Below are 72,089 nucleotides of genomic sequence, written 5' to 3' on the forward strand. Positions count from 1 at the left end.
GTGTTACAATCACAAAATGATTATATAAAAATAATTTTATAAATTGACGTGATTTCATATGATATGTCTGATCTGCTTTACAATAAGAGTAATTTTTCAATTTGACAAACTATATTAAACTATATCAGTTTGTAGAATTACTTTTATTTATCATTTTGTGGTTAAAATATTTTTCAAAATAAATTGGTACAGCCAAAGAATTGCTGAAAAATCAGGAATAAATCTTTAAAAAAAAAAAATCATTAAAGAGAGAGACAAAAAGAGCATTTTATGTCTAATAAAACTGAATGATATTCTCAATATGGAACCTTATATTTTACACTGAAATGTTTACTGTTAAGGCAAGAAATATGCTGTTTGAAAAATAGAATATTTATATATAACCTATGAAAAAAGAAAAAGAAAAAATACAATATTTATGACACTAAAAGCATTCTTTCTTTCTGTCTGATTAATTTACAAGTCAATCAGTAAAATCTTAGGCAAGACTACCAAACAAACCAAAAAGCATATATCACAAGACAAAAGGACCAATAGACTTTAGGCTTCTGATTTTCACATGCTTTGTCAAACGTATGGAACCCAGTTGAGTTCATGAAGCAACTCAATTACAAAACCAAAGGCTCACAAAGCCATCCACTCACATTTTTATGCAAATAATCAAATCAATCCAAATTAGTAAAGATATTTGCATGCTTTTTGTGGACCATATATCAATAGACTATGAACAGATCAGTGCAGCATTTGTGGGTCCTAGTCCTTATAAGTTCAGACCACCGGCACCCATAAGGCTGGACCCCATTTTGGGTATAATTTGTTTTTTTGGTTTTATGGATTTTTGTTCTTGAATGGAATATCAATGATTGAGTCCCAATAAACGAAATCTTGTGCTTGACTATACAAAGACGTGGTTGCAGAAAAGGGAAAGAAGAAATGCTCTTTTGTTTCTGCTCAGCATAATTAAAAGAGTAATTTTTAAAAGATGAGATGATTTTAAATAAAAAATAAATATTATTTTTTAATATTATTATTATTTGATATTTAAAAAAATTAAATTGTTTATTATATTTTGTGCGAGAATTTAAAAAAATTATAATGATAAGATGAAATGAAATGTTTTCTAAATCTAAACAGAGCTTAAGACATCACGTTTGAAGAAGGCTTTAGTAGTGTTATATGTATTTATAATTTTATATATAAGATCCATTTTATTAGAATTCAAATTTTGGATTTTAAATTTCATAATCTTTAACATATCAATAACTGACATGTCAGTACATATTATTATATGACTAAAAATTGTAAGTACAAATAACATTTTTTTCGGATTTTACATCCAATATATTTAGAGAAATTATATAACTCAAAATTAGCAATGAAGACCTGTATTTAACATTGCGTTTGCAACATATAAAAGGCATGTGCTTGCGGAATTTTTTTTAAGAGTAATGTAAAGTGCATTCGTGAAGTGTGCAAGTATCGTGTAATAGTTTTGAAAAAGAGTTGAGTTTACTATTAAGAAATAATTTTTTTTTTATATGAATATCATATTTATTCATTTTTTTTCAAAATAATTGCACGATGCTTGTACACACGACTGCAACTATCATTTTTCAATACAAGATAATATATTTGCAAGCCGTATTTAAAGACACATAAAATGCACTATTAATGTAGAAACTAGATGTAAGAAGTAAGAATGTTTTTGTTTTGAATTCTTTTATAATTGTTTTGATACTGTGTAATAATTACGATGATGTCAATTTTTAGGAGTCTTGATTATTTAGATTTTTGCTCTGAACTGGGCTTTTGTGGGCCCATCGTTGAACGTAATGGCACTGAACTGGCTAGGAACCTATTGGGCCAAGACTAATTAGTCTTTTTGAGTTGATATAAGTTGGACTTGATACCTTCTTCCTTATGATATGAGGCCCAAATTGTTTGTACAACAAACGGTCAAGAAATAGCTAAGACGTGTTTGGTAGAGAAATAATTTGTAAATAACTAACATTTAGACGCAACTCACAAAAAAACAAACGGTTTCATTGAAAACGTAATCAATTTAATGGAAAACAAACACGCCACTCCGTTACCCAAAATTCTTGGGGGGAGGGAGGGTAGCCGCTGGTGTCAGCAACTCGCAGCCAGGCCATGCTTGCGGTTGTGGAAAAAAAACGAGAGCCTTTAATTCCTGATTCCTTCATATTCCTCTATCCTCTGTCCCAAAAGGGAACCCAACTACTACCCAACAGGCGACCGCCATTTCGTTGACCTGCTGGAGAGAAATGACCAATCCTGGTTGGCCCTTTGTTCATAATATCTCGACCATCTTCGTCTATGTTCTCCTTGGTATTGGTTTTGCAACCTGTTCTACAGACCCACTTGTCCAGCAAAAATTAGACAGGGTTCTTAAGCTCCCAGGACAAACCTTCAACGTCAGCTTTGCACACTATGCTGGGTACATCACAGTCAATGAAGATTCTGGGAGGGCCCTCTTCTACTGGCTCATTGAGGCTGATGAAGATCCTGATTCAAAGCCTCTTGTTCTTTGGCTTAATGGAGGTCGAAACTTTTAAATTTTCCTCATACTATTTTCGTAATTATTATTGGATTTGACTTTTGTTTTTTGAATTGATACGTGGCTACTTTGCTAGTTGTTTCCATATTCTCCTCTGTGATTTATTACCTTTCTCATCGGATGTTTCTTTTGTGATCTGTTACCTCTTTCATTCGGTGAATGGTGTTGTCAGTTTTGATTTCATTTGATACTTTAAAAAGAGCAAGTGAGAAGGAAAAAGGTCTTTACTTTTGTATTAAGTTTCGAACTTGCTTGATGTTTCTTTAGTTTCTAACCACTTGGCCGTGGAAAATGATAGCTTCTCTGTTTTTCTAACTGCTATTGATATGATACTATCTTTTGAAGTAATTTTCTGACCAAAGGTTTATTGATTTAGGACCCGGGTGTTCATCCATAGCTTATGGGGAGGCAGAGGAAATTGGACCTTTTCATATCAAGCCAGATGGGAAGACCCTTTATTTGAATCCTTACTCTTGGAATCAAGGTAAGAAACAAACACTTAAGTATTAGTTTAAATGTTCCCCGCGGGTCTCTATAACAAATGGGTATCCAGATATCCAAAAAATGTGTATGAAACATAGACAAAGAGTGAGTTTGACAGAGACAACACATACATCTCTATTACTATATACATTGTTCACTAAGTGAAGCTAAAAATTTGATGGACAATGATGAATTAACCAAAATGAGGTTGAACTAGAGATATTTGCTTGGTTAATGCAAAGCGATCATGTCTAACTACTTTTACTTGTTTGCAGTTGCCAACATTATATTTCTTGATTCCCCTGTCGGAGTTGGTTTTTCCTATTCGAACACCTCCTCTGATTTGCTGAATAATGGAGATATAAGAACTGGTACAACTTTGATCATATTGTATCTCGTGATTTTGCTTTGACAATTATATTATTGCTGCTATCTTATGCACTTTAAACCCATCACCTTCTGTTGCAGCCGTCGACTCTCTAGCATTTTTTTTGAAGTGGTTTGAGCGCTTTCCTCAGTACAAAGGACGGGACTTTTATATTACTGGAGAGAGCTATGCCGGTAAAGTTCAGTCTTTTTATAATAATATCTAAAGTAGTGCCAATATTTTTGTTCCATTCTGTTGAACAGATGACACTTAAATGATTTTAGCTCCGTTATCTCAGCTATCTCATACATTGGTCTTTCTCATTGTTGGGCCAAAACTAGACAATATGAGTTATTGGAACATATCATGTAATTTTTCTGAATATTTCATCAGACTTGTCATCTTCTGGTGATACTTCAAAACCATCATGAAGTGGATGTCATGTGTTTGAACCCTATCATTTAACATAGAAAAAGGAAATCCTATCTAAACCATCACGAACATGCTATACGGAATCAACGTGCCTAGAATAAAGATTTGAGAGAGTTATTGAAGAGACAAAGCAAATATGGTGTTGAAGAGTTGTGTTAATGATGAGTGGATCTAATCTATTTGCTCTTTTTGTCAAGTCTTTATAAAGTATTTCAATAATCATAGTTTCATCATTGATCTGGTCTTTCTACCTTCTGCACTCATCCCATTATATAATGTCAACCTATATCATGCACTGATTCTAGTTCCAGCACGCTTATAAAAAAAAGGTAGTTACAACACATGTAAAACAAAGGAAGTAGCTTAATTCATTATTCTGATTCATGGCTGAAGAGGTTCATGATTTTATCTATTTGTACATTTATAAATTCTTTATATGGCTTGGTTGTTTATTATGTTTTTAATCACTGAAATCTGTGTTCTAGGACATTATGTTCCTCAGCTAAGCCAAGCCATTGTAAGGTACAACTCAGCATTTACGGAGAAAGCTATTAATCTGAAGGGTTATATGGTACATATGCTCTATTCTCTACTATGGCAAACCTCTTGATTTTTGTGTATTGTGTACAAAATTAGAGCATGTAAAATAAGTGTTCAAAACTAAAGCATGAAAACACTTGTGTGTTTTGCAGGTGGGAAATGCTCTTACTGACGATTACCATGACCACTTGGGGGTTTTCCAGTTTATGTGGTCAGCTGGTCTGATTTCTGATCAAACATACAGGCGACTGAACCTTCTCTGTGATTTACAGTCATTTATACACACTTCAGCTTCATGTGATAAGATTTTGGATGTTGCTAACGAAGAACTTGGAGACATTGACCCTTATAGCATCTTCACACCCACCTGCCCTGGTAATGTGAGCCAGTCGAATCGGTTGCTGAAAAGAATCAACGTGAGTTATCCTGAACTATCAGTCTAGGAGAGTCGTTGCTCATCCTCTTAAACATTTTTTGTTATGTATCCACATTTTCCTTAATATATTTTGCACTTATTGCCTATTTCATTCACATCAATAAAGTTTATCTCTTACTTATCAAAAAAAAAAATATTTTGCACTTATAGAGGCATATGAACTGGAAAGTCTGGCCAATGGTTCCTAATGAGTTTCAAATGGGTAAAACTATGTCACTCCCTTCTGCACCGACTAATCTGTCAAAAGTCCATAAAGTGGAGTTTCTTCACAATATTTTCATGGTTTCAAAGTACAAATTACTGTTTTAGGCCAAAGTTTAAAAATGGGGCTATATTTAGCTTTCTGGATTTGGAAGATTCGCTGACTTTGCCATTCTGATGTGTCAACTTATCTGTCTGGGTTAAAATAATAAGTTATTTTACAAATGGTACACTAGGACACACTCAATAGTTCATCAAGTCAGACAATGCATATAATACTAATACAGAAAAAACAAAGAATAAATAGACGTGTTGGTAATCTAAGATCTAAGTCCTTGCGGTGCTGGTTTTTTTAAAATCTAAGATCTAAGTCCTTGACAAGCTGGTTTTTTCTTTTTAACTCAATCAATTTGCATGCATAACATTGTAAAAGAGCAGTTTACTAGTTTTCTATCATATTCATTGTTTGTAATTATGAGGTTCATACCTATATCAATTTATTAAACCAACTTTGCCTTAATAGTTGCCTAATCAAATATCCAAATCAAAAATTCATATATATATATATATATATATTTTATAAGTAAAATGAAAACTTTATTGATACGAATGAAGTAGGCGAAGCCCATGTATACAGGAAGTATGCAAAAGGATACCTAAATACATTCTAGGAACCAGAAATTAAAAACAGAAGTCATGAACACTAGTTCCATTAAGCACAATGACTGAAAATCAGAGCAATAAGGTGTGCACAAAAAAGTTCCGAAGTTCCTCCATAGTGCGCCCCCCTATCTTCAAAGCACCGATCATTCTTTTCCATCCAAATACACCACATAATGCACAACGGAATCATCCTCCAAACTACAACCACGTGGGGACAACGTTGAATATCCTTCCAGCATGCTATTAAATCCACCACCCTAAGAAATTCATATATTGCTTCTGAAGAGATCTTTCGTGATGCCTCTGTGGTAGTCAAAGATTGGGTCACATCATTACTGATTTGTATTTCTTCTGACAGAGAATTGGTCATGTCAGTGAGCAGTATGATCCTTGCACTGAGGAGCACTCTGTTGTGTACTTCAATCTACCTGAGGTTCAAAAGGCACTTCACGTTGATCTGGCTCGTGCACCATCTGAATGGTCAACCTGCAGGTACATCTTTTTGGAGAGATACTTGAACTTACAATTCCGTTGACACCTTTGGATAAGCTAATGCTGTTTGTTTCGTTAAGGTGCAAGCAAGGAAGCAGCATCTTGCCTTGACATGAATCTTCTACTGATCCCCTATATGATATCATTTCTGCATTAACCATGATTGAAGTGATCAAGAGATGGAAACCCTCATAATTTTAACCTCCTCATTCTGTTTTGTAGCGAGTTGGTAAATAGTAACTGGAAGGATTCTCCTAGGACAGTGCTGGACATTTACCGCGAGCTGATACATTCAGGACTGCGTATATGGATGTTCAGGTTCCTCTCGACATTTGCATGCATTTTTCCGTTCAGCTGCTGCCTTTAATATTGCTTTAATGTGTAATGAGGATTTGCATCAACCTATACCTGTAAAAAGTCAAATACATGTGCTTTCTTTTTAATTACTGGTATTAAAGCTAGGAATCACCCTAAAAGCCAACCTTTCATTATCACACGTATCATCCTGCTGAGAAAATCAATGAGTTGGGTAGGATTCAAACCCGATCTCAATCCATTGAAATTAAATTCATGATCATACTACATAACCATATTTGACAGTTCCAATGTGAATCTGATTTTTCAAATTCTGCATCATATTTATTGGGGACATTTATACAACCTGGTTTAGGAATGCCGGTTAAGCAAGCAAATGTCTTTCCTTTTTTTTTTTTTTTTTCTCTCTCTGTTCAAGTGATTTCAGATAAATTTCTGTTGACGATCCAAGTTTGTTCATCTTTCCTGTATGCCAGTGGCGATACAGATGCCATACTCCCAGTTACATCCACCCGGTACAGTATAGATGCTCTTAAGCTTCCAACCTCGGGACCTTGGCGTGCCTGGTATGCAGATGGGCAGGTAAACAAAGTTCAAAAAACTGTTTCCTTCCCCAGTAATCGTTCATCACCCTAGTTATTACATACTTAAGACTCTTTTCAGATAAGAACAACCTGTTTTCCAATTCTAGAATACTTGGCTTTCTTACTACATGGACACAATTAATAACACAGTTTTTGAAACAGGTGGGTGGATGGACACAAGAATATGCTGGGCTTACCTTTGTATCGGTCCGGGGAGCAGGACATGAAGTTGCTTTGCATAGACCAAAACTAGCTTTGGCACTCGTTAAAGCCTTCTTATCAGGAACCTCCATGCCAGCCTCGGAACTAGTCAGTTCATATTGATTTTTTTTTTTTCCTTTTCGTATTCCTGGAATTGAAAGGAAAGATGACTGTGATTTTCTTCCAACTCTTGCAGTGCTAACACTGCAAATTTAAGGTTATGGTGTCTTTACTGTGTGGAGTGTTAATAGCACCTGTATCCATTTGCAAATAAACAAAGCAATAATAGCACTTGTTCAAATTTAACAAGAAATTGTAGATTTGCTATTGCGTCTTACTGGAATGGAATGTTAGAATCGAGCAACATAGTTCTTGCAAATTGGGTGTTGAGAAATATTTAATATTTCTAAATCTCAGTGGGTTATATTTTCTTATATATATATATATATATATATATATATTTAGTGAAACAACCGTACTAATTAGATTACACAAATCCTGATATATTGTAATACTCGAGTGAGAGAGAACAGTTTAATACATCTTAAAGAGCTTGTCCAGCGATTTAGGGCGATTTCATAACCGTTGCAAATTGCTGTCCGATATGGTTTGGTTTTTTCCTCTCTCGTTTCTACGAGTAGAGTTTTGTTCCCTGTCCTTGTGCAGGCTGTTTGCTGTTATTTTCTATTGCATTATGGCTGATGAATTGGAAGATCTTTGTGGGAAATTATCGCTTACGGAGATGGAGGAAGATGTTATTGGAGTCGAAGCGGATGTATTGCAAACAAACCTGGTTCGGGGTGAAAGGTGTTTGATTGTTCAACTATTAACCTCTAAGTATTATAATAGAGAGGCTTTCAAACAAATGTTAAGATGAGTGTGGCGGGCGAGTAAATCCATGAAATTGCAGGATTTGAGTTCACGGTTTATTATCGCTGAATTTGATGACAAAGGGACAAAGATAGGGTGCTGAGGGATGGGCCGTGGGCTTTTGACAAACAGTTGATTTTGCTAAAAGAATTCGATGGCTCCCTCTAAATGCATAGTTTGCATTTAACAGAGGCGGTATTCTAGATACGTCTACAAGATCTACCACTAATGGGACGGAATGAAACGGTAGGAAGGATGGTTGGTGGTGCATGTGGCAGAGTCATAGAATTGGATTTATCGAGTGGCGAAGTTGAATGGGGTGAGTTTACGTGCATCCGTGTTTGTGTGGATGTGTCCAAACCTTTGTTGCGGGGAAAAAAGATTCGACTAGGATCGAACGGTCCTTATTGGATTCGATTTTCCTATGAACGATTACCGGATTTCTGTTATATATGTGGTAAGATTGGACATGCATATAGAGATTGTGAACAGCTGGAGAATGCTACAGAACATGGGGGCAACTTTCCTTATGGCCAGTGGTTGCGGAGTGTAGGCCGTGGCAGTAAAGCCTTGGATCAAGGCAACCGTCGTCCACTGTACACAGCGGATCCATCACACTTGGCGGTTAGCAAAGATGGGAGGACTAAGAATGGAGTAGTTATTGGGGAAGTTATAGAGGGGTTGGTAACTGAAGCAACTGCAATCGTAACTGCTGAACCGTCATGCGCAGAGGTTGCGCAACGAAATGATGGACATGTCTTAGGGGAAATTGCTACTGCTACTGCCAAATCGAAAGTCAAGTAAGGTGTATTGCACGAGTCAGGGAAAGGGAAAGTTGGAGCGAGGATGGTTGTTGAGGAAGACGATGTACAAGGTGTTGTTTTTGGAAGGCTGGGTTCTTTTTCTAATTTGGGCAAGAAGTTTCATCATTCTTCGGGATCGGGTCAGGAATATATGGCCCATGGAGTAAAGGCCCGTGAAGTTATGGTGGAAGGTGGATCTGTGAGTAGCAAATTGGGTTCGACATGTATGGATCTCTCTACGGGTCCATCACGCATTCAAACTGTGGAACTCAAGGGTGCTCGACGGAAGAAGAATGGGCTATTATGAAGGCTCTTCTGTCTTCATCTTCTCATACCCCAAACTGTGTCAAAAGAAGAAGCGAGAATGGTGGTTCAACGATGGGTGCGAAAAAGGGGAGGCTTCTCATTCAGGATGCTGTTGAGGGTGACCTCCATGAAGTTCCAATTCAATTATCGGCAGAGGTTGGATCCCGTGGGCTTGGGAACCCACAGGGAATTTGAGCACTTCGTGATCTGATCACGAGAAAAGATCTCGATCTTGTGTTTCTTCGGGGGACCAAGATGCGTGCACAAGCAATGGACATTTGTAAGTATAAGTTCGGCTTTATTAATTGTTTCTCTGTTGACTGTGTGGGGTGTAATGGGGGTTATCTATGTTGTGGAAGCAGGAAATTTCAGTTTCGATTAGTTCTTTCTCCTGATACCATATAGATGCCTGTATTCAAGAATCTGACTTGGCTGATTGGCGTTTTACGGGTGTTTATGGGCACCCTGATGCTAGTAGTAGATATATTACTTGGAATCTCTTGAGAACACTATGTTCATCTGCTAGTGGTCCATGGCTAGTGCTGGGGGGGGGGGGGGGATTTCAATGAGGTCTTATATTTGCATGAGAAAAGAGGGGGAAGGCTACGGCCCTATGCTCAACTTGAGAACTTTAGAGCTGTGATGAAAGATTGTGCATTGCAGGATTTGGACTTTCAGGGATCAAGATTTACCTGGTGTAATGGAAGGAGTGGCCTGCAGAGAGTTAGTGAAAAACTAGATAGGTTTGTGGGTAATCAACAACTATGGGAAGTCTTTCCTCAAGCAAGGGTTAGGCATGGTGTTATTGCCCATTCAGATCACCTGCCAATTTTCTTTGAAACTGAGTTACCTTTAGTCAGGGGAAAACACCCAAGAAAGTTTAGGTTTGAGGCAATGTGGGTTGGAGAGGAAAAATGTGAACAGATTATTGAGAAAGAATGGGGCAGTGTTCGGAATAGTAACAAGATGGAGGATGTCTAAAATCTGATTAAAGGATGTGGGAGGGAACTAGCAGTGTGGAATAGGTCTTCTTTTGGATATGTGCATGAAAAATTGGCTGAAGCAAGAAGGAGATTGGAGGACCTACAACACTCGGAAGCTATCTGTCCTGATTAAGTTGGAGTTAATGAAGCAAGAAAGGAAGTTCATGTATGGCTGGAAAGGGAGGAGATTATGTGGAGGCAAAGGTCTCGGGTTCAATGGCTAAAAGATGGAGACCAAAACACACGATTTTTTCATGCACAAGCAAGTCAAAGAAGGAAGAGAAACCTGATTCGGAGTTTAAAAGATGAGAGAGGAGTTTGGCTTGAGGGGGAGGAAAGGGATTCTCTAGTCACTAATTTTTTCAAAGACTTATTTACTTCTTCTTTGCAAGGTGGTCAAGATGAAGTTTTAAGATGTGTTGATCAAAGAGTCACTACTGAAATAAATGCACAGCTTACTAGACCTTATGAAGCAGAGGAGGTCAAGTTGGCTTTGGATCAAATGCACCCAACAAAGGCTCCAGGCTCTGATGGCATGTCCGCCCTGTTCTACCGATGCTATTGGCATATTGTGGGAGATTCTGTTACTGAGGCAGTTTTTGATTCACTAAATTCTGGTATGCTACCCCAAGATGTTAATCATACTTTAATTAGTTTGATTCCTATGAAAAAAGCCTGTGAGCAAGTTTCTGACTTCCGACCTATAAGTTTAGGCAATCTAATTTATAAGTTGGTCTCTAAAGTCATTGTGAATAGATTGAAAGTCCTTTTGCCTTCTGTTATATCAGAATCTTAGTGTGCTTTTGTGAAGGGTCGTTTGATCACTAATAATGTATTGTTAGCCTATGAGTTGGTTAATTATTTGAAGAATAAAAGATAGGGTTAGAAGGGGTATATGTCTTTGAAGTTAGATATGAGCAAGGCATACGATAGAGTAGAGTGGATTTTCTTGGAGAAGATAATGAAGCAAATGGGCTTTGCTAACACTTTTGTGGACCTGGTTATGACTTGTGTTAAAACTGTCTCATTTTCTGTGTTGATCAATGGTGCTACTCATGGTCCTATAATTCCTAGTATGGGACTAAGGCAAGGGGATCCACTATCCCCTTACCTATTTCTTCTATGTACTGAGGGATTAATTGCTCTTCTCAAGGAGGCTGAATGTGAGCAGCTGTTAAGAGAGATTGGAGTGTGTAGAGAAGCTCTCATGATTACACGCTTACTTTTTGCAGATGATAGTATCATTTTCTGCAAAGCTGATGGTGGCACTACTAGGCATTTGCAATGTGTTTTGGAAAAATATGAGGCAGCTTTTGGACAGAAAATTAATAGAGACAAAACAACTATGGTTTTTTCAAAGAATGTAGCCGCTACTAAGCAAAGAGAGCTGCTGGATTTATGGGGGGTGCGAAGATACCAGCAATATGATACATATTTGGGTTTGCCTAATCTTGTTGGGAGGTCAAAAACCAAAGCCTTTGAAAGTATTAAAGAAGAGTTTGGACTAAGCTTCAGAGTTGGAAAGAAAAACTACTCTCACAAGAAGGGAGAGAAATTCTGATTAAGGCAGTAGCCATTTCTATTCTCACTTATGCTATGAGTTGCTTCATGATTCCATTGAGATTATGCCATGATCTTGAAGGGATGATGGCTAGGTTTTGGTGGGGTCAACGAAATGATAAGAAAAAAGTCCATTGGTTGAGTTGGCAAAAGTTATGTGTGTCTAAATTCAGAGGGGGGATGGGATTCAAGGAGTTGCATGCTTTTAATATGTCACTATTAGCTAAATAAGGATGGAGATTGTTACAGGGTGGAAATTCTTTATTGCAGAAAACTTTCAAGGCAAAATACTATCCACATGAGTCTCTTTTGGAGTTAAGATTGGGAGTTAACCCTTCATATGTATGGAGGAGGATTTATGCTGGTAAGAAATGGCTCAAAGAGGGATGCAGATTCAGAGTGGGATCAGGTGAGCAAATTCGGATTTGGAAAGATCCTTGGGTTCCTGGTTTTAGTATTTTACAACTTGAGATTCATGGGAATAGGCATGTGGATGTTGATGAGTATGTTACAGTTAATATTATTGTGGATTTCTCTACTAATTCTTGGAAAAGTCAATCTATCCGAGCTCTCTTTAATCCAATTGTGGCTGACAATATCCTCAAGATCAGATTATCAGCACTGCCAGCCAATGATAGGTGGATATGGGGTGTGGAATCTAATGGAAGGTTTTTTGTTAGGAGTGTGTATAGGCTGATTCAGTCGCAGAATGCTAACATGTGTGGTGAAAGTTCAGCAATGATGCAAGATAAAAAGTTATGGAAGTGGCTGTGGCAGATGCAAGTACCTAGAAAAATTAAAACATTTGCTTGGAAAGCTTGGAAAGATATACTTCCAACACTTACTAGCCTTAGAAAGAAAAAAGTAATGGTGGCAGATGGATGCTGTTTCTGTCAGGATCCAGATGAAGATGTTACTCATGCATTAATGCACTGCCCCTCTATCCAAGCAATATGGAACAATTGGGGTATTTGGTTTCGACGTAATAAAATGCAAATGGAACAGCTAGTGTTAGATCCTATGGAAAGTGCATGCCCGGCTTTATCTTTATATGCAGCCTATTTTGAGGTTCGACGGGTTACCTTTGCTGATGTGAGGAAATCTTATAGATGGCAGCCTCCTCCTACTGGGTGTTTTATGGTCAATATTGATGGTGCAATTTTCAGAGACAAGAGAAAGGCTAGTGTTGGTCTAGTGCTAAGGGACACTCATGGTGAGATAGTGATGGCAGCTACTAAAGTTAAATCTGAAGTAGAAGGACCTGCCACAATTGAACTGCTTGCAGTATTGAGGGGCTTACAATTATGTTTGCCTTTGAGAATTCCTAATTTAGTGGTGGAGTCTGATTGTTTGACTCTAGTTCAGCAACTCCAAGCTACTGCAGGTGGAGAGGATTCCTATGCACCCGATGGAAACTTGATTGCAGAGGCTAGGCAATTGTTGTCTCGGCATCAACAAGTTCAAGTTGTACATGTCTCTAGATGGGGAAATGGGGTGGCCCATGCTTTGGCAAGATATGCCTGGAATGTATCTGATATTAATGTGTGGTGGGAGCATGTTCCTGCTTTTGTTCATCAAGCCTTATGGTTTGATAAGACTTCACTGTAATGTAATTCTAATGGAAGTTTGCTTATATATATATATATATATATATTTAGTTAGATATAGCTTATACATGTGATGATGTTGCTTTAATTTCTTGGTTAATTTCGTGAACAAAATATGATATATTTAAATACTAAAACTTTTTAGTATTTATATTTAGTTTTTTATGGACAGATAAATTAAGTTTTGATGTTGTGATCAATGTTTTAAATTTCGTTCCGGTGATCATTCCGGTTTAAGTACTAAAATGGAATATTTCGATACAGCATTCCGATTTACAGTTTTGGGATTAACTATATATTATATATAAATATTTATATATATGTATAAACTAACAACTGATAGAATAAATACATATAGATATATATGTATATATATGGAAGAATTGAAGATTTATAAAATGAATATATATTGAAAAAATTACAAACTTGAGTTCAGAAACAAAAACAAAGAAAAAGAAAAAGAATAGAGAAATTAATAAAAATAATAATATTTTAAAAACTAGAAAATGATGGGACATATTTAAAGTTACAAAAAAAAATTAAAATTAAATAAATTCATTTTATATTCTATAATTAATTAAATACTATCTAGATTTAAATATATAAAAGTGGGATCCAAGTACAAGAAAATTACAAAAATAGTCTGAAACTGAATAGGGTCCGAAATGCCAAATTTTGGCCAAAATGACTGAAATTTTACCAGAGTGGCAAAATCGGACCGGAACGGGCCGAAATTTGGAGTGAAACATAATGAGGATGTATAATGTACCGAATACTATACCAAAACAACACGAAATTTAAAACTATGGGTAATAGAATAAATCTTGGTTAGCATACCAAATCTTTTCCAAAAAGTAAAAGAAAATATTATTGAAAAAAGATGGAAGTTTAATTAGGCTGGCCGGTGTGTTCCCTAACCAACTTGGGGGTGCCACTTGCCCATGCAGGGCCGAGGTCGACCCTTCCCAGCATCTCACCCATGTGCGAGCCGCTTCCCGCCCATTCCAATAGTGGTCATGGCCTAAAAGTGACCAAAAACTATTCTTGGGCCCAAAAGTGACTAAAAACATATTTTTAGACTCAAATTATAAATTTAAATTTGTAAATATCATCATAATTTAAAAACTAATAATATGTTTTTAAAATTTGTTAGTGTATATTATGTGTAAGTTAATGTAGCCTCATGTGACATTTATATAGGAGGCAAAAACAATACAAGAGTCTCATTTAAACAATGTGAGATTCTTGTATAAATATAATCAAACCCTAAATCAATTTTAATCTTTGATTTAACCACAAAAATTTTATTTATTGTTTTATAGTTATTTTATTACCAAATTTAATTGCTAATATTTACTATTAACAATTACTATTTAACTAGTGTCAAAATACATGTTATTATACTATAGTATTACATGTTATTAACTCATTATAGTATTTTATACTAATGTCTAACTTATTCCTATTAGTATTATAGACTTGTACTATAGTGTTTAATTTTATGTTATTATACTAAAGTATGTTATTATGCTAAATTCTTACGGTTATTAACTTATTAGTTTATGATTTATTTCTAACTTAATTATATACTAGACTTAGTATTATATGTTATTATACTAGTGTTATTATACATTAGTATACATGCTATTATACATTGGTTATTATACATTACCATTACATGTTATTATACTTTAGTTATTATACATTAGTATTACATGTTATTATAAATTCATAAATTAGTGTTTATACATTTTTATTACATGTTATTTTAAATTTATAGATTAGTGTTAGTACACATTAGTATTACATGTTAATAAACATTAGTGTTTATGCGTTAGTATTACATGTTATTATTCTACATTACTATTACATGTTATTAAACTTTAGTTATTATACATTAGTATTACATGTTATTATAAATTTATACATTAATGTTTATACACTTGTATTACATTTTATTTTAAATTTATATATTAATGTTTATACATTACTATTATATGTTATTATGCATTAGTGTTTATACATTAGTATTGCATGTTTTATACATTAATGTTACATGGTAGTAATAGTATAATGTTTACATATCTAAACTATTATTAGTCAATTTAGTAAATTTATATTATAGTATAAAATTTATATGATTAACATATAGAAAAATACATATTTTTATAATATATGTATAATATCAAAGTCGGATGTAGAGTAGGAGTTGGAGTCGGTACGCCTGGACCTCCGACTCCGACTCCGACTTCCTAGCTAAGAAAAACTCACTATGAGAGGAGCTGGAGCAGAGCCTAAGTTAGAGTTGGATTTTTAGATTTTTGCTTAGCCCTAATGCGAGACTATTTGTTGAAAATCCCGATAAAGACCGAAGCGAATGAAAACTAAGGGGTTGTTTGGGAATAGAGATGGTTTCATCTCATCTCATCTTATCTTAAAATTTTTCATCTCATTTTTTTTTTTACCAAATATCACTTAAATACAAATAGTTTTCAATTTCAAAATTTTAAATTTTTTCATTTAATCATTACTTAATAATTATAATTTTGCTAAATTTTCAAACAAAACACAAAAAATAATTCAATTTTTTCAAATACCAAAACAAAATAATATTAAACAATTATATCCTATAATATTTTAACTGCATATCCGACTTTGGCTCTTGATACCAGTTGTTGTGCAAAACACACACCAACAAGGGCAAACAAAGTAAAAGCAAGCACACGATCAAGCACTCGACACACAATATACATGGTTTAACAAATTACCTACGTCTATAGAGCTGCATAAATCTTATTAACCAGATGAGATTACAATCACTTAACCTCAATTTATATGTACTCTCTAGGGCTCTCTTACATAATATGTACTTATTTGACAATTATTCTCTCTTAAAGTATGATATATAAATTAGTGTTTTTAAATTGGTACCGTACCAGCCCAGTGGCCAGTACAGGTACCATATATGTTTCGTACCTGACCTAAATATCGGCCGTACCGGCCTGTATTATATATATATGTATTTATATATAATTTATTTATATATAGACTATTTTAAAACGATACACGAAGCGATACCGGTATCGAAATATTTCATTTCAGTGTCTTAATTGATACGACGTTCGGTACGATATTCAAAACATTGATATAAATAATAAAAGTTCAAAAAATTATTAAAAAAAGATGGAAGTTTAATTGGACCGGGCCGGTGTCACGGGGAACACCAACCAACTATTCTCCGTCCTATTTGCTGCTCTCATGTAGTCAGATGGTGTCAAACAACAAGCCAGTTTTGGCGAGATTTCAAGGCCCACAATCGAACGCCCGACTAATAATCTCGAAAACCATCCCACGGGTCACCATCTTTATCGCCCCGCTGGGTTATCGCCCCGCTGGGTCACAAGCCTACGCTACGAAGTCCGGCGATCCCTTGCAATGGGTAGTGCAATATAAAGTGCAATATATTTGTAGACTTTTTCCGGTGTGGGATATTGGAAAAATCTACACCTTACAGGTTCGGCAATTCGATGAGAAAGAGAGAACTTACGACTGAAAGTGATGCAAATGGTGAAGGCGAGGTTGGTGAAGAGCACGATTCGTCACCAGATAGTGATATTACTGATTAAGGTAAGTGTATTTTTCGACTTTTATCCTCAAAGCTCAGATTCTTACTCCTATTCTTAAGATTTTGTTGGTTTCTGTTGCATAAGAGTTACTCAGAGAATAGGACCAGTTCTGCGTCAAAATCAGGTTTTTTTGGTCCGTCATGATTGGAAGTTTTTCATTTTTTCCGGTTATACGGTATTTATGAATGCGAGGAGATACGGCGCTGAGTTTGGTCTTCATATTTTAGCAGAACTTAGAGATTAGGTCCCGTTTGGTTGCTGAGAAATGGTTAGGACGGGGAAAGAAAGTCGATTTAAATCTAAGATTTAAGTGTTTGGTAGCCCAGAAAATTCAAAAGCGCCACCGAATAACTGTAACAGATGTACCGAGCTGTAAGCTGGTGCTGACTTGAGGTCTTACTAGTAGTCTTGAGTTATCATATTCTTGAGTATGAGCCTGTAATGACTTTCGTCAGGTTTTTTCGTTCGAAACTTCATTTTGCCGGTTTATTATTTCTATTCTTAAAACTCATTATCGTGTCATCCATTTTCTCAGGACCCAAACAGAAAACATGATTCTTTCTACACGGGATCCGACAGATTCAAACCCGGATTCCAAATTCCTCCCACTTTGAATTCAACGACGGACTTCGTTTCCAGTTTTGATGGGCTAATCATTTTCACAAAAATAACAAAATAAATTTGGAGATGAAGGGAAGCCAAGGAAGAAGAAGAAAGATGGGGATGAAATGCGACAGTGGTCGAGGAAATGAAGAATTGGGCCTTTTGTTTCAAACGCCCGTTTAGCTTAGCAGGAAAAAAAAAAAAAAAAAAAAAAAAAAAAAAAAAACACGCTGGCAGCTGTGCAGTGTAAGGCCTCTGTGCATGGTTCTGGAAAAAGGCTTCGTCAATTGCTCATTTCGGTCAATCCTCTTCCTTATTCTTCTTCTTTTCTCTATTCCTAATTTGATTCTCCGGAGTAATAATGTTTGGTTCCTTTGAAATATGATGGATTTTAAGGTATGGAATAGTTTGGTTCTGAAGGTGGTTTATTTTTCCATTGTCTTGTGTTCTTTGTCTCTGACTATAATTCTCTATATTCCAATTTCGTAGATTCAATAAACGGGAAGATGAACTTCCATCGTTGAGAGAATACAATGATTATTTGGAGGAAGTGGAGGACACGATTAAGTACATTATTCCTGAAATCCCATATGTAAAGTGTTTATTGTGACCATAAGAAAACCGTGAAGCAAAAAAACTGCAAATTACTAGAAAGAAAATTCAGAACAAATACTGTGAGTCTGTGATAAAGAGTAGCGCCCTTAGTGGGCAAGCCCCTCATCCTTTGGCCTGGTATTACTCCTGGCGTTTTGGCTGGATTGATTGGTACTAAAAAAAATAAAACTCAGTCCCTTCTACTCGTCCCAGCAAGTGTTTTGAGGGTAGTCATCCATCTCTTTAAAAAGCATCTAGGGTGCGGTAGTTTAAGTATGTAAAGAAGAGCTGGAAACTATCCGAGACTTGTACGCTGGATTTACTCGTGGAACTACAAAGACTGAGCTCAAGTACATTTTCTTCTGCTGTGTATAATTTTCATTAGTTCTAACAAATACTGATAACTAGAGCTCAGAAGGTACACTTGTAAATATATTCTGTTTTCTGCACTTGTGAGGAAGGTGAAAAAAGTGATTTGCCACATTGCTGTGATATGGGGAAAGTTAAATGTTCATAAATCATAAAGGAGATGGCTTTCTGTTTCTTATTATTCATATGTTATGGTCTTTATCATAATTTTGATCACTCCCCGAAGTTGATATTTAAATGAAAATGTTCTTTTGTTTTAAAAAAATTCTTTATCATACTTGAACTTGTGATAACTTACCATCCCTAGAACCTGTAAAATCATATTTATCTATGGATACAATGCCTAGCTTGGGCAATTAGACCTGCAATGATGTGTTGTTTGGGTAGATGTCTTTTGGCTTCGATCTTCCTCAAGCACCTATTTTTTAGTGGTACCAAAATTTGGTGAATGTCTTCTTGGAATCTTGTTATTTACCTGATCGGTGGTCATAGGATGTAGGAGACATTGATAGATTGATATTTGAAACCAGATAATAGCTGCAATACTACTGTCTGAGGCAAATGCGAATACTTACCGTATAGGATGTAGCTGGCTTGGCTGCCACATCAAGCAGAAAAAGAAAGAAAAAGAAACTGTTAAATATGTTTTACTTCTTTTTCTGATTTTGAATATTAAATTTATGAGTATTCTCTTCTGAGAACGTTTCATGATTAAATACTAATTTGTCCGTTGATAATATGTTCACTTTTGATTGCGACAGGCGACAAACCAAATGTTGAGGTGGGAGACCCGACATGCAAGTTTTTGTCGCTGATTATACGGAAATGTTGAGGGTCCGAGCGGAGAGAGGTGGGAGGGCGGAGCTGAGCAAGAGGAGGCACTTGAAGAAGCATTTGGAAGCATCTGGATTTTTTAGGACTATTTTTTTACTTATAAATCACACAAAGCCTCCACATGTGGCGCAGCAAAACTTTCATTCATGTTATGTTATGACAAAATTGAGTATAAATTACTTATGCTATGGTGATGAATTATTTAGCGAAATGAGATACGAGGTTTGTTTGAGATGTGCTTTTTAGTTCCCATGGACCAACCTTCCCTCCTAAATGTCCGAACGTAGGATACTGGAACTAGATAATATGCCATATACAATCATCTGGAGCAGATGATCCAACTGTTGAAACAGATCATGCAATTGGTACTACCAAAGTACTTTCCAAGGAACTCATCTTGACAATACTGGGATACATATGTTGATGAAGGAACCCAAAAAGATGAGTGCTTAAAGTGACTATGGCCCATTTTGATACAGAAACGGATTTCATTTTATCTCATCTCATCATTACAACTTTATTAAATTTTTACATAAAATATAATAAATAATTTAATTTTTTAAAATTCTAAAACAATAATAATATTAAAAAAATAATATTCTAACAATATTTTATTCAATTTTCAACTTTCATCTAAAACCATCTTATCTCATCTCACTATCCATACCTTTTGGTACTACTAAATAACTAACGGATCATACTAATGCAATCCCATTGGACAACTTTGAACAAAAATTATTTTTTCTTCTCTCCCAATCATATTTGACCAACATTAATAAAAAGTCATTCATTTAAAGAAAATGCAAAATTTTGGGAAAAAAAAAAAAATGAAAACAGTAATTTTTGTTTAATGGTTGTCAAGTGGGAGCTAAATATCATTTTCCACAACTGATACACAGAAGGTAACATAACGTTAGTTCCGAGCTTGCATAAAATGCTAAAAGATACAAAGTATCCACAATTTTTCTTTTGCAGCTGGTTTGACATTAAAAGTATAAGAAATGAATTCACGACAGAAAATAATTCCTTTAGATGTAATAGTGTTTTCCCTTTAGACATATACATATGCAGTAAATATCCTCCAGCCATTCAACGACCCTTTCAATTTTAAGACACCTTGCCTATACATGAAATACATGGGAAAAAAGCAAATTACTTGGTCTTGCATCATTAAAATGATCACTTCCAATTAGCTCGTAGAAACACTCGCTGCAAGTACTTACATCAGCCTCTATCTCTTCTTGAAAAAATCAATGGTTGCAATGCAAGATTTTGAATATGGAGAATTTCAGTGGATGGGATGATTCACTTCCCGCATTCATAATCAAGCTGGATGATATTCCTCTAATCCAGAACCAGCCTGTTGTGTAATGATCTTAGTCATCATCATACAAGGATAAGAAAGCCCTCAGGAGTTGCAGGAAACACCAGGCACATCCAATCATTCCTTTTCAGCCTTGAGAGGTAACCATGGGAAACGATTTCTTGCTCCGACTTCCCGTCCAATCTGAGACGAACTTTCTCACAAAACTCGACGATGCTGTTTGCATCAGAAGAATTGACGCCTCTGCACAAGGTTATGATTATTTCTTTTGCACGAACAATCAGTTGAAAAAGTATGGAGACTCGAGAACATTTTGTAAGTCAAAGTTGCCTCTCTCTGGGAGGCTAGGAAAAGTCAGTGCTGGATATGATGTCTGGAAGCTCTCCAGCAACTGAGGACAATAGGAATCAAAAGTTACAACAATGTCAAAGAAACAAATGGGATATTTGTATTTACTTATATTTTCTCAAGAAAGAGAAATGATCATATAGTCTGAGGAACTCAATTACAATCAAATTGATCAATGATCCTGATGTTATATGTTGAAAGCTAAAGAGTGGAAACAATGTGTGTGGGTGTGTGTTGGTGTATATGTATATGCATTTCTGTATTTGGTGTATAATGTATTCTTTAAAATAGCTTTATATGAAGCACTTTCAAAATTACATTGATGCATAATTGAAGAAGCCAAGCATGAATTGCCTGCTTCAAGAAAAAGGCAAAGGGTGCCATCTTCCCAGAGGCATTCCCATTTAGTTGCGTAGGGAAGCACTGCAAACTTTTAAATGCAGTTTTATTTTTTCCTTTACAGAAGACATTTTCACGTTCTTTTTTTTTTAAGCAGCAGCATAAGAAGACGCTGTCGATGCCTCAGGAAATCATTCATCTTGGAATACCAAGCATTTTCCCCTAGGTAAAATTAAAACTTGGGCCTCTCTTTACTTGATACACTTAAAATTTTCAAAATTTACAAAGAACTTTCTACATATTGCCTGATTTAAGGCACTGCTGGAAGACGCCACTTTATACAACAGAGGTTCTAATTCATTCACAAAGGCAAGTTCTGTAATTTTTTTTTTTAAATCCGTCATAATTTTTTCCCCAACAAAGGAAATTCTCTTTTATTTTTTTCTTGGGCGGGGAGAGAGAGAGAGAGAGAGAGAGAGAGAGAGAGAGAGAGAGAGAGAGAGAGAGAGAGACAGGGGAGGACTTTATTTATAATGGCAAAAGAGTGACCCTTAACCTACTTCAAAACAAGTCCAAGAAAGCTCTCAATTGATGGCCTTTATTTAATGTAGGCAATGATATACTTACATTTTCAAGTATTGGCTTGCTATAAAGCTCCACAAATTTTTCTCTAAGTATCCGATTCATTTTTTCCACATCACATGCATGCGTCCAGAAGGAGTCATGAACTCCTGCAAAGAAGTTTATTCAACAATAAATGTCAAGAATTAAAAGTTCCATTTTAATATGAAGTTCAGCTCTCACACCATTACAAAAGGCATATAAAGCAAGATTAAAGTTTCATATATTTTAATGGTTGTTGTACTGTTTATACTTGAGTAGCCATCACTGAAGTTTATTTACTCATTTATTTTTACTTTTAGCATGAATTTCACTTTTACACACTATTTAAATGATAATAAGTATCAAAACCTTGCCGCACATACAAGACAGGTCAAATTTGAAGCAAGATTACAAAATTTCATTTATGGTACATATAGATTAGTAATCAATGTCTATGGCGATATAATGACTTAACTTAGGAGTAAAATACCCAATTGCAGTCAAAATTACGAGAATGTCACTGCCAACTGCTATTTAAAGTTCCAGGTTACTAATATGCTTGCAACAACACATAAACTACGACACAGAACCACCTGCTCTTCAAGAAAATAACAAAAAAATCAATAAAAATGACACTGCCAACTGCAGAACATGTACATCCATGGTTCTGCTTAGCCATATTCATTCTCAATCAACTTCCTAATCTTTCAACAATCTAAAAGAGTAGCACAAATTGCTTTGGAACCACATCCATTTATAAGATCAGATTTATAGATGGTTTTACTCAACATTAATGATATATTTGTTCCAGATTAACTTTTTTACTCCTAGTCCAAAGCCCTAGGTGAATAGTTCAAGCTTTCTATCAAACAGAGAATAGAGTGCAAAACCTGCAAAATGTAGACCAGAATCCCTGCAGGCAATAGCAGTCATCATCATGTGTGTACCGTCAAGTGAGTGGACAAAATTTGGCGGAAATGCAGTTCTTTGTTTTCTAGCATTTATCTGAAAATGAAATAATAGTTAAGTTTCCCAATGACTGCATTAAATGTCAAGGAAGCAAATGCTAAACTCAATATATTGTTGTAAGCGTACCGAGGTACCCTCCCGATGCAAAGCCAAAACCTGAAGAGACGTTCTTACCTGTAGCCCCATGACCAGATTAATTAGTAGAGTTCAAATTATGAATGGAGCAGATTACATACTTGGAGAATATTATTTTGAATCACATTTAGTTTTGCACCCTGCTAAGGGTTTCCACTTCCAGCAAAAGAATAAAAGGAAAAACCATGAACCTGTATTAAAAATGGGAATTGGGTTTCTTTTCCTTTTTTCAAATCTTTCCTGTTTTCTTTCAATCCAATGGCACATGATCATTTTTTTTACAAGTATAACGATTTTTTGGGATAAAAAGGCACATGATCATGTTAACGGTAAGACGCTAAGAATACAAGCCGTCTAAAATTATGCTCCACCTCAAACAGTGAGATCAACCATCTATTAAGTGTTTTGCTAAAAGAAAAGTGTTTTGTGTGTAAGGATACAAATAAGCTGTCACACTCACAAGATGCCGTTCACTTTTTCGGTAGGGTTGTACCACTGGAAGACCAAGAGGAGTGGTCCAACGCACAGGTTGATTTTCTGAAGAAATTACCTGCAGAAGTTTCATAATCCACCAATCAAAACTAAAAAAAAAGTTTCATATCCACCATAGGGCTGTCAATGTAATTTGATAATCCGAGTGTGCCAGTAATGCATATACCTTGGCACAATCACCAAGCCAACCCATTATGCCACGTGCAGCTTCAAATATCTCACCAAGGGCAGCCAATGTTACCTACCAAAAGATAAAATTAAAGTTGAATAGGAAAAACTAATGGTGTTTAAGAAAAACAAAGGAGCACGAGTATGGGATTCCAGGATCTAAGGGAAATAATATTGACATTGGTTTTATATAAATCTGCACTGTTATGTAAGACACTGATGGGTTCCAAATATTGTCATCCAAGAATTATATATTATCACATTCATGCAATTCTATATCGAAGCCTAATAATAGAAATATATTCTCCGAGAAGATTTTATTGATAATGAAATGAAAGTCTCACAAGTAGTTCCTGACCCTGAACATTAAAGCATAATTTTCATTTTGGGCCTACTATGTGTCTAATAGCAAGAACCTACTCTCCCATATTTAAGTGTCAGGTTGCTTAAGAAGGAAAAAAAAGGTAGCCTATTGCTTACTTTAGAAGCATAGCAAGCTGCAGTGAACAGCAGTCTGTCATCAGTAATGAGACCCTTCTCCTCTAATCTTTTTTTTATCTGCTCCCGTGCCCCAACATAAGTAACACCATATACTGAAGTCATCACTGTCTGCTTGACCAATTTCCGATCAACCTGAAAGCTTCAACGACCTTAAAACATGAGTTGGAAGGAAAATGTAAAAATTAAAAACAAAAGCAGAAACCATAATTGCTACAACCTGATCAATTAAGATCTTCGCTACTAAAGCTTGTGGATTTGTAGCTGGGTCCTTTTCGCTGTCCCTTTTCATGATATCATGAACCCTGACCAGCATTTACATGTAGAAGATAGGACAGTAAGAGTTTTACCAAAAGTGTGCAATTTTTCCCAAAAAGACGACAAAATATCGGGTAATTCTGAGAATGACACTAAAGGTATTTTTGAGAGCTGTGGGAGGTCTTGATCAACACAATATGCTTTTTTCTTGATCAGTGAAGAAGAATTTTCTTGATGAGATGAGTAGGCATAGCCCAACTCAATATACTAAAGCTGATTGTTAATATACCTCATTGCAATTTCTGAGTAAACATCAGCAGGTTTGTCTCCAGGGGTTAAGTTGACTGCCGCTGCTTCCAACTGAGAATACAAATTGACCGCAGGACACAAGTTAGCACATAAATGCATTTCAAATTAATCAGCAAATCAAAAGAAAATGCGTCTTAATAGTCAGATTTATAATACATGTGGACAAAGCAAACCTACACTGTCTCTTCCCAGCGCTGCATAGTGCTGTAAACCATTGCATGAACCATCCTAAAAAAATTTATCTTTGCATTAATAATATAATCCCAAAAAAACACTAAACAAAGAACCATTAAAGGAAAAAGTATAATTAAGAAAGGAAAAGAAATCATGGGAAAGTCATAAGGTAAATAACTATCAATAACACCCAAGGGCAAGGAGTTTTTTTTAAATCAACCTGAGGTAATTGGTAACTTCTACGTTTTGAAGAACAATGGAGAATAAGATACAGATATAAGAAAGAAGAATTTATCAATTAAAAACCAGTGGAAAAATGCACGATGTAATAGGTGCCACTATCACATGCAACATACAGGATGACTACATTGACAATATGTGATGACTTCTTTAAGAAATTACTAGGCCAACATTAGATCCAAATGGATCACCCAGTATATCTTTCATCGTGAAACATGCACAGGGATCTCACTGCAGTGGTATTCATAAAATAGTCTCACAATAGAGGTATGCTGTAAATGACTGTGAACTTCAAACTCCAATGACATCTGCTACAAAATAAACGGATCTCTTTGAACTAATAATTTCCATGTGTGTCAAATATTAGCACAAATATATAGGCTAAAGATATGTATATATCCTGGCTAGTTAGGGGAACAACGGGAAAATTGCAATTTTATTTTGCATTAAATTAATAGACACGAGGGATGAGTTAATTAACATTAATAAAGTTAGTATTGCTTATAAACAACAAATTACAGTAATATTTGTATTCCAAAAAAATCTGAACAAGTGAGATTGCTTATTTTTTCTCACTACTTCAAGGCTTCTGATGAAGCATTTACCTGATGAATTGGCAGGTGGGAGATGACAGTATGTGGTGACGAGCTTCTTAACGCTTCTGAGAGATTAATACAAGCAGCTAGGAACTGAAAAGGATCTTCAGCAGTTAACCACCACCGATTTCCATTAACAGGGTTGTCTGCTGATTCAAATATATCACTGAGATGATTCTCAACAAAAGATAGACGTCCATCATGTGACAGCTTCTCAACACCACCTGAATACAGGTTTGCTAAATGTATCTTCAGCCAGTGTAAGCCAGACTTCCCTAAAGGCCGCCCTTCAGCAAACTCAAGCATTCCTCGACAGAGATCGGAACTCAAATGATTCAAATGTGGATGCATTGGGTATGCTCGGCCACGGAAATCCACATTGTGGGGATAGTAAAAGCCCTCTTCATCTCTCATTTTCCGAGCCACCTATTTCAATAAGAACAGCATATTGGTCAATATTAAGAGTCATGAGAGGAAAAGCATATTCGTGAACACAATTGTCAGCCAAGTCTAGACAAAACTATATAAAAAAATTACACACAAAGGCCTTTTTTCCTTTTTGGGTGGCACCATATGCAAGATCAAGAGTTTAATAGGTTAGCAAGTAAATCCATGGACTTATCAATGTTTCCAAAGAATTCCACAAGTTCATTTATTAAGCTCAGATGTAAGAAATGGAGCTCTTACAGAAAGTTTAAGTTCAGTGTCACATCGTTGAGAATGCCTCTCTAAATTAATCTTCTTTGCCTTTCTCACACTCCACTTCCATTCCTGAATTTCTGATAAATCCTCTGTGGGTGGTTTCTCAGGTACAGGAACCTACAATCACATTGGGAATGAAATATCATGGATCATTCAATCAAGCCGGTTCTTATAAGAATATGCAATAATGCGAGAAATGGGAGCCATCATTTGGAGGGTTCTGAAACCCTGCACCAGCTCAAACTACAATAGGACTAAATGCATTCAGAGTTGAAAATAATGAAATTCACATCTACACAACCAACCATAAAAAACACATGCCTAGTTTACAAACTGAAAATAAGGAAAGCTTTAGTCCTAAAAAAAATTGTACATGTTGTGATATGGCTAGGGCCCTGTGAACATTGATTTGTCACATTCTAGGCATTGGTTGAGTGATGCCCCTACAGTTGGAGTTAATGGCGGTTGGAGAGGTAAACCAGGAGGAAACTTGGGCGTAGACATGATGGACGATGGCTCCATTGTGCTTAATGTGAAGTACGTGGAACTAACCAATTTCAAAAACTGAGAGAGGACATTATTAGAGCTAAAAACCTCTATCCTCAAATCTCTGTATAAGTGGTCAACTGTCCATAGCAATACTAGCTTTTCTTCTTTTGTATTTTGAATTCTTGTTCCCATTCCACTCCTTAACTAGGCATTCTCTTATGTATACTTTCAGCATATGGGTTGTGATATTTAAATAAAACTCAGATGACATTACTTTAAAAAAAAAAAAAAGCAAATTGAAAAAATAAAGGAAAGCTTAATTTCTCAAATATACAGCCAGAAAACCAAAAAGTTGAAGGCAAAAACTGTGAGTGAACCAGATTCATAGAGGAAACTTTCCAAGAATGAAGGAAACTAAAATCATTAAATTCATGCAACAATTCTTTTTTGGAGCGGAAAAAAACAAAGAATCACCTAGCTAGTACAGATTGCTAACAGAAATTCAATGCAGGCAGAAATTTGCTGCTGAAGACACTTTGCACTCTTCTCTCTCCGCTCAATCCAAGTTTGGTAGGCAAAAACAATGGGGGTTTTGGTAGTTAATAACATTAGCTCCAACAACAAATTCATATATAAAAAAGAGTATTCAACGAAAACTTTAACCCCGTATTGGCTACATGGGAAAAAACAAATGCTGTCATGTAATGGTATGCTAATTCCAACTGATACAAATAATGACTTTCAGGAGTCTGGAGGGGAAATCTATGCCTAGATGCAATCAATCTATGCCTTGCTGCAACTTGGTTGCACCTCATTTTAAGGCATGCTTTGAAAACACTTTCTCCAACCATGCACACAATATAGTTAATGCAGAATTTGATATGTTCAAAAAGAAAAAGAAGAAAAAAAGAGAGGCAAATGATAGACTTCATTAGGTGCTCACATCTTCACGATCAATCAAGCCAGCAATATTGCCTCCTCTATCCCAAATGCACTCCACTATGCTGAGTACTCTTCTATTTATTCTCCATTTGGTGTTACCAAGCATATCCAGAGCCTGAACATTAAGAACAGAATAAGAACTCTTTGAGATGGTTGAAAAAGTACAAACAAGTGAATCCATACTGTGACCAAGCACAAGGAAAGAATAAGTGCTGCATTTAGAAACTAACACAAGGTGTTGGACACAGCACTCAGAAAAACCATGCAGAGTAAGACAGTGATGAATATGGTTAGAAACAAATTTGTTAAGATAAAAGGGAAAGCAGATAATTCAGCACTTCTCACAGGTAAAAGTACCACACTTGTTCAATGTTCGCATCTACAAACATGACCTTTGCATTTTCAAGGCTAAGTTTAATGTGAAGCTTCAACAATCAAAGGGAAGAAACAAAAATACGGATCTGATATAAGAACAAAAAAAGAAAATATTAACCAAACAACTAACCACCAATTCTGTACCTCAAAAACCTTTTGCATCTGTTTTGCAGGAACATCCTTAATTGCATCCTGCTGCTTTCTAGACCCATGAGTACGCATGATATAGGAAGGTAGGAACAAGTGCCCACCCTTGTCATACCTGGAGGGAGTTTCAAAAGATTTTTAAAATAAGAATCTGAAAAAAAAATATTAATGCAGTTGGCTACGGCCACTTTTCCTTTACATTCCAAGTCAGTTATTATATTCTAAGAACAAAAACTTGACGTTTCGAATAATAGATGCTTGGAAAAGATGAGAACTAAGCAACAACAGGCCTCTCTAGATAAAATCCCAACATTAATGCCACTTTTCTATCTATATCATACCCTTTCCATTTTTTTGGAGGCACCAACATGGGCACATAAGGAATCAACATATGCTTAACCTGCATAGAAAGTTACACCAAAAAATAATTAAGTAGCAGGAGTTAAAAGTATCAAGATATCTATAATTCACATTGCATAGTTGCAATCTATATAGACTTATCAATCCAATAATTCGATAATATGCAACCCAAATGGGTAAGATTACGATTAGATATAGCATTTTTGTTTACTATGTAGAACCAAAGAACTCACAATACATTTAATTGACTTTATAATCACATTAATTTAGAGTGCACCAAAGAGGTAGTATCAACGCAATATTGTGACTCACAGTTTTATCAAGCCCCATAAGGACTAGAGGATCGCATTCTATAACTCCATAATTCTTCACAAATTTTTGCCTACAAGGACCAAGGAATGATTCAGAACTACAATTGTGTACACATGCATACATAAATAAACATGGATATTGACAAAGAGTCATCAATCCAGGCAAATACATAGCTGAGAAATGGCCAAACGATTGACTGTATAAGGTGATCAAATTGAGAGGCATTTGCTCCAGTCCTACAAGGCAATTCACTGATAAATGCTCACCGTGGGTTCTTTATTATAGCTTTATATTTGTGCCTGAAAGCAGGTCGAATGTCAGGAGGTCCATCTGCTGACTGGTTAAGAGGAGGTTGTACATAAGCCGATCCAGTTAATAATTCTATTAATAGACACCCCAGCTGCAAAATTGCACTTGGTTAATATTAGTTTCTGAATCTGCAAAATAATCAAAACTAACTAGTAAAACTTGGTAAGTTAGCCAAGAGCAGCAAACCTTAGCCTGTGTATCTCGACTCCAGGGCTTAATTTCTTCTTTCTTCAACAGCTTTTGCACCTCCTTCAGTCTTCTCTTTCTAACTAAACAATTTACATGTTTCATAAGTATTTCCTTCTCCTTTTGCAGACCCTCTTCGGTACCAGCTACAATGTTCTTGCTCCGGTAATTCTTAGTTTTCTCCAAGAAACTATGAATTCTAACCTGAAAGAATAACAACATAACAATGTCAGAAAGATTATATGATATCTCTAACTTACTTAAACCCCTTTTTACAAGTAATAGCATAAACAAAATAGGGCCAAACCCCAATGCACGAGTGCTATTCAAGAGAAGGCACCTGACAAAATAAAATAAAAACAAAGAAGAAATAAAGCTAGCTTAGTAGTTAATAAGTCCAAGAAATCGAGCAAAATGGGTAAGGATAAACTACTATTAGCATGGGAGACAGTAAATCACCTATCCAAACGCAATTTGGTAGATCCTACACTTTTCTTAAAGATTGAACTTATCCAGGCTTAAAGTTCCACTACCATGAACATTATATCCAGACAATTCAATAGCATCTAAAATTATCTGGTTTTTTTTTTTTTTTCATCGTAACTAGATAACAATCTGATTTATAGGCATTGTTCAAAAACTATGCAAACAACCATTAGGCATACCAACTAGATTAACTCAACTAAAAGACCAAAGGCTACAAGAAATAAGAACTTTATTGCCCACCTCTTGCTCTATAGCCATACCAATCTGCACCGCAGCCTGAACAACCTGAACAAACCCCTCCTGAGCTCCCGCCATAAACAATCCCATCATCTTATGCATAACAATAACCGCCATTTTATCAGCGGGCAACGCATCGATGTGAGGCGCAAACGCGGCCTTCTGCTTGTCCGTCCGTTGCATCTTCTGCTCCCTCTCTATCGCATCCCTAAATGGCTCAAACCACCCCAAAAACAATGCCTTCACATAAGGCAAGTTGGGAGCCAACTTCTTCTCACACATCTCTCTTTCTAATTCCCTATACTCCTCCACCATTCTCTCCCACGCCTCAGTCTCCGCCTTAATCTGCCTCCTCCTCAACAAATTATACTTACTCTTATCCATTTCTTTGAACTCCAATTTCACTTCTTGATCGGTCCTTTTGTACAAACCCTTCAAGAACAGTGACGCAATCCAAGGTGGGTCTTGGATGAAGATTCTTGGACACGATTCCAAGGGCGTAATTTGTCCAATTTCGTTTATGGGCATGAGAGAATTCATGGAATTCTCGAGGTTTTCAACGAGATTGTCCTGGACTGAGTCTGATAAGGGAAGGAGCTGAATTGGGTTTGAAGGGGATTTGAGGTTGAGTGGGAAAGGAGTGGGAGAGAGTGAAGGTTTGAAGAAAGTATTGGAGTTCGAGCTGAAGAGAAAGTAAAGGTTTTTGCGGGACTTGGTGCTGATTTTGGGGGGTCTTCTCCAAGTGGTGGGGTGAATTTGAGCTCGAGGGCTTGGATAGAAGGATGCTGCAAGGGTCATTTTGGTGGAGATAAGTAATTCATAGAGGATTTGAGCGAAGAGAGGGAAGAGAAACTAAAGGTTTTTGCGGCTCACCGTGACAGTGAAGAAGAAGGAGATGATGACAATGAAACCTCCCTAAAACCTTGGCCTTGGCCTTTCTGAAGATATTTCTTGCACTGAAATGTTTTCTAAAAAAACACAATTAATAAATGAATCTCGTTTTTTATTTTTTATTTTTTATTTTTTATTTTATTGGGTCGCAGGAGAAATGATTTTCTTTTTAAATGCTATTAAAGATTTATTCTGGGAATTAATTTTTAGATTCTTATTTTTTTTACAAAAAAAAAAAAAAAAATTCTTATTTTTTTTACAAAAAAAAAAAAAAAAAAATCTTGAATATTCATAATTTGTACATTTCATCCCATATTTCTTATTTATTCCTAATGCCCGGGTCATCGATAAAAATTTAAAATCTGATTCAGTAGTTCACTTTTCAATTATTATTTATATTTAAAATTTTAAAAACGATTGAAATTAAGAATGTTTTTGAGAGAGTTATGGGCCAAAAATGTTTTGCAACATTAAATGGGCCAACTTGGGCTTGCGAGTTATTCGAAACGCGGGCCTAACCGGGTTTAAAGCACTCTGCGTTCCTTCGAGCAGGACATGGATCACTTTAGATACCAACCGTGCATGTGTGTGTATATAATTTTTATTTTAAAAAATAAAAAAAGTTATAATATTATTAAAAAATACTTACTTAATCATTAAGTAAAAAATAATAATAAAAAACTCACAACAGTAAAAACTAGCGATATAAATTAGCAGTAAGAGTAATATTTTTCATATATATATATTAGTAGTGTAACCGGTTTGGCTCGGTCTGATTTTAGATATATTTTAGAATCGAACTGGTTTATTCTAATTTTGAGATTAGAAAAATCGATGTCGCATCGATTACACCCCTAAACTGATATTTCTGATCTTCCCGGTTCTGGTCCGGTTCGATCCCCTTTTTCCAGTTTTCTCGATATATTATATATATATATATATTATAGTATTATAATATATATTGATATAATATTAGTATAACTATTGATACAATAGACTATAGTGATAATATATAGTTATTTATATAGCATTTTAAAATTTAATATTATATTAATTAGTAATTTATCATATAATACAAAATTATTTTATCTATAATTATATATATTATATATAAAATATATATGTAATATAAAAAATATTTTATACAATATAAAAAATTAAAATGTATATATGAACCGATCTGGTCATGTTCGATCAAATGTTAGAAAAAGAAAATTCGGAACCGGATCAATTTTGATCGTTTTGAGAAAAATGAAACGGGTACCAAATCGAACTGGACCAAACCCACCATTTCAGTTCGGTCCAATCCGGTTTACCGGTTCACCGATTTTTTTTCACCCCTAATATATATATATATATATATAATAAATGATATTATATTATTATATATATATATATTAAATGATATTTATAGTTTTAGGATGTGTAAATTTTGTACATTTCTTTTGAAAAAAATGGAGTGAATAGGGGTATAAAAAAAATCAAAAAACTAATTGAACCAGACTGGATAGGACCGAACCGGTAGATTTGGTCCGGTTTGTAAGCGGTCCAGTGCGATACCAATTCTTAAGAATCGAAACTGATCCTAAACCAGTGGCTACCCGTTTTCATATTTTAAAAATTGGTCTAAACCGAACCAAATCAGTATATATATTTATAATTTTTGATATTATATATCATTTTTGATATTATATATATTATATGTTAAATTGATAATTAATATAACATGAAATTATAATCTTATTATTCAAGTCTATTAATCTTATAACATAAAATTAATCTTATAATTTTTAATATAACATTTGATATGACATATAAATTTTAGTTTTAAACATAAACCTTAATATTAAGTTATTAATTTAAACTTACTTTTGATATATATATATATATATATATACACACACACACACACATATCAAGGATAAAAACATTTTTGGAATAATTAATTATTTTCTTTTTGTAAATATACTTTTACACATTTGATCACATATACTCATATAAAAAATCTGTAAAAATGAAAAAATAAACCAGATTGGATTGAAACTCGAAAAATCGAAAGTTCTTGGTTTTTGTAGTAAATTAATCGATTCTGTATCACCGGACCGGTTATACCCTTAAGAGTGAATAAATCTGAAGCCAACATAAAAAAATAATTTTTTAATTATAGACTCTATTTTTTTTTCAATATGCGAGAATTGTACACTCCGAGACCGTATTTAGCATTACCATATCATGTATATATACATTGAAAAAAAAATTCAAAAAATATTTATAACTCTTTTCTTTTACGTATAACTTAACACATTATTGAATTGAATCTCATAATAATAAAAAATCTTAATGGTTTAATTTTTATAACTATAATATTTATCACATAAATTAATGATACGTTGACACACAATAGACTTACTAGTGAGAAACTAATTTGTATATACCCTTATGACCATGAAAAATGTTCAATATAGTCACCTAGCGTAACCGCTGGGAAGTCGGCTGCCAATGTGGAAAAATAAAAATAGTGTGTTTCATAATGCTTGAATCGTTCCACAACGATGACCTCCCTCCCTTTGTCTTCCCACAGACGAACACAAAATCCTTCGAAGCCTCCCTCCCACAAGGCCACAACTAGTCTCTTGACCTTGAACACAAAGCAAAAGGGATTTTTGATTTCTTTTCAAAATGAAATCATTTGCCGCAGAAGTTCAGTCTCAGTCGCATACATTTCAAACTTTAGGTTTATTGCTGAGGTGCCTTTACTTTATCACCTTTCATACATTCAAAGCAACAAAAAAAAAAAAAAAAAAAATGAATGAACATTCCTTTAAGACCCAAAACTTTAGTGAGAGATCAACGACGCTTGGTCTTAAAGACGAGGAAAAAAAAAAGTGTCGTATTATTGGAAGCAGACCATTAATGGCGATTAGAGAAATTCTAGCTTTAGCATCCTTCACGGGCTGGATCTCTCAATTCAAATTCAACACCAACATTATGGGATATCCATTAAAATAAACAAACAAAGTATCCTCCACTATAGTCAATGAGCCCAGAATCCAAATTTTTTAACCAAAAGATTGGATTTTTATGAGGGAAAGATCTCACAGACTCCCAAAACACATTTCCATTAGATACTTTGGATAGGACCTAGGAAAATGAATGGAAATAAGAAATTCTAAGACCCTAGAATATCCAGTCTTGAGCCCAAAGACAGAAAAAACAAATCAACAAAGAAAACATGCCTGGAGTTGTTAAGTGTCTAGGGTTTGGACCCTTGAAATACGATTGATGTTTGAAGTGGGTAATACGTTGTTTGCCCAAACAAGATAATCAAAGAGAGCTATATCCCAATTTGGCTGCCTCTTCAATTTTCTCACATTTTCTCAAGAAAAAAAGAAAAAAGAAAAGAAAGAGATGAGGCAAAAAAAAAAAAAAAAAAAAAAAAAAACCTAAAAGGTAGAATTGGAAGAAAAAAGAGATAGAGAAAGAGAGAGATTTTAAAGGCAAATGAAACATTCGAAATGTGGTCTTCTTGCCGAAGAAGACTCACCCACTAACTAAAGAAGTTTTGCTCTTATTTTTCTTTCTTTACTTATTTTTCAATTTTTTTATTCCAGCAATCGGTTACCCCCCGCTTGTACCCAATAGAACTATATAACCATTAACCAAATCCCACCCATCATATTTTATATTCATGAGCTTTTAATTTAGTGCCAAAGAGATTGACCGTTTTCAATAGCCGATACCTGCCGTCAACATGGTTGTCCGAAATTCCGATCGACTAAAAGGCTGGCCAGTGAGTTTTGAAGTGGTTGAGGATGGTGTTAAAACTTAATAAAAGTAATGAAATTGTATGAGAAGTAACAATATTCAGGATGCTTCAAAAACTGCAGCTTCTTCATGCAAATACACACTCCTTTCTCATGATCACAAGCAACAATATTTGAAGACCCTAATGGATAACTTGTAAACGTGACTTTTACTTCTTCTTGAGGGAAAACAATACATATATGCACTATCCATATATATGTGTTTTGCTATGCATTAGAGCACTGATTTTTGCTTCAAAAGCCAATGCATCTTCAAAATTTGAAAAAATATAGATAAAATGATCTATATTAGATTCTTCAAAAAGTAAAGTTTGAATTATAAGTTACAGTAATTTTAAGTATATCTTCAAATTTGAAGATTTACTCTTCATCTTCAAAAATAATATTTTATTGTAAAAATTACCACAACTGTTTTGCTTTTCAGTTTTCATTTTCCATGGTTTTCATTTCTCCTTAACTCCCTTTCACTTTTATTTTTGTGTTCAGTTTTGAAATATGTGAAGGAAGAAATATTATTATTAATTAACATATAGTTAGTGTAATTATAAAATATAAAAAAAATTAAAAATATTATTATTTAAAAAGTAATATTATATTATTATTTTGACTAATCCAATGTGAGGTTATAGCTAGAGAGATTTTGTATTTATGATAAATATGTATTTTTCATCAAATTTTAAAGATGGCTTTGATGAAACCAATACTAATGCTCTCAACCACTATTCACCTCCACATCCCACACCTAAAATTTTTATTTTATTTTTTCATAAGGTGTGGGGTGTATGCAGTGAATAGTGGCTGATGAGAATAATTATTATATATATATATAAATGAGGAATGCTACTCATCATCCCACACCACACGCTTTATATATTTTAAAATTATTTTATATTTTATTTTATTCTTGTTGAACTAATTGAGTTGTTCTACTTATCATTCATACATCACATACTTGTTATAAGAAAAATGAAAAGTAAAATAAAATAGGTAAGGTGTATGATGATGATAAGTAGAATATTTCTATATATATATATATATATATAGAAAAGCCACAAAAGAAAAGAATCTTTCGTACCCAACTTGCTGGCCTTTTTATTTGAAAAATGATAAATACATAATACTTTTCACAATATATTTCACAATCATATTTTAAAATGAGGGGTATTATTGTAAAATATTATATAAAAGTAACATCACTTTACAAAAATATCCTCATTTTACATTATATATTGTGAAAAGTGTTGTGTGTATCATTATTTTTTTTTTTCATTTTCATAACCTTATCCAGAGTCAATTCTCAAAAACTCAATAAAGAGATCACTTTTTAGGATGTCAAAAGTCAACTCTCAATATCTCAACGTACGAGTGAGTGAATGGCAAGATCGATCGGTTTGTGTGGAGGGTAAATTTCATAGTCATGAGGGTGACGATCGAAACTTTCCAGCTAACATGCAATTAATATGCATGCATGCATGGTAGCAATTAAGTTGGACATCCATCCATGTTGGCCTCATATCGAGGAACAGTCATAACTCATAAGATCGCTAGGGTTGGGCTCTGAATCAGACGGAGTTGGAGTACCCACCTCCGACCTCTGACTCCGACTGGGTTGGAGGTCAAAACAACCTTCGACTCCGACTCCGACTCCGACTTCGATCGGAGTATCGCAATAAATTTAAATTTACAACACCAAAATATTGAATAATGTTATAGATTTCATTCAAATGTGAAATAACCACAATGGCCAATGTTTTGCATTAGTCTTGGACAGTTTATGCATTTGAGTCTATCACTCGATAGTGATTTCTAATTTTCCTGCATGAAGTTTTAACTTTTATCGATCAGATGCATTATATTTTCTTTAATCATTTAACTATAGATTTCTAAACCATCAACCAAGACTTCAAGTGATATTATGAACTCACCTTCACCTCTTACTTTGACGAGTTTTGCATGATGGTAATCATCCCACGGTGCGTCAGTCTCAGACTCTCAGTCATCCACAATTAGTCTGGAGTTTACAGCTAGGTCTACAAAATCATATAAATTATAAATTAAATAATGAAAACATTAAATTATGTAAATAATAATTTAAAATCTTAAAGTTACCTGATTCAAGCCTATAGCTTTTTGCATCAACAGTATCTACTCCAACGGGCGTTGAACTTAACCAGTTTTGTGTGCAAACGAGGGCCTCGATGGTGGTCGAAGACAATAAACTCCGATAAACATCCAAGACACGACATCCGGTGCTAAACTCCAACTCAGAGGCAACCGCAACCGTAGTGATAGGAATGATTAGTACATTCCTGGCTATTCAGGAAATGATTGGAAACTTGTCAGAATTCACCTCCTACTAAGTTAATATCTGGAATGTATCATTAGGTGCCTCAACATTTTTCAGAAAGTAACGCTCAACCTCAGACTTACACTGCATAATATTTCTCGATGCACAGTTTTGATTATATCATCGTAACTGCAATAAATTTGAACTTTGTGCATGCATGTCATCTCAGGATAATGTCGAGCCGGTCGGGTGAGAAGAGCTACCACATTCAGTTGAAAATTGACCACTGCTGCTATAATGGCTATATAGTCATCAATATCGTATTTAAGCGATTTAATAAACTTTTTAACATCCTCATCACCGAGGACGTTCCTAATCCAATTTTCTACAATCGCCAACTTATATCAGGGGTTAAGGATCGTAGTCATAAATAATAATCTATTTATCTTATCCACATCTCCTCAATATTTATTATATTTGATTTTTATCCTCATAGTCATTAAATGCAACAAGCCCACACTGTCAGCACAACTCTTTTACAAGTGGTCATAAAGCCCCGATAGCTCATCGAAGTACATGTTCATAGTAGGATATTTTGTCCTAGATATATGTATAGTTATGTCATAAATAAGTTCAAAAATTGAACAAAATACCTGACATTGGCCCAATCAACTGTGTCCGGTGTACCGAGCCATTTCTCCATCAACTGACTCTAGCAAAATATATCTCATGCCCCCATCCTCGACCTCCATCCTCTCAAATGTTGTTTGGTACTTATGTGCTACATCCAACATAATGTATATAGAATTCTATCGAGTCGGAACGTCCAGTTGCAACATACTGGAATATGGGATCTCAAGATGTTCAGCTATTGCCTTAAACTGGTGGAGCTGTTGGGGGAAGCCCTCACATATCTCATTAGGTTTCAGAATTTAATAATGGATTCATCAACCTCCTTGAACTAAAGCTATGAGGTTGATGATATGGGCACAACATCGAACATGAATAAATTGGTTCTCACGAATGATATCCTTCTTTACCGTCGTTTTCCATTTGAACTAATCAATGACAGTGTCATTCGCACTGGCATTGTCAACCGTGATACAAAGTACTTTTTTGATCCCTCAATCGTTTATACAGTCATCCATCTCCTTGCCAATGGATAAATCCTTATTATCAACAATTTCTTTGAACCTGATAATCCACTTTTACAACGTCCACTCACTATCAATTAAGCGGGTTGTGATACACATGTAGCCCACATTTAGTATAGAGGTCAATGTATTAGTGGTTAATGACACTCTTTGCCCAGTGGCAATAAACATTTCCTTCATCGCTGCTTCTCCTTGGCATGTCTCTTCAAACAGTCGCGCATCACAGTAAACCATGAAGGCATTGTAAATCGTGACTTTAAAGTGTGCACAAATTTGTGGAAGCCTGCCTAGTCAACCACGGTAAAAGGCATCTAATCAATGATGATCATCTCTGCAAGAACATCTATCAACATCTTCTCACTGTATTGAGGGATTGATAGCTTTTTAATCTACATGTCATCAGTGGCCGTAGAAGTCTCGTAACTTAGTTTCGTCTTATCAGTTGCTACCAGCCTTTTGTGTATCTTATATCGCTAACAACCCATAAGATGTGCTATTAATACTGACATGCCTTGCTTCTTCGAATGACAACCGCATAGTTACCCACAATAATGACATTGAGCCTGCGGGTTCTCACGATCACAAGAAACTTTAGTGAAATATTCTCATGTCCACGACCTTTTTTTACTAGGTCATACTGGTGGATCGACCTCAACATTCATCAATCCTTCTATTCATTAAGCATATCTACATCTTCTAGATTTTTTGGGACTCGACTACTTGCACAAGGGTAGCTGCTCTAGATGGGGGTCTATGGCCTGAAATACCAGTTGGTTACGTCAATGGCTGTGTGTCATTCTCTTGTAGAGATTCGTGGTGAGAATGAGATGGTGTAGTATCCATAATTTTAGCAAATAATTTGAAACAATTAAGAAATAACCGTCATTTTAAATGTCATGATGGTTATCTACAAATTTAAAGCACATTGAAAATAAAAAAAAAACATGTGTCTAGTCGTGTTTGTGGTTTTAAAAATAAATAAAATATAAAAAAAAATGAACTTCCACTCGAGCCACACTCTAGCCAAGGCTCAAGCGAACAATTTGTGTGATGTTCGCTCGAGCCAAACTCGAGTGAAGACTCGAGCTCACATATCTGTGTGATGTTCGCTTGAACTACACTCGAGTGAAGGCTCGAGTGAACTTTTTGTGTGATATTCGCTCGAGCCACACTTAAGCGAAGGCTTTATTGAACAATCTGTGTGATGTTCGCTCGAGCCAAACTCGAGCGTCACTCGAGCGAACCTCACCTGGAACAAAATATCCAATTTTTACAAAATCTAAATCCCTTAATTCTTAAATTTAATAGCCTAAAAATCAAAATTATTAAAATAAAAACAAAAAAAAAAAAAATTGAAATGAACAACAAATCATACACATTTCACAAAGGGAGTCACAAATCACATTTTACAATTACACGGAGGAACAACAAATCTATTGGAGGAGAAAGTTAGAAATCATTCTTATAATTACTCCGGTGAAGTCAGAGTCGCAGACAGCGGCTGAAGGTGACAGCAGACAGAGTTCGGAGGTAAACTTCCTCATGTGAAAGCTAATGACTTGCTGTGTGCAGTGTGCGAAAGCTAAAACTTGAAAGTGAGGGAGGAAGAAGGGGGTCCTGCGTTTTGGACCCTATTCCTTCATGAAATGATGAAGTGGAATGATATCGTTTTATTCATGTGTTTTTTAAACAGTCGGAGTTCATAGCCCGCATGGGCTTCGACTTTGACTCCGACTCCGAGTACTAAAGTCGGAGGGAACTTCGACTCGGACAGAGTGTGAAGTTTTTGCCCACCCCTAAAGATCAGTACTTGGTGTTTGGTATAAATGGTGTGTGTCTGTGTATTTTTAATTAGGTCTAAACTCCTAACCTTCATTTAAAGACTATTTGTAAATGTTTGTCTAATTAATTCCCAAGAGATCGTGCTTAAGTTGCATCATCAATTGAGGTACTGAAAGATTTATTAATAAAATTAGAGTAACTTGTTTTAGAAAAACAGAAAAAGAAAAAGAAAAAAAAAACACTCTTTAGAAGTAGATCAGTTTGGTAACGAAGGCTGGAATTGGTTAAAAAGTTATTTACTATTTGATAAATATGTACTTGAAGTATTTTTAAAGCTACCTACGATGATTTTTTTTAAAATGTAACCTTATTTGCAGGAACTTTTCAAATAAAAAAAAAAACTTTAATTTGGTTGTTTTAAAAAGAATGGATCTCTAGGGTTTTTAAGTGCTTAAAGCACTTCTAATAAATAAAAAATTCTATTATTTGGTTGATATTGACATAATTTGATTTAGAATATAAATTTTAAAAGAATTTGTAGGTGGTTAAAAACACTATTTAAATTTCTAAACTCAAACCCAAAAGGCATTAAATCAAGATAGACCATATTTATTAAGAATATAAAGACCATATAGGTGAGTGAACATGGGAAATTGATTCAAAAGAGTCTTCAAAATCATTTACACCTAGATTAGCAAACCCATCCGCAAGGCTGCTCCATTCTTGATAAGAATAAGTAAAATCTCAAACGACATTGATTTAGCTAAGGATAATATAGTTTCCTAAAGTACATTTATAGTAACTTTTTAGTAGATTTTTAATTCTTTTTGTTTTTTATTTCATGAGAAATATTATAATCACAAAAAGATCTTATAAAAATAAACATGCAAACTGACATAATTTTATAGAATATATTAGATCTATTTTACAATAAAAATAATTTTATAACTTAATATACCATATCAAGGCATGTCAATTTATAATTTTACTTTTATAAAATCTCTTTATAATTAAAAAAATATCTCTTTCTCCGCAGAGTTAGCTAGTTTCTTACTCTTCTCGTTCCTTCTATAAACTTTGCATGGTTTGCTATGCATATGTACCTGATCTTAAATGCAATGCTAGCTATCGAACAAGGTATGTATTTGCATGGTCACCCAAATTGACATCACCATAGTGCTTGTACCACATCACCTTTTCAGCCGACAATGGTACCAAAACCAATAGTACTTTATTGCCACGTCACCCTGCCCCACATCCCCCTAAACGTGGCTATAACTTAGATTATCTTTATAAACAGCACAGATTCCACTAAAATTAGCCCAAACCCACAAGCAAACGCCGAGATATAATTTAGACAAAATACAAACGTTAGGTCGGCTAGTGCTGACATGTCCACCACCTACTGTTACCCTAATCTGAACGTTGCTTACGTGTCATTTCACACTTCCGCACGTGTTCTACGACCACTGGTTACTTTCAAAGTCAAATATCACCGGCGCCAAACGTACGTCCCCTCCTTCAACGGCAGTTAGGCACACGGGGTTCAAGCTTTTGTAGCTTTAAACTTCCTTAGCTTTTGTAGCTTTAAACTTCCTTACTAGCATGCATTGATCATCTCTCTCAAGTTTTTTCATCTCCTAATTAAGCACACATGTTCTTGCGTTTCTGTTGTGTCATCCACTCTTTCCCTCTCCCTATCTCTCTGTGTCCCTTTTTTCTTTGAGTTTTAGCTCGAAGAAGGGCGCCAATACCCCCACAATGGGGTTTTGTAAGTTTCCCATGTTTGGTTTCTTGTGTTTGGTCGTTGTTTTGTTTGGAGTCTATGCAGAAGAAAATGCTCAGCTAATGAATGATAGAGCATCATTGCTTTCTTTCATGTCCGGGGTCGTTTCGGACCCTGGACACGTCCTTGATAATTGGAACTCTTCTGATGTTCATGTGTGCAAATGGTCAGGTGTGAGCTGCAACAATGCAGGTGACAGAGTCACAGAGCTTATCCTCAATGCAACATGGCTTAGAGGCACCATTTCTCCAGCTCTAGCCAATCTTTCATCCTTGAGGGTTCTTGACTTGTCGAGGAACTTCTTCCAAGGTCATATTCCAAAAGAGTTGGGTTTTCTCTCTCAGCTCAGACTGCTAAGCTTATCCTCGAACCTCCTTGAAGGGAAAATTCCCTATGAGTGGGGATTTCTGCACAATATGGTGTATCTTGATTTGGGAAGCAACCGGCTTGAAGGTGAAATCCCGGATTCACTTTTCTGCAATGGGTCATTATCCTTGCAGTATATAGACCTTTCTAACAACTCTTTGAGCGGTGAAATCCCCCTAAAGAATGAATGTGGGCTGAAAGAGTTAAGGTTTCTTTTACTTTGGTCGAACCATCTTGTGGGAAGTGTACCTCAAGCCCTTTCAAACTCCACAAAACTTCAATGGCTGGACTTGGAGTCTAATTTGTTAAGCGGGGAGTTGCCCTCAGATATTGTACGTGAAATGCCGAGCTTAGAGATATTCTATTTGTCCTACAATGCCTTTGTTAGCCATGATGGTAACACCAACCTTGAGCCTTTCTTTGCTTCCTTGGTAAATTCATCTAACCTTCAAGAACTCGAGTTGGCGGGAAACAATCTTGGTGGAGAGATACCTTATATTATTGGTGATCTTTCTACCAGTCTTGTACAGATTCACCTAGATACCAATCTTCTCTACGGCTCAATTCCTCCTCACATCTCAAACCTTGTCAATCTTACCCTCTTGAACTTGTCCAGTAACTTGTTGAATGGATCAATCCCACCCCAACTATACAGGATGGGGAAGCTAGAGAGGGTTTACTTATCGAATAATTCACTCTCCGGTAAGATTCCTTCGGCGCTCGGCGAGATTTCCCATCTAGGACTTCTAGATTTGTCGAGAAACAATTTTTCAGGTTCAATCCCGGATAGTTTTGCCAACCTTCCCCAGTTAAGAAGGCTTTTTCTTTATGAGAACCAGCTCTCCGGAACAATACCACCAAGTTTAGGTAAATGCATCAATTTAGAAATTCTGGACCTTTCTCACAACAGGATCTCAGGGGTGATTCCCAGTGAAGTTGCAGGCTTGAGCAGCTTGAAGTTATACTTGAACTTGTCTAGCAATTACCTATATGGGTATTTACCATTAGAGCTGAGCAAAATGGATATGGTGCTAGCCATAGATTTTTCCTCTAACAATCTATCCGGCACCATCCCACCACAACTCAAAAGCTGCATTGCATTAGAAAAACTCAACCTTTCACATAATATCTTGGAAGGCCCTCTTCCATTTTCAATAGGGCAGTTGCCTTATCTTCGAGAACTTGATGTGTCTTCAAACCAATTGGTTGGAGAGATACCTCAATCTCTTCAGGTGTCTTCTACTCTTACGCACATGAACTTCTCTTTCAACAAGTTCTATGGAAATGTCTCCAACAAGGGAGCATTTTCATCGCTCACCATGGACGCTTTTCTGGACAATGGTGGCCTTTGTGGCTCGATAAAGGGCATGCCAAAATGCAGGAAAAGACGTAATTCTCATCATATGCTTATTCTGTCAATAATCCTGTCTTTAATTGCAATTCCCATTTTGTGCCTATTTGGGTACCGCCTGGTACTCAGATCAAGATTCCGAAGCCAACTGGCAGTTTTCAATGGAGGGGACATGGAAAATGATGAACAAGAATACAAAGAGTTCAAGTACCCAAGAATCTCATACGAACAACTTATTCAAGCCACCGGCGGGTTCACTGCTTCAAGCCTCATTGGTTCAGGTCGATTTGGGCATGTTTACAAGGGAGTTCTTCAAGATAATACAAGAATAGCTGTGAAGGTGTTGGATCCGAAGACAGCTGGAGAAATTTTTGGGAGCTTTAAGAGAGAATGCCAAGTCCTAAAGAGGACAAGGCACCGGAATTTAATAAGGATCATCACAATTTGCAGTAGGCCAGAGTTTAAAGCTCTTGTTCTTCCACTAATGTCAAACGGGAGCCTGGAGAGTCATCTGTACCCAAGCCACGGATTGAATCATGGGTTGGATTTGGTTCAGTTAGTGAACATCTGCAGTGATGTTGCTGAAGGGGTGGCCTATTTGCACCATCACTCTCCAGTTAAAGTCGTACACTGTGACCTTAAACCGAGCAATATTCTTCTTGATCATGACATGACGGCTTTGGTAACTGATTTTGGAATTTCGAGGCTTGTAAAGGGGGCCGATGAGAGTGTTTCTGATAAGGATACAGAGTCCATCAGCTCAAAAGATGGCTTATTATGCGGGTCCCTCGGCTACATAGCTCCTGGTAATTAACTACTACTTTTTCTGCCATATTTTTGAAATGCATGCGATTTTTTCCTGTTTACGACGCTATAAACAAAAATAAACTTGTCATTAGTTATATGCGAAAATGATTTTTTTTTATTAAAATTAGTACAATTTTGCTGTTATTATTGTCACAAATAATTCAATATAAATACTCATTTTTTTTGTAATGATCTCTTACTTTCTTCTTATCGATATTTATAGGTAGTCTTTATTCGAGTTTGCTTCTTGTTTGTGTTATTCAAATGAACTATATTTCTCATTCTGAATCCAACACATAAAATGATTGGTCAAGATTTATTTTTTGCAAGCAAATGATGTTAAAAAAATCTAATACTCTAATTTAAGAATATTAATTAAATTTATTTACTTCTTTTCATAAGTTTTAAGAATATAATATAAATAATTAAATCTATCTCTTACTATAAATTTAAAAATATCTATATCATTTATGTTATATTCTTAGCACAGATGCTTCATATATAGAAGCTGAAGCACCCCTAGCTTGCAATACGTCTCAGGAAATCCATCTATCTAGTTCTCCCTGAAATATAGCCCTACAATAAATAATATCCAATATATATATATATATATATATATTGAGTTGAGGGAGGGGCGTTTCCAACTCCATACTTCATTTTAAATGCTAGATTATGCTAATAAAGCCACAAGCTTTGGCAATAACACCCAATTAATATCGGTTCTACAAGTTGAGATAGTTAATTTTCTGGTGATCAAGCTACTAACTGTAGTACAAAATTTTTTACTCAAATTAATGCTTGTAATCATTACAACAAGCACTGCATTCTTGGGACCAATTTTCCAACACAAAAGTCAAGGATATAATTGGTCCAAAATAAAGTCGATGAATCATAACATAAAAAGCTCATGCCTGCCCAAATCATGACAAATTTAATAGTTTTTTTTTACCTAAGTCCAATGCTATGCTCACAGATTTCTCATGATCAACTTGCAGAATATGGATTGGGTCAAAGCGCCTCACCAGAAGGAGATGTGTTTAGTTTTGGGGTACTTCTGTTAGAAATGGTGACAGGAAGGCGCCCTACAGATGTTCTTATTCATGAAGGTTCAAGCTTGCATGAATATGTTAAAAGACACTATCCAAATAAGCTGGAGGCAATAGTTGAACGAGCACTGGATAGGTGCTCATGCGCCCCATCTGCAATGCCCAAGGCTTACTATAACGTATGGATAGATGTCATTCTGGAAATGATTGAGCTTGGTCTTATGTGCACGCAGTTCACTCCTTCAGCTAGGCCAAGCATGCAGGATGCTGCACATGAAATGGGACGGTTGAAGGAGTATCTCTCTAATCCTTCCTCACTGCAACTATCCTCTCAGAAAGCTGCTAATGTTTTCTGATTGTTGAAGTTTCAGATTTTTTGTTACTATTCATAATTACTTCATTCTTTCAGTTCATTTTTTTGGCAAAGCATTCCGGCCTCGTACCAGCTTTGTACATCATGAGCCGCTAAAATGATATTTTTTTCTAAACATTGCCATCTTTTGATTGCTTTTCTGTAAGACTTTCTTCTTAATGAGATGTAACGACTATTAATGGACATATACATGAGCACAAAGAGAGAATTTTCTGCTTCCACTCAGGTCAACGAGATCTTATGTCATCTGGATGAAGATTTCTAGCTTGCTGTGTTACATTCTTAATTATATCCTAACCAACCAAAGACAGCCCTTTCTGACTTTGTTAGGATTTAAAAATTGACTAATGCAACCAGGAAAAACTCTATTCTCAAACTAGTGTGCAAAGCATACTTTCTAAAGTGTTTAGTACCCAATATAATTTGATAATCTCAAAGATAAATTTTAAAATTTAAATATTATAAATGATCAAATATTACTATTTAAGTGATGTGGATGGTGTGTTTTATGCACCGACTTAAAAATGGAACAACTCATGCAATCAATGACCAAGATTGTGAATTATGAATCATAAATCTATTTTGTCATATTAATTTACAAAACTCATGTAATTTGTGTTTGTGCAGCACATACTGATTTTCATAGCAGATTTCATAGCAAAATAGCACTCAACTGCTCACTTTTTGCCTAACATTGATATGGATTTATATATATTGCCTTAAATAAGTAGCTAGTGGAAGCTGATAATAACTATAATATTACACGATACAATCCACCAAAATTCCTTTTTATCACTTTATATATACACTAGCTAGGACGCATGCACGAGGAAGCCGCTGAACCACGATGTTTGCTGTGCAGTAGGTCAAATTGTCTTTCACAAAAGATAAGATTGAGAGATTATACAATGAAAATCCAAAACAGCACACAAAGTTGATTTTTTTTTTTTTTTTTTTTTTTTTTTTTTCCATTTTTCTCGGCATACAAGTAGTACTTGATGATCTGGTTCAGACACGAATTTAGACTCAACATATTTTTAGAGGCAATTAATCATTTATATTTATCTTAACATAAAGAATATTAGGCATACAGCAAGGTCGACCAAATATAAGGGATATATATATATATATATATATATATATATACACAAACAAGAAATCATGACACCTAATTAAGTAATAGAAATAGATAGGGGGAAAGTAGTACCATAAAAGCTTAGTTCATTGAACTGGTCTATAGCTAGTGCCAAAGGGAAAATAAATATATTGAAAAAGAGAAGTTTAAGCTCATCCATTGTATTTTCTCGATACTCAAATACCGACCAATATTCCTTGGATTTTAAACAAGAAAAATTTTTCACAACAGTCACTATTCACCACCCCACATCCTATAAAAAAACACCTATATACCTTATCAAAAAGCTACAAGTGTAAGGTGTGAGAGTGAACAGTAGCTGATGCATAACATTCATCTTTAAACAAATATAAAGACATCAATCCTAGGCATGCAAATGTGTTTCTCACCTAGGCATTTAGATATTATCTTATGTCCAGTTGTACTCATGATCAATGCTTGCTAGCCAGAAGATCAAACACTTTCCACCGGCCAATCTCCTCTAATTAATGCATGTATATTTAACTGGCCTGTTAATATATAAGCAAGTTGGGAACAAAACATATATTAATTAAGTCCTAGAACAAATCATAACCTCAACTATATATATAGTTCTTTCCCATTTATCACCTCCTAAAACCATAACCTACCACCACTATGTATAGACCCTGATCTCTATCTCTTTCTGCAAAGTATTCATATTGACATTAAATAAAATAAGATTAGAGGACTGTGAACAAACGAAACCTTGATTAATCTTTCTCCTTCTTCTTTATTAGTACATGTTAGGAAACAATCTCTAGTTGACATTAATGCCATTAATACCATTAAAAAAAAAAAGATCCTTTCGGACAGACAAATCTGCTGTTCTACCAGCAACAATAAAACAAAAACTAAGTAAAAGTAAAACATAAAAAAATACAAACTTGAAGAACGGACCATATATATATATAATATAATATATATAGTCTTTGATCATCTGAAATCCGCACGTACCAACTGCTATATATAGGAAATGTTATTTAATTACCTGTTCATGATGAACTTTAGGACTCGGGGGAGAAGTAAGTTGTAGTACTAGCAAGTGGCATCATGTGTTGAAGCCAAGTTTCAATTGTAACAATCTCCATCACAGGTTTTATTTTCTCTTCTTCACACATGTCTCCGTGCATGGTATGAATCCATAGCCACTGATACATGATCTAATTTATTGTTTTTGAGTTTGAGTGGAAATGGCTCAATTCCAGACATGCACTCGTATCAAGCCAAGTTTCAAAAGTTCGGTTCAGTTACACTGCAAATGACCTTGAAAGGTTGAAAATCCACCATTATTTAGGTCCCCACTGCACAAGCTAAACAATATCGGGAGGATTTCCTATAACATTAAAGGAATTAATGATGAGGATATCCTTTAGTTATTATTTAGATTGACTAGCGGCCTCGTTTGTTTTTGAAGATGAGATTAGATAAGTTGAGATTAAAGTTAAAAATTAAACAAAATATTGTTAGAATATTTTTGTTAAATATTATTTTTATTTTTGGATTTAAAAAAATTGAATTCTTTATTTTATTTTGTATAGGAATTTGAAAAAGTTGTAATTATTAGATTAAATGAATTGAATAGTTTTCTGAAAACATTCAAGGCCAAGTCTTACTTTGTTAACAACTTCGATAAGCCTATGAGATTACGAGATTAACTGCTGCATGCAAATCTTTATAATCAAAAGAAGATCTCTCAAGTTCTTATTCGAATTTGAGGGATCAAGTTGGAGAGAGGGACGCCTAATATGCCTATATTAAGTGGAAGAGAGATAGACACATGACATACATGACCACTTGATGATGTCACCCGAACTTTTGTAGATATATATTGATTGGATCACTTTAAAGAACTTACTAATAGGACGACTTTCAGACTCATTAGGAGACCCTTACTATTAAAAGATTAAGCCAATCTGTTATTGTCCTATAAATTCGTTAATGTTCCAATAACTTCAATAAGTCCTGTACTCTCTTTTGATTATTTCATTATCAAATTTGACAAATGGATGCCCATAAATATAATCTGTTGCTTGATCTTCTGCCCCATCACGTATCCTCCCTGGGAAGTACTCATCATGTAAGTTGATACGTGTACTTGCCAGAAAGGGGAACTTTTCTTCAATCACAAAACCACGATTTCCACTACCATTGCAGCATCGGCCATATTCCTAACTGATGTTATATTCAGAAAATAAAAAGTCCCACTGGGGAACCTGATATATTATTACAACAGCCACATATATTAAGCACATAAGGATCTCAAAGAATTAGTACTACTCTTATGCCTCATTTGGTTACACAGTTCAGATGAAATAAGATAATATATTTTGTTAAAAATTGAATAAAATATTGTTATAATATAATTTTTTTAATATAATTTTACTTTTGTGATTTGAAAAAATTGAATAATGTAATATATTTTGTGTGAGAGTTTGAAAAAATTGTAATAATTATATGAGATGAGATAATTTGATTTTGTGTAACCGAACAAACCCTTATATATAGAGCTAAAAGCCATAATAGCAGAGTGATCTAGGCATTATTTATAAACATTGAACGAACAAGGTCTGTGTCATTTATATGGGATAGGACCAAAACTGCACTTAAAATGAGTTGAAAGTGCACAGTACTCATTTACAAAGTTACTTCAGAAGAAATATAGAAACAAATCACAAGGAGATTTCAGAAAAGGTGTGGCGCCCACGACCCCCATGTAAGGAGACACGGGAATAGAGACGCCGGGATGATGATAACATGGTCACACATCCCAACGTTAGTGCCAAGTGTATGTACATGCAACAGTGTACAAAAACAACGCAGCGGATAATTAATACAACTAAGTACCAGAATTGTTAATACAATTTAAACAGTCAGTAAAAATGTTTAAAAAATTATACAGTCATCCATAATAAATATTTTACAAGTCTCAAACCAAAACGAGTGATCCTAGATCACTCCTCGGGAGGAGCCGACTCCTCAGGCTCACCCTCATCTTCCTCTGCATCAAAATCTGCGTTACCACAAAATAGTACCGCAGGTAAGTATAACCCAAATAACCACGAGATAAAAATACATTAATGCTACCAACATGCATGCATATGATGAGATATGTATTAAATCCAAAAAATACTATTTTTCCCGAAAATAGATATTTTCAACACACGCCAAAATCTCATTTTGGCCCAAAAAGAATACTCGTCATTTTCCCGAAAATGATCCAAATCAATAAAATCTCATTTTCCTAGAAAATGAATCACATAAAAACCTTTTAATCAACACACGTTATTTTCCCAGAAAACAGCTCATTATTCCATTAACCAATGCACCATGATCTCCCCTAGGGATCATCCGCACATCCTGGCTTCGTAGCGATGCTCAGTTCTGCGCCCAGCGCCTTCGTGGCCAAGCACCCACTACGCAACGAGCGATGCCTAGTTCTGCGCCCAGCGCGTACGTGGCCAAGCATCCTCTAGCCCCCACCAGCAGAGGGGCCACGGAGTCGGCACGAGACCATCTCGTCTGATCCCGTTGTCACCCAGCGACAACTCAGGAGACGTCACTCAGTATATTCCGCTCCCGAGTGACCAGAGGAGCTCCACCGAGATAATGCCCCATCTCGGCTTGGGGTCGTGATACACACGCACCCAAAATCCTTTAACACATGAAAACCCAGTTTTCATGAAACACATGAACATGAATGCATGTACACGAAAACCCAGTTTCCTTTACAAACATGATCATGCGTGCAATATGCCATATACATGAACAACACCAAAACCAGCAACCAACAATTCACAATACCAACCAAACAAACAACTCCGTTTACAATCCATCCGACCCCCGAACTCCTCGAACTCAGTCTGGCATGTCCAACCAGTTCACAATAATATGAGTTAGTGTAAAAATATATTTAAATCACGATAGTTCTTTAGAAAAATACTTACAGCGCTATAATATGATTTTCGAAGGATCACGGAGGTGCAAGAAGTGGTGACTCAGCAACGTAACAATGTAAAATACATTGTGGCCGTGGGTCTCAAAAATTCACTTTTCAACGAAGACAAACTAAGACCCGAAATTGATAGGATAGGGCCTAGAGAGGTCGGTGAAGCCAATGGTGGTGGTGGTTTGCCGTGGGTGGCAGTGCAAATGGTAGTTTTAAGGCCAAAAATTCTGAAACGGAGATGGAGTTGAATGTGCTTCACCGGTGGCGGATCGGAGCTGGAGTTGGGTCCATTGGGTTGCTCGGAGGTCGAGGATGAAGTGGTGAAGAGGTGGCGGCCGGAGGTGGCGCGACGGCGGCGCTGGAGCTCAAGATGCGCCGCGGCTTGGAGTGGTGCGTGGGGGCTATCGGCGGCGATGGAGGAGCTGGAAATGGAGGGGGGTGGTCGCCGGCCGGTGGGGAAGCTGATGGGATGGGCGGTGTCGCGCACGGCGGTGCGACGGCGCGACGGCGATGGGTTGGGTGGAAGGAGAAGCGCACGGGGAGAGAGAGAGGGAGGACGCAGCGCGCGGGGAAGGAGTTGCGGAAGAAAGAAGAAAAAGGAAAGAAAAAGAGAAAAAAAAGAAAAGTGGGAAAAAGAAATGAGGTCCAATCCTTACCTCCTGGGTCACAAAAATGATCCAACGAAAATGATTTTAAAACAGCAAATCAATTAAAATAAATTAAACGTAATGATACAATGAAAATAAAATAATTAAATCTCACAATCAATTAATTTAAAAAGAATAATAATTTAAATGTACAACAATAAATAAATATTAAGAAAACATAACAATTTAATTTTTACAATTTAAAGATCATAAAATAACCCATTTAAAAATATCCGATAATTATAAAATAAGAGAATAAATTTTTGAATTATTAAAAATAATCCTTCAGTAAAAATACACTAAAATACAAGGTGTTACATCCTCCCCCCCTTAAAAAAAAATTTCGTCCTCGAAATTGGCAAGGTCAACATTAAACTAAGACATGAATAAGATTCAACTAGGAGCAAACTTAAGAACATACCGCCAGAATCAATCAAACAGATACGGGTACTGCTCTCTCATGTCAGCTTCTCTCTCCCAAGAGAAATCCTGAGCCATCGGATCACCCCATGACACCTTCACCAAAGGTATTGTCTTAGACCTTAACATTTGCTCTTTCCAATCCACAATTTGAGTCGGGGCAACTTCATAAGAAAGATTAGGCCGAAGTTCAATGCGTTCAGAGTCGACAAAACGCGGATCTAGCTGTCCAAAACTCTTCTTCAAAGACGACACATGGAACACATCATGGACATCCCTAAAATAATCCGGCAGGGCAACTCTATAAGCAACTAACCCAACTTTCTCTATAATCTGGAAAGGGCCAACATACCTCGGACTAAGCTTTCCCTTCTTGCCAAAGCGCTTAACCCCTTCATCGGAGAGACTTTAAGGTAAACCCAATCGCCTATCTCAAATGACAAATCTCTTCTCCTTGTATCTGCATAACTCTTTTGGCGACTTTGGGCTTCCGCCATTTTAGTCCTTATAAACTGAACTTGGTCCTTCATTTCTTGAATTATCTCAGGCCCAATCAATTTACTTTCGCCAACTCCATCCCAACACAACGGTGATCTACACTTTCTCCCATATAAAGCTTCATACGGGGCCATCTGAATGGAGGAATGAAAACTATTATTGTAAGCAAACTCAATTAGTGGCAGGTGATTCTCCCAACTTCCCTGAAATTCCAAGACACAAGCACGCAACATATCCTCAAAAGTCTGGATAGTACGCTCTGATTGACCGTCTGTCTGTGGGTGATATGCAGTACTAAACTTCAACTTAGTGCCTAAAGCTGCCTACAAACTCTTCCAAAAATGGGAAGTGAACCGCTGGTCCCAATCTGACACGATACTCGTGGGCATTCCGTGCAAACGCACTATCTCCTTAACATACAACCGAGTCAACTTACCCAAAGAGTCAGTGTTATTGATAGGCAAGAAATGGGCACTCTTGGTCAACCGGTCAACAATCACCCAAACTAAGTTCTTTCCACTAGGAGTCCTCGGCAAACCCACAACAAAATCCATAGAAATATCATCCCACTTCCACTCAGGAATAGGGAGAGGTTGAAGCCTACCAGCAGGTCTTTGATGTTCAGCTTTAACTTGACGGCACGTGTTGCATTTCTCGATAGACATGGCAATATCCACCTTCATTCCTTCCCACCAGTAATTTTTCTTTAAATCTCGATACATTTTCGTGCTTCCTGGATGAACTAAATAAGGAGCCGCATGAACCTCTGCCAAAATTCGCTCCTTAAATTCTGAATCTCGGGGAATCATCCTACGATCCCAAAACCGAAGGATACCATCCTTATCCAGACTATAGTGCAAGGGTCCTTTAGACTTTCTGACTCTCTTTCTGATGGCCAACAACTTTGGATCCCTTATTTGAATAGTCTTCAATTCTTCAAAATCCACAACCCGGACATCTAAAACCAAAGATAATAATTCTTTGCAAACTTTCAATAAGAAGTCTCCTCATCCCGCAAAGGAGAGAATCCACATCTGACGACTCTGCTTCTTCCACCTGTTGAGACTTCCTACTTAAAGCGTATGCGACTAGATTCGCCTTTTCAGGATGATACTTGATCTCACATTGGTAGTCGCTAATCAGTTCTAACCACCTCCTCTGCCTCATATTGAGATTCTTCTGAGTAAACAGATACTTCAAACTCTTGTGGTTGGTATAGACTTCACAGACTTCGCCATACAGATAATGCCGCCAAATCTTAAGAGCAAAAACTATAGCCGCCAATTCCAAATCATGGGTGGGATAATTCCTCTCATGAATTTTCAACTGGCGAGATGCATAAGCATCAACTCGATCTTCTTGCATAAGAACACATCCCAACCCGAATTTAGATGCATCACTAAAAATCACAAATGGCTTGTGTGGCTCCGGAAGTGCCAAAACAGGTGCCGTTGTCAATCTTCTCTTCAACTCTAGGAAACTTCTCTCACATCTATCAGACCATACAAACTCAGCATTCTTTCTAGTCAAAGCAGTGAGAGGTCTAGATAGTCGAGAAAATCCCTCCACAAATCTTCGATAATAACCGGCAAGTCCCAAGAAACTCCGTATCTCACGAACTATTGAAGGGCGAGGCCATGACAAAACAACTTCCACTTTGCTAGGATCTACGGCCACTCCCTCCTGGGAAATCACATGACCAAGAAATTTAACTTCTTCCAACCAGAATTCACACTTACTCAGCTTAGCATATAACTGATGCTCCCTTAATTTTCCAAGTGCCAAACGAAGGTGACAAACATGTTCTTCCACATCTCGCGAATAAATCAGAATATCGTCAAGGAACACCACCACAAAAGAATCCAAAAAAGGCTGAAACACCCTATTAATCAAATCCATAAAAGCGGCAGGGGCATTAGCTAACCCAAAAGACATCACCTTAAATTCATAATGCCCATACCTCGTCCTGAAAGCAGTCTTGGGCACGTCCTTATCTTTTATTCTCAACTGATAGTACCCTAATCTCAAATCAATCTTCGAAAAGACAGCTGCTCCTTGAAGCTGGTTAAACAAATCATCAATTCTAAGAAGAGGATACTTATTCTTGATAGTCACCTTGTTAAGTTCCCGATAGTCGATGCACATTCTGAGTGTACCATCCTTCTTCTTGACAAACAAAACAGGCGCTCCCCACGGTGAAGTACTAGGCTGAATAAATCCTTTATCAACAAGTTCCTGCAATTGAATTTTCAACTCTTTTAACTCAGACGGTGCCATATGGTAAGGAGTCTTATGCACAAGAGCCGCTCCAGGTTCCAAATCAATAACAAATTCCAAATCACGAACAGGAGGCAATCCGGGCAACTCGTCCACGAATACATCAGGGAATTCTTCCACAACCGGAATATCCACTAAAGACTTCTTCTCGGATGGAGTAGACACCACTTGAACCAAAAAAGCATCTGCTCCACATGCTATATCTCTCTTAGCTTGAATTGCAGATATAACTGCAGGTCTTGCTTTCAACTTGCTTCCCACGAATTTCAAATACTCTCCATTCGAAAGTTGTAAGCCAATTATCTGACTTCTACAATTGATATTTGCAGAATATCGATGCAACCAATCCATACCTAAAATTATGTCAAATCCAAGCAACTTGAATACAATCAAATCTGCATCTAATGTCCTCCCACCAAAATCCAAAGGACAGCCTAAAGCAACCTTGGAGCACCACACCAGCTCACCATTTGGAAGAGTCACTACCAAGGATTGTGGTAACGGCTCGGTGACTAGATTGCACATCTGAGCAAAAGTAGCGGACACAAAAGATTGAGACGCCCCAGAATCAAACAAGGTACATGCATAAAAATCATATAGACGAACTCTACCTGAAGCAAACACATACACCAGATAAATCCAAAAACCAACTCACACCAAACATCAAGTCCAAAAATTAAATTAAAAGCATACCAGTAATCACCCCAGCATCGTGGGTCTTTGCAGCCCCATAATCCACATCACCAGGAGTCACAGCATATACTCGGGCTTGTACTAACTGTCTCTGGCTGCTCCTCCCGCCTCGTCGACCTCCTCGTCCTCCTTGACTTCCTTGAGCTTGACTGGGACACTCACGAGCAAAGTGACACGACTGGCCACATCTAAAGCACTGGATCCCTCTCTGGCCACAGTCACCCTCATGGGCTCTATTACACCTGCTACAAACTAGAGCTTGACCTCCTGCACGAACTCCAGTGGCTGCCTGCGAACGGGCCCCAGTCCTCTGTACAAACTTATGTGGTGACCTAGAACTACTGCCCTCACCAGCAAAACTCCGCCTCTTCTGGCCTAGAGGGGAGCCTACCACAAAAGTATTTTCCCGCTCTGCAACAGTGGCCAAATCTACTAATTTCTGAAAATCCACAATCTCAAGACAGGCTACTTGTCTGCGTATATCATGGCGCAGACCCTCGTGGAAACGCTCAACTCGTAACTCCTCAGTGGCAATGAGGTGAGTAGCTAATCGCCCAAGCTCCATGAATTTCCTAGCATATTACTCAACCGTCATGTCTCCTTGTACCAAATTATTGAATTCCTGAGCCTTTTACCGTCTCACCGCAACAGGAAAGAAACGGTCGTTGAACTCCTTCTTGAATCGCTGCCAGGACACAGCAGCAAAAGATCCGAACTCCATTTCTAGGAGTTGCCGCTTGGTCTGCCACCAGTTTCCCGCTTCACCTTGCAGCATATAGCTTCCATACAATACCATTTGGGCCTCCGTGCACCCACAAACCTCAAATATTCTCTCAAGATCTTCTATCCACCTCCTAGCTCGCAGTGGATCCTCCTCCCCAGTAAAGGCAGGAGTCCTATGCGCTAGGAAGCGCTCATAGGTGCACCCAACTTGGACAACTCTATTTAAATCTCCTTGCGGAGGTCGGAAATTCTGTTGGAGGAACTCTGTCATCCTATTCAACGCCCTCGTCATGGCATAATTTCCATCACCTCTTGGTAATTCATTTTCGGACTCATTAGCTTGCCTTCTTGGTCTCACCATCTTCCTGTCATAACAATCTTTAACTCCGTTTAAACACCCGAACAAAATCAAACACAAAACAAAAGTAACACTGAAATAACTAAGATAAAGTAAAATAAAATAATATAACATAAACAAAATAAATAATAAATTCATATTAAATGATACCTTAAAATAAATAATTTAACTTATATTTTTAAAATAATATTTCTGGTACTTCACCTAAGGGACATGTGGGTTTACCCAGAGCCGAACTGCTCTGATACCACCTGTGGCGCCCACGACCCCGATGTAAGGAGACACGGGAATCGAGACGCCGGGATGATGACAATAGGGTCACACATCCCAACGTTAGTGCCAAGTGTATGTACATGCAACAGTATACAAAAACAACGCAGCGGATAATTAATACAACTAAGTACCAGAATTGTTAATACAATTTAAACAGTCAGTAAAAATGTTTAAAAAATTATACAGTCATCCATAATAAATATTTTACAAGTCTCAAACCAAAACGAGTGATCCCAGATCACTCCTTGGGCGGAGCCGACTCCTCAGGCTCACCCTCATCCTCCTCTGCATCAAAATCTGCGTTACCACAAAATGGTACCGCAGGTAAGTATAACCCAAATAACCACGAGATAAAAATATATTAATGCTACCAACATGCATGCATATTATGAGATATGCATTAAATCCAAAAAATAATATTTTCTCCGAAAATAGATATTTTCAATACACACCAAAATTCCATTTTGGCCCAAAAAGAATACTCCGTCATTTTCCCAGAAAATGACCCAAATCAATAAAATCTCATTTTTCCAGAAAATGAATCACATAAAAACCTTTTAATCAACACACGCTATTTTCCCAGAAAACAACTCATTATTCCATTAACCAATGCACCATGATCTCCCCTAGGGATCATCCGTACGTCCTGACTTCGTAGCGATGCTCAGTTCTGCGCCCAGCGCGTACGTGGCCAAGTATCCTCTAGCCCCCACCAGCAGAGGGGCCACGGAGTCGGCACGAGACCATCTCTTCTAATCCCGTTGTCGCCCAGTGACAACCCAGGGGACGTCACTCAGTATATTCTGCTCCCGAGTGACCAGAGGAGCTCCACCAAGATAATGCCCCATCTCGGCTTGGGGTCGTGATACACATGCACCCAAAATCCTTTAACACATGAAAACCTAGTTTTCATGAAACACATGAACATGAATGCATGTATACGAAAACCCAGTTTCCTTTACAAACATGATCATGCGTGCAATATGCCATGTACATGAACAACACCAAAACCAACAACCAACAATTCACAATACCAACCAAACAAACAACTCCGTCCACAATCCATCCGACCCTTAACTCCTCGGACTCAGTCCGGCATGTCCAACCAGTTCACAATAATATGAGTTAGTGCAAAAATATATTTAAATCACGATAGTTCTTTGGAAAAATACTTACAACGCTATAATATGATTTTTGAAGGATCACGGAGGTGCAAGAAGTGGTGACTCAGCAACGTAACAGTGTAAAATACACTGTGGCCGTGGGTCTCAAAAATCCACTTTTCAACGGAGACAAACTAAGACCCGAAATTGATAGGATATGGCCTAGAGAGGTCGGTGAAGCCAATGGTGGTGGTGGTTTGCCGTGGGTGGCGGCGCAAATGGTGGTTTTAAGGCCAAAAAGTCTGAAACGGAGATGGAGTTGAATGTGCTTTACCGGTGGCGGATCGGAGCTGGGGTTGGGTCCGTTGGGTTGCTCGGAGGTCGAGGATGAAGTAGTGAAGAGATGGTGGCCGGAGGTGGCGCGACGGCGGCGCTGGAGCTCAAGATGCGCCGCAGCTTGGAGTGGTGCTTGGGGACTATCGACAGCGATGGAGGGGCTGGAAATGGAGGGGAGTGGTCGCCGGCTGGTGGAAGCTGATGGGATGGGCGGTGTCGCGCACGACGGCGCGACAGCGGTGGGTTGGGTGGAAGGAGAAGCGCACGGGGAGAGAGAGAGAGGGAGGACGCAACGCGCGAGGAAGGAGTTGCGGAAGAAAGAAGAAAAAGGAAAGAAAAAAAGAAAAAAAGAAAAGTGGGGAAAAGAAATGAGGTCCAATCCTCACCTCCTGGGTCACAAAAATAATCCAACGAAAATGATTTTAAAACAGCAAATCAATTAAAATAAATTAAACGTAATGATATAATGAAAATAAAATAATTAAATCTCACAATCATTTAATTTAAAAAGAAGAACAATTTAAACGTACAACAATAAATAAATATTAAGAAAACATAACAATTTAATTTTCACAATTTAAAGATCATAAAATAACACATTTAAAAATATCTGATAATTATAAAATAAGAGAATAAATTTTTGAATTATTAAAAATAATCATTCAGTGAAAATATACTAAAATACGGAGTGTTACAAAAGGTGTTTGCCAGATTCAAAAACTCCACCAGCCCCAAGTATGAGGTTGTGTAGGAATCCTTCAAGGGTTGAATAAGAGAGCCCAAGAGATCAGGCTCAAGCCACATATATGGATCTACACTGATCTAAAAAGACTAGTCAATTTAACAATTAGAATAAATTAGATAATATTACTTTCCAATTTCCAATCAATAACCAATTCATTATAAAAATAAAATAAAAATAAAAGCTTGAAGTTTTTTCTCTCAAGCAATTTGTGATTCCATTTACTACCTTCCTATACACAATCACACAATCCAGGGTATTGCATTTGTGTGACTTGATTAAAATTCTTATATTCAAAAGATCGTTTATGGGTTAATATGTTGCAAGATATATGTGCCTACCTGAATGAGCAATTTCTTAAAGTGAAATTATGTATTATAAATGAGAAATGATAGTTGCAGTCGTGAGTGTGCAAGCGTTGGACAATCACTTTAAAAAAAGTGAATATATATGGGACCACATGAAAAAAAAATTAATTTTTTAATAGTAGACCTCACTCTTTTTCAAAATGACTGTACGACTCTTACGTACTCTATAATTGTATATAGCATTACTAGTTATAAATTGAATACCATAAAAAACAGTAGATTTCTTCATGGATTGAATAGCATGATGCTTAAAATTATGGTCAACAGAAAGAAAACTACCGGTTTTTTCTTTTACTTTTTGTTTGCTGTCTCAACCTCCAAAACCGAGTGAAGATCCATTACCATGATAGGTTGGAAGAGGGAAGTCCCGTAAAGTGAAAAGGATGCATTCAAGAGTTTTTGCTTACTGAGAATTGATTAGTTAAGCTGACCTTCTGTTCCAGCCAAGAAGCCTGCTCAAATAGGCCAACCATGCTCAAAGGCGCCGTTGGTGGATAACTTTTTAACTTTTGACTTCAGATGTCTTTTTCATTTTGGAAGATGATAAATAGTTTAATATAATGTCTTAATTGTTGAAATTCTTTTCCAAAATGATTTCAGAATAATAGATAAATGATATGGAATGCACTAGAATCCCATCAAACCAGTAGATAACAAGGGCTCTAAGGTAGGTGCGAATGATAACAAAACACAGTGCAAATCCCACTTCCGGTAGGAGTACATTACCTGTTCTTGTTTATGCGTGAAAAGGAGGAAAGTAAATGTGACATGGTGCTCCGAGATAGTGACCTCCATAAGCAAAATTACCTGAAGTCCCTATCTATTATATGTGACACAGAAACTGGGATGGTTTAAACAAACCTGAAAAATGCAAAAGATCATCATTTGCTCTATAGGTCTAACTCCTGTCCTTTATAGCAGCAAAAACCAATCAATATATATTGATAAAAATGACTGCATGTAACTTCTGGAATTTGCCATTTTGAAAGATGAAAAATCTACGAAATAATCGTTTGTGATAAAAACACAAAAAATAAAGGACTTGACAATGCAACAGAGAGACATTGAGATCCATGCTAAGAGAGTTGTGATCTAGATCTTCAATAGTGAAGATTGGTAATGAAGGTTAGGATGCCCAACAAAATATCTCTCACCTTTATGCTTATTTATGGTAGTTATTTTGTATATCGATAAAAAATTAAAAAAAAATTATGTTAGTTACTTCTAAAATCTAATATAGTAGATTTAACCCCAAGGGGTTGGCCCAAGTGGTGAAGACCTTGGTTCTGGGGTATCACTCCCTTTAAAATCCAAGTTTCAACACCTCATAGGTGCAAACAATCTTTTGGGACCACACCCCCTGGTGAAAAGCCAACAATTTAACCAATTCCGTGCAGGGAAACTTTCGAGGGTGCAATGCACGGGATCGAGGTTTACTTTGCAGGAGTGCATGGGTCCGAAGGGCCCTGCCTTGAACAGATTCCCTGACATAAAAAAAAAATAGTAGATTACTGAAAATACATGTTTTCTGTGAGGAATAGAACTATATTCGGCCCATGAAGGACCACTCTATTCTTGGATCCCTTGTCATTTCTGGTTATCTCAAATTGCTCACTCTTTTTCCCAAGAGGTATAACCGACCCCACATCATCACCTCCAAAGTGCTAAGAGTAAACCATTCCCCAAACAATATTGCAAGATGTTGAGTATTGTGGAGTTTGGTCTACATCGCTTGAGCGGAGGCAAGTTAGAGAGTTCGCTCGAAATTGCTCGACAATGAGCTCGAGCATATGCAAGTCAAAGAGTTTGCTTGACACCCACTCGAGCAGAGTCATTAGCCACTTGAGCGGAGGCAAGTTAGAGAGTTCGCTCGAGATTGCTCGACAGTGAGCTCGAGCAAATACAAGTTAGAGAGTTCGCTTGACACTCACTCGACAGTAAGCTCGAGCGAGATACAAACCCTAGTGTTCGCTCGACACCCCGCTCCAGTCAATATTCATTTGGCCATCCACTCGAGGTGCGCTCGACACGCCGCTCGAGCGAAGTATGAAGTTTTGCCAGATTGGGGTTTCCACGCCGTGTGCTATATATATGTCATATTTTGACATGTCTTGGATGACGTTAAGCATATTTTGAGAGAAAACAATTGTCTAGTGAGTGCATATAGTGTAAGAGAGCAAAAAACCCTAGAGAGTGTGAGTTGAGATTGAATGATTATAATATCCTCTGGTTAATAAGATTTCTGTAGCTTTGTGGACGTAGGCAATTTGTCGAACCACGTATATTGTGCGTCGTATGCTTGATTGTGTTGTTTTTAATTTTTATTTGTCATCATTAGTGTGTGTGTTTTGCACAATATTTCACAACAACTGGTATGAAAGAGCCAAGGTCGGATCTGAAGGAGAATGATGACTGGAATAGTGAATGCTCTCGGGATCGAGAAGTTTGATGGCACTAATTTTGGGTACTAGAAGATGCAAATCAAAGACTATCTCTATGGGAAGAAGCTTCACCTTCCACTATTGGGAAAAAAGCCGGAGAGTATGAATGATGCTGAATGGACCCTGTTAGATCGACAGGTTCTAGGGCTTGTTCAGCTGACTTTGTCCAGAACAGTGGTACACAATGTTAGTAAAGAGAAAACCACGGTGGATCTCATGACGACTTTGTCAAGTATGTATAAAAAGCCGTTGGCGAATAACAAAGTATACTTGATGAAGAAATTGTTCAATTTGAAGATGTCGAAAGATATGTCTATAGCCTAACACTTGAATGAATTCAATACGATCACAAATCAATTGTCTTTTGTAGAAATTGAGTTTGATGATGAGATCAGAGCGTTGATTATGTTGGCATCGTTGCCAAATAATTGGGAGTCCATGAGGATTGCTTTGAGTAGTTCATCCGACAAAACAAAACTGAACTATGACGACATACGTAACATGGTGCTTACTGAAGAGGTACGTAAGAAAGACTCGGATGAGTCCTCGGGTTCTGGATCGGCTCTAATTGTTGATAATAGAGGCAGAGGAAGTGATAGTTCAAACTCCAAGGGCAAAGGGAAGAGCAAGACGAGATCTGAACAGCAGATCACATGTTGGAGTTGTGGCAAGCAGAACCACATCAAGAGAAGCTGCAGGAATCAAAAAAGTACTGAGGAAGATATTGTGAACGTAGTGGTAGAAGAAATTTATGATACCTTACTTCTTGCAGTGCACAGTCTAATTGATAATTGTGTGTTGGATTCAGGGTCCTTGTTCCATAGCACCTCACATCGAGAAATCATATAGAATTATGTTGTTGGTGATTTTGGAAAGATGTATGCGGCTGATGGAAAGGCACTAGATGTAGTGGGAGTGGGTGATGTGCACATTCCACTTCCAAACAGGAGCGTGTAGACTTTATAGCAAGTCAGACATGTTCCAGATCTAAAGAAAAACCTGATCTCTGTGTGACAACTTGATGACATCGATTTTGCATTAGCGTTCTCTAAAGGAGCTTGGAAGATCACTAAGGGTGCGTTGGTCCTAGCGCATGAAAAGAGATCTAATTCTTTATATTTGACATCAGGGTCCAGTGATGTGCAGAGAAATATAAGAGTGCAAAATGGCAAGCTTGATCGTGCGAAACATGTGAGGAAGCCAAAGGGAGTCAGCTTTGACATTCCTCATGAAAGCCTGGAAAAGTTGGCTAAGGTTGTCAAGATCGATTTGAAATCGAATACTCCTAATGTAGTGAGAGTTGTGAGTCGCCTAGTGGATGTACTGACTAAGGGCGATGTACGTGGAAGACTAAAATCGGGCTTAACTTCAGTGCGTCTTCTAGCTTGAAGACGGGAGCTATGAGCTGCAGAGATGATAGGACTTGGCTGGAAATAGTGGCTGGCATGGGGAGGATATCATGTTTGAGGTAGAGGGTGATATAGTGGGTGTACCAGTCTCTAAGTGGCAGAATTGTTAAGTATTGTAGAGTCTGGTCCACACCACTCTAGTGGAGTCATTAGCTGCTTGAGCGGAGGCAAGTCATAGAGTTCGCTTGAGACTGCTCGACAGTGAGCTCAAGCAGATGCAAGTTAAAGAGTTGACTGTACACTCGCTCGACAGTGAGCTCGAGCGAGACACAAACCCTAGTATTTGCTCGACACCCCGCTCGAGCCATTATTCATTTGGTCGTTCATTCGAGGCGCGTTCGACACTCCGCTCGAGCGAAGTATGCAGTTTTACCAGATTAGGGTTTCCACACCGCGTGCTATATATATGTCATATTTTGACATGTCTTGGGCGGCCTTAAACTTATTTTGAGAGAGAAAAATTGTTTAGTGAGTGCATATAGTGTGAGAGAGTAAAAAGCCCTAGAGAGTGTGAGTTGAGATTGAGTGATTGTAATCTCATCTGGTTAATAAGATTTCTACAGCTCTGTGGACAGAGGCAATTTGCTGAACCACGTATATTATGCTTCATGTGCTTGATTGTGTTGCATTTACTTTATTTGTCATTATTGGTATATGTGTTTTGCACAATATTTCACAACACAAGATTGACAGTACAAGCACAATATGCCGGTTGGTATTTTTCCCTTTCCTATTCATTTCGACAAGTGGGCGGATGAGTTTTTGGTATACATACATAAATAGATATCTTATGGTACTACATAAATCTCTCCAGGTGTCAATCGCTGTATCTCAATGATCAGAAAGGTTGTCAACAAAATTATTAGTTTAGGACCAACTTATGGTACATAAATCTGGACAACAACAAAGGAGAGAGAGAGAGAGAGAGAGAGAGAGAGTTTGCATTACTTGAAGAGAGAAAATCACAACACAATATATATGCACATCATACTGGTGATTCTTTTATCCGGAGAGCTCAAACTCTGGAAAAGTTATGGATGAGAAAGGCTGCATCTGTTAAAGAATATCATTGCTCTTTATTTGGAACGTAAATGAAACTATAAACTGAGGTCACTGGCTTTAATCCACTATTTAAACAATGTGTCATGAAAAAACTGTTTTAGATTTAAGCTTTATAATCCCCTCTTCTTAATGCTTCCGTCCTTAGCCCACAGGCTGTGTTGAGCGAAGTCTGTTTTACCAGCATGGTTAAGTCATGCTTCTCCATTTTACTCAAAAGGCGTGAGTGGTTCTCAGTTAGATTCAGTCCTGTACTTGTGGGCGTGACTTCTGTCTAAGCTGCCTAATAGGAGTTTCTTCCATACGTAATTTTGGTTCCCATATCCTTCACATCTTGTCAAATGATTGATCAAAGTCTTTGAAAAGTTGGTACAATGGACTGTAAGCCTGCACTAATTAAACAAATCATGGGTCATGAATTTCAAGTATGAGATTTTTTTTGGTACATCTCAAAAACTTTAGAAGGAAAATACAATCTGCACCCTAAATATCAAAACTGGCACAATGCACCCTCAAACTGCCAAAAATTTGCAATGTGCGCTCTCCGTTAAGATAAAACTATCAAGTTGTGCCACTTCACTTATTTTTCATCCATCTTAATAGTTAGAATTGGACGAATATGCTATTTTTCAGTTTTGGTAGTTGGAGGATGCAATGTGTCAGTTTTGGCAATTTTGGGTGTAAAGTATAAAACATGTAACGTCTCGATAGAATGTCCAAACCACATGACCTATACTCTAAAAGGACTAGTCAATGATACAATTGAAGTTTCATTGGAACATTATAAAGAGCAAGAACTTCTTATTCCCAAGCAATGTGGGATCCCATACACCACCTACCTTTATCCTTATCATATGGGATATCACAAAACATCTGGTAGTTGCAAGGCACAAAGCAATTTCCCCAATTTGAAAGAGTACATAAAAGAGGGACTTTTCAGTCAAAATTCTTGAGCACTAATTTGGTGGTCCATGTGGCATCATGATGCTACTTGATACTTGCCATCCATAGAACCCAATAGGGCATGTCCAGAAGATGATATAATTGAAACTCATAAAATTTGTGAGAATCTTTATTGTAAAGCACAAATAAGTTTCATAGGAAGATTGTAGAGTGACTACTCAGATCCACTGCTATGCAGGAGATAATTTGCACATTCTCAAGATTGGATTAGAACAGAAAGAACGATAAAGTTTTCAACGGGTATGTTGATTTCTTTCCTTTAGAAGTAAGTTTTGATGGGTACGTTGATATAGCCAGGACTGTGTTGAAATTTCTTCACTTCTTTCAATTTTGAGGAAAGATTTCATTCAGTGATGCACAACATGACTCTTTGCAATGACCTGAAACAGAAAACACAATATCCTGCTTGAAAAACAAAGCACTCACCAAGACAGCTGGCTATGTATGTTACTTTTCTTTTTTGACATGTATGTTACTTACAACCTATATCTCAACTTAAGAAGAAAAAGTTAAAAAAAAAAAAAAGTGTATGCTATATATAATCCTGTGAAAGGCAGTTCTTGCTTAAGGAAAATGTGTAGAGTACATGAATTTTCTTTTTGTATGAAAGAGATCTCAATCAAATACAAAAACCTAGAACTGTTTATTCACACCATTCATTGGAAAGATCGAAGACACTCTTCCTCAATCCTCCATTCCGCAGATCATCACCAAAGCACAGAAGTTATTGGTTCTCATCTGAGATGCTGCCAAATTTCTTAAATCCAAAAGTATAGCATTGCCTGTTCACAAAAATTTGATTGTGTTATTAACTTCTAGTTCATGGAGAACGTAAGCATGAAGTAATCATGAATCCAGCACATATTTTGGAAATTCTTGTATCCATGAACATGGCACACATTCACCATGATGAGAATAGCAAACACGCAAGAAAAAGTAAATGGACTAACGAATTAAAAATAAGAAAAAGATCCACACCTCAGTAATAGAATGCAGAGGTTGCTGATCTTGTGGAGGGGATTTCTTAGATCTCGAACTTCTTGTTTTGATTGGTGTAGTTCTCCAACTTTTCAACTCGGACTGTATCATATTAAGCTGCTCACGTATCTCCTTTAGGAACTTCAACTCCTTGTCCCCTGCCTCATTAATTTCTTGCCTGAAACAAATTCTCTCTCCCTCAAGCTGTTCAATTCGCTGAGACAACTGTTGAAAATTGGCTTGAGATTCAGAAACACCCGTTCTTGGGTCAATAAAAGCCATATTGCAGGCAACACCTACTTCATTTCTTGCTTTACATAATTTGTTATCATTGTTTGCACATAGCAAAATTTTCTTTGCCTCTTTCATATTCAATTGAAAGGTATCCCCAGCAACCAAATCTGGCTTTCCTAGCCTGTTCTCACCTTCCAAGATCGGCTTACTCTGTTCTTTTTTCCATTGTTCAAGTGCTTTGCAATTTCCATTATTTTGTGGGACTTCAAAAATATCCTGGACATTTGAGGAAAAAGAAGAACTAACAATTGTCTCCCTTTCCAGTATATGTTCATGAAGTTTGACTTGATCCTGTTTAGTAATACTTTCTCCACATGTTTGGTCACATATTTTGCCAATGCTTTCTTGTGGATTCTCACTCTTCAAACTTGCAGAATTAGGTTTTCCAGAAACTTTGCAATCAGATATCTCTTTTACTTGTTCATCTAAGGTTCTGATCTGCTCCAAGTACAAATCAAAGGTTCCACTAGTGAAATGTCCAGCTCTCTTCTCTAAATCCAAGTTTTGAACATTAATTTCCTGGTCTGCATTTTGCTTCACTATATTTGGAACCAAATCTGACATGGGGATCCCAGATCTTTCTCTTTCCAAATTATTTTCCTTCTTGTGGGAATCTTTGGGCTGAATTGAAGGCAGAGAATTCCATCTTCTTACAATGCTATCAACACCTGTTTCCACCTTGCAAGAGTCATTCATTTGCAAAAACAAATTATCCGGAAATCTACTTTCATAGGCACCCAAATCACCACAACCCATGCTAAGAAGTTTCCACCTATAAGCCTGAACTTGAAACTCAAGAGATGCAATTTCCATCTCTTTATTATGCATAAGATCTTCAAAAACTGAAAGAGAGTTCTCAGCATAAGACATCTTTTCCTCTGCCAGTCTCTTATATTGACTTGCTTCCATCTGTACAGCAGCCTTCTCTTCTTGCAAACGCAGTATCATGGACAGAGCTTCACTAGCTGCTGTTGACGAAGCTTCTCTTTCCTGATCCAACTCAATGTACAGTTTTTGCAAAAGTTTTTGTTGAGCTTGAAGAGTATCTTTTAGAGCTGTAACTTCAGTTTCAGACATCGCAGAACACATACCACTTTTGACCACAGCACACTTGATTAGTTGTAGAAATGATCGTAGTTCTGAGCACAATATTATAATAGTTTCCGATCTGTTTCAGTGAAATATACCAAGAATTATCATTCTGATAAAAAAAAAATGGGGACAATTTTCAAATTAGAGTGATAAGTGAGCAAATCTGATGTATCCCAGTGAACAAAACATGATTGAGGCTTGATGCTTGATCCTCTTCTAACCTCTCCCTCCAAACAAGCCAACAATAATGTAAGGCTATTGAATTTATTGTTTGGCCGTGTACTTACACATGTGAGAGAGAGAGAGAGAGAGAGCAATAAGCTTTCAGAGTCTATTAAGTCAAAACCACTTCCAGAAATTTTTTTACAGAGACTGACTCGATCGAATAGAATTCCAGGAAAAAAAAGAGAGTTAACTGAAAGGGAAAAAAACCAAAAACAAAATGGGCCTGCTTTTTGAAAAATAAAAAACCATTCTTGAAAGTAGCCCTTCCTTTGATAACATGAAAATGGTGCTTTCTACTCCTGTTCTATGCTTATGATATGGGAAAAGGGAACACTAGCGTTTCATCAAATAGAGCCAATTTTCGTGGGAAAATTGGCCTGAAAAGACAAAAATGCATTAATTGAGAGGGTAATGGAGAAAAAGATACAATCATAACTGATATGCAAACAACATAAACATGTACAGACAAAATGAAAAAGACAAAAAAAATAAAAGCAACAACCAGAAAAGAAGAGAGAAAGAAACCGAAAGGAAGGTGACTTTACCTGGCTGTGTCCAGACTGATCCAATTTCCCCAGTTCAAGACCCAGTTGATAAGAAAGAAGAAGCTTCGACCCTTTCTTGAGAACAAGAATCAAACAAGACAACATATGTGTTCATGAACAAGTATAAGAACCCAACCATCAATCATATCAGCTTCACAACTCAGAAGAGGATGAACTAAAATAAGACTAATGCCGTCGTTTCCGCGAAGCTCCATGAAACTTATTTCACGCAATTATTAGTAAGGAAAGAGAGTAAAAAAAAAAATTCAACTTCCAAATCACACCCCAAATCCAGCTTGATCAAAAATAGCAGGCCCATCAATGCAAACTCTCTCTCCCCTCCAAGATTTCAGACCCTTGACCAAGAGGGTCCTCTGGGATGCCAACAAAAACGCTGCAGTTTAGCAAGAAATTACAAGAAAACGCTGCAAAGAACCAGTCTTGCTTGTTTCTCTAACACAAAATGGCTTTGCTTTTCTTGCAAAAGCAGTTTTGGCAAAACAGATATCCGGAAAAGAAAATATCTATTTATTTGCAAGGTCGAAAACTGCGACTATTACCAACCAAGAAGTGAAGAACAAACAAACAAATTTTCCCAAGACAAAAAAGTGTGTGATTCCTGAGCACTGTATTGGTGGTCAAAGGGGTCAAAACGAAATCGTTTTGAAGTGTTCAGCTGGGAAAAAAACACAAAAAAGAAAAGAAAAAACTCCAAACCCGTCAATATCATATCATTCTTCTTTGGATTTCGCTAATCCAAGCCTGATCTAAAGCTTATTTTTTAATATTTTGACTAATCATTGCCTTGTGGACCCACTTGGTTCCCTTGTCTTTCCCGCAAACGGTAATGGAGTTCTTTAAAAGGTAGGGATAGGTAAGCGGAGAATACAACGGCTACAATAAAAAGTTCTCACTGGCTTTCTTAATTGTCTTTGGTCACCGCCCAAATTTTAGTTTACCTTTAATTTTTGCATTTATTTATGAGAATCCAACGTGAATCTGAGCTCACAAGATGAAAATATAAAACACTTTTAAAAGAATACGATTATACCAAGAAAAATTATAGTTATCGTGAATACATAAGTATCGTATAATTATTTAAAAAAATAAATAAATAAATAATTTACTTAAAAAAATTAATTTTTTAATAATAGATTCTATTTTTTTTAAAGTGATTACACAGTACTTACGTACTCTACAACTGTATGTAGTATTACTTTTAAAAAATTAATTTTTTTTACCTAAGTCTCATATTTATTCATTTTAAAAAAAATGAGTACGTAATATTTATGCACTTTATGATTACTAGTTTACAGAGATTACATTTATATTTTTCTTAGTTAAAGCTTTTCTAATTTTTAATTGTTTAAGCTTGAGAAAAGAAGTTAGTGATGATGATTTAATACAGTAATACTTCATCCTAAATTTCAATTAAATATCATCCTGAAAAACAAAATGTTACACTGATTGTATGTTGAGTTTCATGCTTCAAAGTCAGAGCTATGAACTTTTTACACTCTCACATGAATGCTTTGACCCAAAAAAAAAAAATGCATCTACATGCCATCGAAATAAAAGCTTAATAAATGGAATATGTTTAATATTTGACTTGTAGTGAAAAATATGTGTTTTATGAGGCCAGTGTCAACAAGATGACAACCTTAACGTACCGCTCAAGAATTTTTAACATGTGAATATCATAAGACTTGGGTGATCGAGTAAAATAGTCATGCACAACGAGATATGCCAGTTGAGCCGAAACTATCTATTCAATAAGAGAAATAAAATTTATAGTAATAAGAGAAATTATATTTATAGTAATACGTAAACATCTTACATTCATTTTGAAAAAAAAAAAGAATAAATATGAAATTTATATAAAAAAATTAATTTTTTAATAATAGACTATGTTCTTTTTCAAAAGAAATATAAAACGCTTGCATTACTCATTAAATTTATCTCTTTTTGAGTTTGAAACTCTGAACCTGTATTTAGTGGGAGTCTGTTTTTCTTGCTTCAGAGAATTTTTTTAACATGGTTCGAGTAAAACAACATTTTCTTTGTCCATTCTTTTTTTATCTTTAATGTGCAATCCAACAGGACTCCTTAACCTGTTTTCAGAGGTTTGCCTGACTTTGTCCCTGTCAACAAACAATTCGAAATGCCAATCAAAAAGGGAAGTGATTCCACCTGTTTTTGTCTCATTAATGGTAAATGCTTACTTGTGTAAGTAATGAACAAGACATGACTCACCCTTCCGGTTTGCGTAACAGGTTTGCAGAGTGGCATCCAGCAAAAACACAGTCATCAACAAAATGGAAATGAATGCCTAATGTACTTCTGAGAACAATTTAATTCATATGTTCCAAGTTTATTAATTAAATACAGTACCAGCATCTCCCTGCCATGGAACTATAAGCAGATTAATGGTGAAAATCCTAAAGCCAAGAAATGCCTACGCACCAGGGAGAACAGGAGAATAATTGACATAACAAATGACAAACATTTAGTGCTGTTTACGAGAATTTATTTTTGTTCCTTCGAGTTTAATCCACTGGAACCTCAACCTCCATCTTCAAACCGGTATTGCCAAGAATCTGCATGAAGCGATGGCAAATTTTCTTTTAACAGCATAAACATTAAACGGTGTAAACACAACACTAAACACAAACATGTCGTAATGCAATGGTGTCTTAGGCTCGAAGTTCAAAACAAAACAAAAAAATCAGTAAAAAAATATAAAAACACAAATATATATGCCATGCACAATCTAGCATGATGAGACATTTGATAAAGACTCCTTATATATCAAGTACGCTACAAAATACATAATACATGATGAAAGGGCCATATAACAATTTTTATTTTTTTAATATTTCTGAACACGGAGTTAATGTGCTAGATTTGAGGGGAGAACAAAATGCATGCCATGGGTGATTTTCCATTTCCGATGATTCTTGCCGGGAATGTTCCTTAATCAGTCTGTTCGTAATTTCCTTTTCATTATTAGTTTAGTTTGAATCTGGTTGGTTTGTGGGGTGTTTTCCGTTTCTGTTAGTTTGGATGGGTTCGTATCGGAAGATACTCATTGATCAGAAGATCTTTGAGTTTAATCGTGAGAATGCTCAGTGGTGGAGGATTTCAGAGTAGCCGAAGGGTTTCAAAGTATATTTCTATTGATGTCGCGGCAGTGGAATGCTTGGCATCTGTGGTAAGAGCTTTTGGAGAGGCTGTTGGTTCCTCTGAATTTCTCAAAACTCGTAGGAAGGTAAGTCAAGTGTTGGTGGTTCAAAGATGTCATAACAGCTTTGGTACAGCTTCGGTAGATTTCTGTCTGAGTCGGAGTTTCAACAAGTTAAAAGACGTGGGTTTATTGCTGTACCAGAAGGTTTTAAAGGTGAGGGTTGGAGAAAGTTTGAGGATATGTTGCG

The 72,089-nt window shown here is 36.5% G+C and overlaps 5 protein-coding genes and 1 long non-coding RNA gene across 8 annotated transcripts in view; 3 read left to right on the forward strand and 3 right to left on the reverse strand.

Moving 5' to 3' along the window:
* Positions 1–2,088: 2,088 nt before the first annotated feature.
* Positions 2,089–7,605, forward strand: LOC121243174 (serine carboxypeptidase II-2). Its single transcript, XM_041141243.1, has 10 exons — positions 2,089–2,562; positions 2,955–3,062; positions 3,337–3,432; positions 3,530–3,622; positions 4,346–4,431; positions 4,553–4,816; positions 6,059–6,192; positions 6,415–6,510; positions 6,984–7,089; positions 7,254–7,605. The coding sequence occupies exons 1-10, from the start codon at positions 2,286–2,288 to the stop codon at positions 7,413–7,415; spliced, it is 1,422 nt and encodes a 473-aa protein (XP_040997177.1). The 5' UTR covers positions 2,089–2,285; the 3' UTR covers positions 7,416–7,605.
* Positions 7,606–16,535: 8,930 nt separating this feature from the next.
* LOC121243636 lies at positions 16,536–18,792 on the forward strand. Of its 2 annotated transcripts, XR_005936208.1 has the most exons (4): positions 16,536–16,546; positions 16,960–17,048; positions 17,583–18,046; positions 18,140–18,792. It is a non-coding gene; the product is annotated as an uncharacterized LOC121243636 (long non-coding RNA). The 2 variants fall into 2 exon arrangements; XR_005936207.1 differs by lacking the exon at positions 16,536–16,546 and having other exon boundaries at positions 16,770–17,048.
* A 1,661-nt stretch (positions 18,793–20,453) lies between these two features.
* On the reverse strand, positions 20,454–31,403 carry LOC121242879 (DNA-directed RNA polymerase 3, chloroplastic). Its single transcript, XM_041140877.1, has 19 exons — positions 30,449–31,403; positions 29,723–29,926; positions 29,494–29,627; positions 29,228–29,297; positions 28,897–28,955; positions 28,553–28,670; positions 28,035–28,148; positions 26,588–26,719; positions 25,910–26,326; positions 25,068–25,118; positions 24,871–24,941; positions 24,544–24,628; positions 24,306–24,458; positions 23,824–23,898; positions 23,626–23,715; positions 23,157–23,204; positions 22,952–23,066; positions 22,086–22,189; positions 20,454–21,162 (listed from the first exon to the last, which is right to left on the reverse strand). Exons 1-19 carry the CDS (start codon positions 31,241–31,243, stop codon positions 21,052–21,054), a joined length of 2,946 nt encoding a protein of 981 aa, XP_040996811.1. The 5' UTR covers positions 31,244–31,403; the 3' UTR covers positions 20,454–21,051.
* A 10,741-nt stretch (positions 31,404–42,144) lies between these two features.
* On the forward strand, positions 42,145–46,246 carry LOC121243656 (putative leucine-rich repeat receptor-like serine/threonine-protein kinase At2g24130). The gene is made up of 2 exons (XM_041141780.1): positions 42,145–44,692; positions 45,689–46,246. Exons 1-2 carry the CDS (start codon positions 42,145–42,147, stop codon positions 46,093–46,095), a joined length of 2,955 nt encoding a protein of 984 aa, XP_040997714.1. The 3' UTR covers positions 46,096–46,246.
* A 19,792-nt stretch (positions 46,247–66,038) lies between these two features.
* Positions 66,039–69,345, reverse strand: LOC121243558. 2 transcript variants are annotated; one of them, XM_041141688.1, is made up of 3 exons: positions 68,659–69,345; positions 66,503–67,997; positions 66,039–66,306 (listed from the first exon to the last, which is right to left on the reverse strand). In XM_041141688.1, the coding sequence occupies exons 2-3, from the start codon at positions 67,883–67,885 to the stop codon at positions 66,283–66,285; spliced, it is 1,407 nt and encodes a 468-aa protein (XP_040997622.1). In that variant the 5' UTR covers positions 67,886–67,997; positions 68,659–69,345; the 3' UTR covers positions 66,039–66,282. The 2 variants fall into 2 exon arrangements, with proteins under 2 accessions (XP_040997622.1, XP_040997621.1); XM_041141687.1 differs by having other exon boundaries at positions 66,503–67,964; positions 68,659–69,343.
* Positions 69,346–70,993: 1,648 nt separating this feature from the next.
* The window catches only part of LOC121242541 (calcineurin subunit B-like), a 5,049-nt gene continuing 3,953 nt past the window's right edge, over positions 70,994–72,089 (reverse strand). The window contains exon 6 of the mRNA XM_041140410.1: positions 70,994–71,255. Within this exon, the coding sequence (XP_040996344.1) occupies positions 71,205–71,255 (51 nt within the window). The 3' untranslated portion in view covers positions 70,994–71,204. The remainder of the gene's footprint in view (positions 71,256–72,089) is intronic.

Source organism: Juglans microcarpa x Juglans regia, chromosome 8D (genome assembly GCF_004785595.1).
Source record: "Juglans microcarpa x Juglans regia isolate MS1-56 chromosome 8D, Jm3101_v1.0, whole genome shotgun sequence".
Lineage (NCBI taxonomy): Eukaryota > Viridiplantae > Streptophyta > Magnoliopsida > Fagales > Juglandaceae > Juglans > Juglans microcarpa x Juglans regia.

Bases quoted from the DNA above. Each gene is read 5' to 3' on its own strand.
- LOC121243174 (XM_041141243.1), top strand. From the start codon at position 2,286: ATGACCAATCCTGGTTGGCCCTTTGTTCATAATATCTCGACCATCTTC. The intron at 3,063-3,336 runs GTAAGAAACAAA...ACTTGTTTGCAG, and splicing joins TCCTTACTCTTGGAATCAAG to TTGCCAACATTATATTTCTT. The intron at 7,090-7,253 runs GTAAACAAAGTT...TTTTTGAAACAG, and splicing joins CCTGGTATGCAGATGGGCAG to GTGGGTGGATGGACACAAGA.
- LOC121242879 (XM_041140877.1), bottom strand. From the start codon at position 31,243: ATGACCCTTGCAGCATCCTTCTATCCAAGCCCTCGAGCTCAAATTCAC. The intron at 28,671-28,896 runs GTATGATATAGA...AACTCCCTCCAG, and splicing joins CCTCCAAAAAAATGGAAAGG to GTATGACAAGGGTGGGCACT. The intron at 24,629-24,870 runs GTATATTAACAA...AATGCTGGTCAG, and splicing joins TACTCAGAAATTGCAATGAG to GGTTCATGATATCATGAAAA.
- LOC121243656 (XM_041141780.1), top strand. From the start codon at position 42,145: ATGGGGTTTTGTAAGTTTCCCATGTTTGGTTTCTTGTGTTTGGTCGTT. The intron at 44,693-45,688 runs GTAATTAACTAC...ATCAACTTGCAG, and splicing joins CCTCGGCTACATAGCTCCTG to AATATGGATTGGGTCAAAGC.
- LOC121243558 (XM_041141688.1), bottom strand. From the start codon at position 67,885: ATGTGTTCTGCGATGTCTGAAACTGAAGTTACAGCTCTAAAAGATACT. The intron at 66,307-66,502 runs GTGTGGATCTTT...TTTTGTGAACAG, and splicing joins CTCTGCATTCTATTACTGAG to GCAATGCTATACTTTTGGAT.